This window comes from Catharus ustulatus, chromosome Z (genome assembly GCF_009819885.2).
Source record: "Catharus ustulatus isolate bCatUst1 chromosome Z, bCatUst1.pri.v2, whole genome shotgun sequence".
Lineage (NCBI taxonomy): Eukaryota > Metazoa > Chordata > Aves > Passeriformes > Turdidae > Catharus > Catharus ustulatus.
Genome location: NC_046262.2, coordinates 35,230,074 through 35,283,732, shown reverse-complemented (window position 1 = coordinate 35,283,732; position 53,659 = coordinate 35,230,074). Strand labels below are relative to the sequence as shown.

The 53,659-nt window shown below is 40.6% G+C and overlaps 1 protein-coding gene across 1 annotated transcript; it reads right to left on the bottom strand.

Annotated features, from left to right (window-relative positions):
* Nucleotides 1-5,409: 5,409 nt before the first annotated feature.
* LOC117010892 (long-chain fatty acid transport protein 6-like) lies at nt 5,410-24,584 on the bottom strand. The gene is made up of 10 exons (XM_033085963.1): nt 24,107-24,584; nt 22,901-23,113; nt 21,963-22,121; nt 20,196-20,320; nt 16,059-16,253; nt 13,586-13,676; nt 11,208-11,406; nt 10,746-10,843; nt 8,389-8,519; nt 5,410-6,177 (listed from the first exon to the last, which is right to left on the bottom strand). The coding sequence occupies exons 1-10, from the start codon at nt 24,582-24,584 to the stop codon at nt 6,001-6,003; spliced, it is 1,866 nt and encodes a 621-aa protein (XP_032941854.1). The 3' UTR covers nt 5,410-6,000.
* Between the last annotated feature and the right edge of the window lie 29,075 nt (nt 24,585-53,659).

The window sequence follows — 53,659 nt, the reverse complement described above, 5'->3', positions numbered from 1 at the left end:
GGTGTTAACAGGAATGTGAAGAATGCATGCCTCCTGTGATATATCTCAGGGAAATACATAGGAAAATTCTCATGTTGCTCAAGTCTAGAGTCCTTGGGAGAAGATCACATCCACTAAACTTACTGTCTATACCTTTGGTTTGAATCAGTTGCCCATGACTGGGTCTAGTGCTATTCTAGATTCCTTGCAAATAAATGCCTACCTAACTACAGGTACCTGTGCAGAACATACTGGACTTCTGTGTCATGTTTGCCCATCTCATGCATCCTAAGGGGTACTAAGATGCCTCAGTTTAAATAGCTGGTCTAGCCCCTGTAGTTGGGAGGTATGTTCAATTTGCCTTCAGTACTTTTGTTCTCAGTATTTGGTTCAGTACTTTTTGCATTGGTTTTTATCCAATGCAAATGTATGCATATATTAAAAATATTTAATATTTTTAAAGTAAGTGGAATTTGAAAGGCCTACAAAGAAATTAATTATTTTAATTCATGTAAAGTAATTACTATCAGCAGGGAAGATATAATTACCTGCGTGCATGGGTCAATAAGCTACTGAGGCTGTTAAGTCAAAGTACCTGAGTTAGAGGCTACTGAGTTATTAAGCAAGTTTCCACATGCACTGAATAGGACAAGAAGTCTGGGGAAAATTGTACACTATTATGAGATTAAAATTGCTAACATAACACATACGTGCAAGTGTCAAATTCATATTGTGAAGAAACCTTTATAAGGTGGCTCTAAAGATTAACTTTAAAAAGTCTCTAATACATCTTATATATTTTAAATGTAGTGATATTTGTTTACAGTAGTTTCACGAATACAAGCCGCACGGATTATAAGCCGCACCCCCGGTGCCTCGACAATGTTGCTGTCTTTGTCAATAGATAAGCCGCACCCCGAATATTAGCCGCACTTTCGTTCGTCGCGAGAATCCATGCGCAGCTTTCACAAATTGGCCAATTAGTAACAGGATCGCGGCATAGCGGGCTTTACTGGCTCGGGGCGGGGCCAGGAAGGCTCGGCCCGCTCATGGTTACCGACGGGGCCGGGTAGCCCAGCTCAGCGCCACGGCTCGGCGGGGCTGGCCGGGTGGTGCTGCCGCCGCCGCCGGGCTCGCTGGCCCCCCTCTCCCGTCAGCACCGCCCCGCTGCCGCGTTCCCTAGCCCTGCCGGCGGGCTGCCGCCGCCCGGCTCACCGGCCTCGCCGCGCCGCGTTCCCTAGCCCTGCCGGCGGCCTACCGCCGCCGCCACCCGGCTCGCTGGCCGCGCCGTGTTCCCTAGCCCTGCCGGTGGCCTGCCGCCGCCCGGCTCGCTGGCCGCGCCGCGTTCCCTAGCCATGCCGGTGGCCTGCCGCCGCCGCCACCCGGCTCGCTGGCCGCGCCGTGTTCCCTAGCCCTGCCGGTGGCCTGCCGCCGCCCGGCTCGCTGGCCGCGCCGCGTTCCCTAGCCCTGCCGGCGGGCTGCCGCCGCCACCGCCCGGTTCGGCGGCCGCGCCGCGCCGCGTTCCCTAGCCCTGCCGGCGGCCTGCCGCCGCCCGGCTCGCCGGCCGCGCCGCGCCGCGTTCCCTAGCCCTGCCGGCGGCCTGCCGCTGCCGCCCGCCCGGCTCGGCGGCCGCGCCACGCCGCGTTCCCTAGCCCTGCCGGTGGGCCAGCCACTGCCGCCGCTGGCAGGCATGCTGGCCGCCTCGCCGCTGCCTTCACGTACTCGCCCTGCCGGCGGGCCAGCCACTGCCGCCGCTGGCAGGCATGCCGGCCGCCTCGCCGCTGCCTTCACGTACTCGCCCTGCCGGCGGGCCAGCCGCTGCCGCCGCTGGCAGGCATGCCGGCCGCCTTGCCGCTGCCTTCACGTACTCGCCCTGCCGGCGGGCCAGCCACTGCCGCCGCTGGCAGGCATGCCGGCCGCCTCGCTGCTGCGTTTACGTACTCGCCCTGCCGGCGGGCCAGCCGCTGCCGCCCCTGCCAGGCTCGCCGGCCGCCCCCTCCCGTCTGCACCGCCGCCGCGTTTCCTCGCCCTGGCCGGCACTGCAGGCCCCCGCACCGCCGGGCTCCCCCACACTGCTGGCCCTGATTCTGCTGGGCTTCCCCCGCTGCCAGGCAGCCCCACCCGCCGGCCTTCCTGCTTCTGCCATGCTCCCCTGCACTGCTAGCCCCAGTTCTCCCGGGCTCCCCCGCCCTGCTGGCCCGGGCTCTGCCGCCCCCCCTGCCCCGCCCTGCTGGCTCAGGCTCTGCCGCCCGCCCCCCACACTGCTGGCCCCGCCTCTGCCAGGCTTTCCCACCTCTGCCGGGGCCGGCCAGGCTCCAGCTTGGCTTGGGGCTGCCGCGGGCTCTCACTTCCGTGTTGGCAGCTTTTAGAATTTTGTTAATGTATTAGCCGTCCCGGAATATTGGCCGCACTTCCGGGTTTCCACCAAAATTTTGGTCAAATTGGTGCGGCTTGTATTCGTGAAATTACTGTATATGTAAATAAACCCCCAAAGTATGACAAGAAATATATGCATTCGTTGGCTTCTTGTTACATGCCATGAGCTGGTATCTATTTTATTCTTGACATATGTAGAACTCATAAACTCATACCACAGTGTTATGAATTATTTATTGTGCTGTAATTATTATGGTTGATTTCCCTTCAAAACGTTTTGATTCCTTGGAGGATGGTATGACCCAATAAGGAAATATAAAGGAGTTTAATCTTCCCCTGGTGAAATTCAGAGTGAAGTTTTTTTAAAAATATTATTAGACAAAACTGGAAAATGTCTCTTGAACACCTCACTGTAGCAAAGAAACATACACCAAATACTGAAATGCTTTGTTAGAGCAAAAAAAAAAAGACATTTTGATATTATAACTTTGAGACATTATTCCTTTTAATATCCAGATAATACAATATTCCACATATGCATATGAACCTGACTAATATACCTTAGGGAATCACAATGCTTTTTTAGTAGTTCAAGCACCAGGGAAGTGAAAAACTTCACATTTTTGAGGGAAAAGAAAGAACTTGTCTTAGTGCATTTTAGATGTAAGAGATCATCGGTGGTTTGTGGTTTTTTTAAATGTCATAAATTCTTAAGTGTCAGCTATTTCTTTAAATTTAGTATGTATATATAGTATATATAGTATATATATTGTGTGTGTGTGTGTACACATATATATATAGTATATATTAGTATGTAGTAAATATGTAACATAATTCCTATTATACTCTGCAGAGGATAGTATCCCAATTAATTTTTTTAATAGATGTAAAATATAAAAACTTACTTCTACGTCTTGGCTCAAAATAGATTAATATAGGAGACTAGCAGGCATAATGTGCATTCTGCTTTGAGGAATCTTTGGTCTAGTACCTAAATAATAAAGAAGCTTAACCTTCCAGAGAGGAGTACCCACTCACAGGAGTGAGTTGTAAACTTGGGGAGCCTTGTAAGTACATGATCAGCATTAAAGCCAGATTTCATTTAATGTTGCTGCTCTATGTCTTCCCTCTCACGGATTTCACCAATTGTGTCTTCTGTATGGAATGCCACTTTATTAACTGGTATAACTGGGTTAAATTGTAAAATATTAGTGTTTTAGAATTCTGTAGCAGAAACAGTTGTGCACTCTCTTAGTTTTCTTCTCACATCCTCTTTTTCTGCTCTATGGAAATGAAGAGGGATCCATTGAAAGCCCAAAAAGCCACAGTTGAAGAAGAAAAAGATTTAGATTTAGAAGTTATGGGTACTCATCCTTCTCTGCATATGCATGGGACATTTCTTCTGAATCTTGAAACCACAGTAATTTTGTGGTGTAAGAAACTCATTCCTCAACCATCTCCTTCTTAGATTCTGGTAAATGTGATTGTTGTCCTGTGCTGTATTTTAACCTTTTCTGAATAATGGATTTTGGAAAGGAATTAAATGTAGAGAGTAAAAAGGTGAAGGTGAAAGGAAGAAATAACTACTACAGTAGTCTGTGGTATATCTTCATAATACACAGAGAAAATTACACTTTTCTCTGTAGTTTTAGGGGCTTTGTAAATGTTGCAAACATAATGAAGTGTATTGGTAAGAGAAGTCATATAGGGATACTCCTCATAAAGTTTAATGTTCTACACGTTTAAGTGCTATATATGTGCACAGTTATATAAACCTTTAGATAGTAGGAAAAATACAAGTATTTTATTTATAGTAGCCAGTTCAAAGCTGTCTCAATGCTATGTCATGTTCTGAAAATTGTTGATATTTTGGAAAAAAGGTGTCAGCTTATAAAATGAGTTCTAGGTGAGCACTATTGTTTCATATATTAGACCACAGTAGAAATAGTTTGAGAAGCCACTATATTCAAGCATCATGAATTCCTTTCTTGATAATAGGAAATTGGGCAGGATATAAGAGGTTTACTGCCTCAGTTGAAGGAGATTTTTTGGGTGCTATAGAGTCATGTAATGTATTCAAACCATTGAAATTCCTTGGGCCTTCCTCAAACCTGTATTATGTTCAGTACTTTCCTTGGTCCACAAACAGACAATTCTTGAAAGTAGAGGTTTTTTATTTGCAGCTCTACTTCTCTCACTCCAAGTTCAGAAACCTTATGTCTCATAGGAGATGTCAGTGTGCCGTAGGTGTACTGGTATGCTGGGTGTCAATGCTGTCCAATCCTGCACACGCTTACTGCCTTCCAGATCTCAAGCTGTGTCTGCTTCTGTCGCATGCACTTCTCCTGACTTGGAACGGCAGAGGATCTTGAGAAATACATGGTATCACCAAGGGTTTTGAACCTTTTTGATTGTGACAGAGTTTCTTGGTTAGTTAAATTGTCCCTTACTTTGGGTGATGAGCTCTTGTGGTGTGGGGCTGGTTTTGATTGTGACAGAGTTTCTTGGTTAGTTAAATTGTCCCTTACTTTGGGTGATGAGCTCTTGTGGTGTGGGGCTGGTTTTGTCCTGGACTCTACAATGCACCAAGGCTGTTTGAGTAGGTTACTGAGCATCACTGCATTATGGCAGAAGTAACAGAATTAACTGTGGTAGTAATAGCACGTACTTAAAATCAAGAAAAAATAAGTCTTATGCTTGGGGAAATCTGTAAGCTCAAAATGGGATGAACATTAGCTTTATAGTACAGATATTTTGTTGGTCCAGACAAAATGTCACATGAATTCAGGGAATCGTACAGTAGGGAGGATTTCCCTCACATAAGTGCAGACTTGTTTGATTTTTTAAAATGAAACCAGGGAAAGCACATCCAAATGCTAATATTATATTCTCTTTCTGATTCTGTCTTTATAGCTCCTTTAAGTTCCTAGGTGTTCACTTCCAGTAAAAGCTAGAAGATACAGTAAATTTTGTCCTGTTTTCATGAGAACTCAGCTTCAGGAATATGAAAACTGGTAAGGAAAAGAAGAGATAATGTACCGTCAAGTGTGTTAGTTGTGGCGTAAGTTATGGAAAATATTATACACTAAATTCTACAGTGTATTTCACCATTCAATGTTTATTTTACATAAAAGTCTGAAATTGAGCATCACATAAAATACTGCAATTAAATATTACATTATATAATTATCAAACATTGAACTGAGGTCTATATGCAGTGCTTGTGCAGTATTTTGCTTATCTTTCTGATGGTTCATTTTATTAATGCCTGGGACATTATTTATCTAATTATTTATTAATTTCAAAAGCAGAGTCAGAATAATAATGCAAGTGTGTAAAATATTCAACTAGATTAAGGTAATGATGACTTAGAAAGAAATAATTTGAATCAGTGACAAATGTAAAATAAAAATTTGCATATGTGAGCCCGTGTGTGAGGAAATAATATGAGCAGATGCAGTGCAGCTTACACAATGCACATAACTATTGCGTCTCTGTCTTTGGAAGTGACAGATTTTATCACAATAAGATTAATTTGAATATCTTGTATTTTTAGAATAAATATTGCATAGTGATTCCTGCTGAAATGGTTTCAGTAATATATCTAAAATTTTCTGTATTATAGAGTAATTTTATTTCTATGCTTTATAAACGTATTTCGCCAGAAAGCACGTTCTTGTATATCTCTTTTGTCAAAGGAATATAGGAACGTGTGGGTTCATGCATGAAATACAAAGGTTCAGATATAATTTCTGGATTAAATCCTTCATTTGCCAGATGGATTTTCTGATGCTTGAAAGTTGCAGTAATTTGCATAACATCCTACAAAAGAAATAATTAAAGTAAGGTGCAATATTCCATTTCAGTCTGTATCAGTGAAAATATTATATACTTACTGAATGAAATAGATCATACTATTTCTTCAGTGAAGCAATTATCAGATTCACAGGTGCAGTGAAATCTAATCTAAATAAATATTTTATTTCTTTCATTGCCTACTAAATCAACACAAAAGATTGCAAGTTTCTGTTTCCAAATGTGTATTTTCTTTTACCTTTCCTTGGGCCAGTCCACCACAAAATCAGTAGAGTATGGAACACTGGGTGACGCTCTGCAGAGACCTGACTGGTTTTGTGGTACTGGCTCTCTTCTGATATCCTACTGCTCAACTTAATTTAAAACATTAAACCCAACAATGTTAAATGCCTTCTTGTGTTATTTGTCTGTATAAGTAGTTGCTATATAGGAATTATTCAAACACCAATTCATGAACAAATTGTTCTGCTCACAATAGTTGGTGTATACAATCAAAGGTGGTATATAAATAAATCTCCTTTCAAATGTTGTTTACATTAAGGGAAGAGTTTATAGCAGACTGTTCTCAAGCATTGTTATTGCTTAAATTGTGTTTTCAATGTAGTGAATGTTTTCTTTTAGTTCCCATGCTGAAAAGAACCACTTTCAGTTCTTGTTTAAAGGAAGTTAAAAAAACTCAGATGGAAAACAACAGAGCCATGGAATTCCCTAGTTTCTTGCATCCTTGTCCCTGTGCCTCTGATGTTATTTTAGAATCAAGTAAGAGATACTGAGAACAGAAAATCAGTCTGTCTGATTTGCACAAAACTGGTCAATCATAATTGCAAGTCATACTAGAAAAAACCTACATATGGACTGCTGAAAATTTTTTAAGACTGATTTTGTTTTTAATCCAATTTTGCATGAGAATTTCAGGTATTTGTCACTCTTGGTTAGGGTGACCTCTATCTCAGGACATGGAGAAGGGAACTGGTTTTCTTCCAAACAGAAAATTAGGAGTTCAGCATTTATCCTGTTATACTCCCCTAAGACATCTTTAAAAGTAACATTATTTTTATTTTGTTGTTTTTTTTAAATAAAATTGAATTAGTCTCCTTTAATAAAAATTTGTGCATGCGTAAATACTAGATAATTAGTAGTGCTAGTAACTTTGTTTACTTTGGCTCCTCCTCAGTTACCTAATAAAAGTTTTAGTCAGAGAACACGTAAATGAGAACTGATTTAATTTGTTCCACATATCTAAACCTCAATCTAGTGGAACTGTAAAGTCGGATCTGTTCCAAAAGCTTTTCCCAGAAGAGGCTACTTATGTCCTAAAGCACCATAGATAGTATAACGTATGCTAACTGCATGTGAAGGTACATTTACTTAGTACAGTAATCTGTTAGTAGAAAAAAAATTCTCCATCTCTAAATTCTTAAGTTTGTGCCTTTTAGACAATTTGTCCATATTTAAGGAAAGGTAAAACTGTCAAATGTCACCAGCATCCCTTAAGATTAGAAAACTGTGAGTTTCAAACTTTCAGATGATGTAATGTGGAGCCCTCTCCTACCCTTTGCAGTCCATGCTCTACTGCCTGGTTGCAGATCAGCCTCTGGAGCATTCAACAAGGGGTGTGAACACCTTGCACTTTTAAAGTGGATGTTAAGAAAGCATTGTATCCCAGTTCTGCTTTTGTACTTTAAATGTGAGTACATTTTAATTGTCATATTAGGAAATCTTCTCCATAAAACTTGTAACTTATTATCTATTGTAAATAACCTGTTATTTCTTTGGTGCCTTGTCAGTAACAGTGAATAATAATCACTTCAAGAGCATCCACATCAGGAAAAGGTTTGAAATTGATCATGTCACCCTTTTATAAGAAGACACTCTTATGAGTAAGACTACACATATGTTTGCTTAATCTTCTACTGACTAGAAGAAAACACGAGTTAAAGAACTTTAAAGCAAAATCCAACAGCCAAATTATTAATCCCATCTAGGATTCTTAGGTATAAATGGATCCTTAAAGCAAAACAGAAGTTTAATTAATCATATATTTGCTAAACTTCATCATATTAACAATCATAGGACCACTAATTTAGGCTACTATTAACTTTTGTTTTCAAATATTGAAACTGCTAGTAAAATGCACTCTGCATTACATGATCAAAGAGACCAATTTTCAAGTCTGAGAGACGATAAATATAAGTGGGAGACAACTGATTGTCTTACCATTATTCTTACAAAGCGTGGTTGGGCATAATTTGGAAGGAAGTTCTCAACATGCTTATAAAGTTTTTCTCCATTAAAGGTGTGGTAACGTTTAAGCACAATAGCTGCCATCCCTGTTCTTCCTTCATAATCTAAAAACATTGAAAAATAATATGAAAATTAAGAGTGTATTGTGAATAATTCACATATAGAATGTGCATTTGAGGGGATTTAGTATTAGTCAGAACAAATAAGTTGGTATTGTGAAATATCTGTCCTGTCTTCTCACACATCACTGAATATAAAGTATATGATATTTTATTTATAAGGTATATGATATTTTATTTACTATACATGGTATTGGAAGACTTTAAAAGTTACTTTCAGGGGGTTTATTCAATTAAAAAATGTCACTGATGTATTTTTAATAGGAATTCTCCATATCTGGCAACTGCCTGCTAGGTTTCACTGCTACCTGAACACTGGTAACATAATGGTATAATTAAATCAGAGGGACTATTAATTTAAAAAAACAAACCTGAATGCACTCACACAAAGACTAATGCAATAGATGAACATAGACATGTTGGAGACTGTACTTGTTCTATATAAAGTTAAATGCTTATTGTACACTATATGGGCAGTGCTGAGTGCTTTGCACTCTATTCCACAGACAAATTTGTGAAAGAGTAAGTGGGTCCTGTTAAATTGCAGACATCAAATTATGTTTGACATGCTAAAACATGTCAAAACTCTATTCAAAAATATGTACCAGACATAGCTCCTGCATTCTATTTATTGAAGCACAAGTACAAATTCTAAGTGGAGAAAATATTGAAGTTGGCAGAAATCTGTTAAATCTGTTCAGAAAAAAAGAGTAGCCTTGAGGTGTGCCTAAAGAAAAAATATGGGCGCTCCTTTTCCTGAAAATTAATCTGCAGTTACTGAACTTGTGATATGCTGTGAAATTTGTTATGGCAATATTTTGAGACTCTAGTCACTATAGAAATATGAAAGACTATGCTATCTAGATTTTACTGACACTACAACCAAAAATTGATGTGGATCATGAGGTGTTTTTTTATGAGCTATTTCTGACTGAGGTAGCAAAAACCCTTTCAAGGACCTCCTGTCAGCTCCACCTGCAGATGGTAATGAGAAATGCCTTAAACATTAGACTACAGATTTACAGTAATTTCACGATTATAAGCCACACCATTTTGATGGAAATTTTGGTCCGAACCTGGAAGTGTGGCTTATAATCATGTGCGCTTATATATGGACAAAGAACGAAAAGTTGCTGTAAGCAACTGTAAGGCTGTGAGGCTGGAGCAACTTCCAATGGGATGAAGTAATTTTATCAGTCCCACAGTGGGACTCAATATGCCATTAGCAGAAAATGACTTGCTGGAGGAAGGATGAGTTGTGATAAGATAAAGAACAATGCCCTGCCTGGTTTCAATGGATGGCCCTTTAGCAGAATATCTTCCGCGGAGATAAGGATCACTGCCCCCACGGTCAACAGATGGTGATAGAATAGATACTTTTTATCACACTCTGTATTGTAACCCAAGATAGTTGCTGACACCTGGACATCCGGCTTATAATCAGGTGCGGCTTATAATCGTGAAATCACTTTTGCATGCACTGCATGACTGCCACCTGCTGATCAACCATTCAGACGATGCCCTTTTAATTTTATTTTTATGTATCCTCTTTCTTTGAACCCATTTGTGTTTCCCATCTCTCTCTCATGTCTCTTGACAGCTTCTTCTTCATTTGACTAGTTTCTTTTAATACTAGACTTTATTTGCATTCAAAGGAAATTATGAACAGTTACTCAGCACCACTAAAAGTTTTTCTTCCTCAACCTGTTCCTTCAATGGCTGCATTTTCTAAGAAATTTTCTAATTTTGTAATTTGGTTTCCTACAGCTCTTCAGCATAGTATTGTTTATTTTTATGAAACATCATATATAATTGAGAGCATCCCAATCATGAAAAATATATATGTTTTTGATAGTATTCATAAGATACTCATTAATATACTCTATTTCACCTTTTTTCAGATGAAAGCCTGTAAGAGACTCTTGTGTGGTTTATAATTTTATATTTCTCACTTCATATTTCTCACTTCTGTGTTACGATTTTTAGTTCATCCCAATGTTTCTTCCATTCATTACAAAATTTCAGCATGTTATGTTTCTTAAATACAGCACTTTGGTGAAACAGAAATTTCAAAACACTGTAGAAAAGCCTGAATTGCCAAGCTGAAACCACTTACATCCTTACACGTATTTGTGCATGCAGTTGCAAGAACAGAACAGTAAGAAACTACTATCTTTATTTTATATTCTTAATCTATAGGGAGTGTCTTACTTTTTATGCTTACACCATAAACGTTAACTTCTTGGACAAAATCCATCATACCAATGATCTCTGCAACTTCTGAAGTGGCAACATTTTCTCCTTTCCACCTGTTGAAAAATTTCTAATATTAATATAGATGCAAATTCACACATTTTTTATTCTATATGTGATGGAAGAATGTGGGCTACATTCTTAACTGAAGAATGTAGATGGACAGACAAATCCTTTTCTTGTTTACTGCCATCTTATTTGAGATCCCAGCGATATAAGAAGTGCCAAATTTCAAAAAAATCTACTGTGTTGCAGTGTCCAACACTCTTCTACAAATTTGGTGGATTTGATCCTATCCTTGGTGTGTTTTTTAAAGAAAATTGACATTCATTGGGTTTGAGTCTGATCTGTGTCATCAAGGCCTGCATATGCGTAATTTCTTCCAGGCTCCCTGGGTTTGCACTTAGCTTTGTGCTATACCTGAAAGTGTCTCCCACCCGGTCACTGAAGTAGAGAAACCCATCCTCATCCATCACTAGGAGGTCTCCTGTGTCAAGATACACATCTCCTTCCACAAACACATTACGCAGGAGTTTCTTCTCTGAGGCTTCTTTATTTCCAACATATCCAGAAAATGGGGCATCCTTAGTAACTTGAAAAACTAGAAGACCAGGTTTACCTACAGGCCAGGAAAAGGGGATGCGAGTAAGCATATATAGAGTGAGCTTTTAATAGCATAATTTATCATATTAAAAATTCTTTGGAAAGCTGTATCTGTTCTATGCGTCTTATTGCTGCATTTTCTTAGCTATTCCCTGAACAGAAGAAACAGATGAGTGGAAAAGGGAACATAATTTTGCTTCCTTCTCTTCCAAAAATCTGGACCACAGAAAAGATACTTTTGGAGTGTGTTGTACATCACTTATCTGGTAAAGGCATATATCCGTTGAAAAGATGATTTATCTGTCATTTGAAAAGGGTGATGGTAATGAAAAAATACACATAGAAGCAAAAAATATAGTACCTAAGATCTTGTGCTTTGAGGTTTTCCAGAGGATAGGGATGCTACTGCCCTAGCACTGGTGTGCTGGCGTGACAAAATAATTTGTAAGCCACAATGTGTCTGTCCTCTGACCATCAAGGTGTCTTAAGCATATTCCTACATGGCATCACTCTATCTCTACTGGGCATCACTCCTTGTTTTTGCCTGTCTAAGTCCTGTTTATAACAAGGGCAAAACTTCCATTGACTTCACTGGAATTAATTCAGAATACCCTTTAACCATTTTTTTTTATTATTCTGTTGTTTTATTGTATCTGTGGTAAATACTGGCTTTACTCTCCATGTGCTCCTGTGGTTAAAAGATAATTTCATCTTCAAAATACTTTTATTTTACTCCTTCAGCATATGTAAGAAGATGTTTACAAACAAATAATTTTCTTCATAGCTGTATTTCTGCCTCTTTAATTAAATCCCCTTCATTTTTTAAAATCAATGCTCAATGTGGAAAATCGAATGAAAGCTCATACTACCTTTTGGAAGAAAAGCTGGCATTGCTGCCAGTACAATTCGTAAGTTATAATAAAAGAACAGTCAAACAAAAATGTTGCATTTAAAAGAGGAGTTGCTCTAACCCAAGGTCAATTTACAGGAGGAGCCTCTGGTCCAGTTTGTGAATTTGCTGTCATTACTCTGTCACATTGTGAGAGCTTCAGAGTTATCAAAAAAATATGTGTATTAACCTGCAAAATTTTTCTAGTCATGTTGTGAAACTGGGAATTTTATCAATTTCACTGAGAAATTTTTTGTCCAGTTTCTAATATAATTGTAGTGAGGAAGCAAGTTCTTGTCAAGAAAAAAGAAGAAATATTTTTCTTGATTGGATATTATCAGAAAATTATGTATTATCAGAAATAATAGAAGACTGCTACTTTTTTCCCAGTACTACTATCAGAATAGGATATGTTACTTTTATTATATTATCAAAGATAAGCAAGAATAATTGCTGATTTGATGACCAGAACTATTGTATGTCATTGACATCTGACATTATCATGATCTGATGTAATTTAGGTCATCTGTACAAGCCTCTCTTCTACCTTCAGGAATTTCATCTCTGTGATAATTAAATCTACGTACTAAAACTAGTGATATTAAAGACCTTTTTCCCAGAACTTCTAACTTTGACAGATGGGCTTATGCATGTGTACACAGGCACATGAATATTTGATGTGGCTTCAATAAATGCAGTGCTGTGTTTTGTGAGACTCTGTTCTCAGGATTTTTGTCAAAGATATGCTCATCTAGGAGGATACCTTATTTTCAGTCTGTGAGTTTCAGCTCTTGGAGGTGGAGTATTCTGTTTTAAGTAGGAGTTTGGAAAGCCTGTGTGACTCTAGATACTAGATAGATAACTCTGTTTCTGCCACTAAATAGATAAATTTGATCCATAATTTGAAATTGTACTGTTCTTTCTCAGAGTTTAAAAACATCTTTAAACATCTGCCTTCAAAGCACAACATGTGAGAATTATTGTTTCTTCTTCTTTTTTTTTTTTTTTCAGAAGCAATAAATATCTGATTTCTCCAGGAACAGGAACAAGATTTTCTCTAGTGAGAATAGAAATAGTATGGGCCCCGAATATTACTAATGTTCTTATCTGACTAGTTTTTTCTTTTGGGTTACTTTAAAAATATTTGGATATATTATCATATATTAGCAACAGATCCCTGTTTGGATCTATTTTCCAGTGTCATTTTCAAGTTCTAAGTGTATATAAAGAATCTGTTGCTTACAGAAATACCACCATTTAAACTGAGTTATCTGTTAGTTAATAGATAATTAATATTTTTCCTTACCTAGGGGTGCTTTAATACACCTTCCATTTTCATCTTTTATAAGTTCTTGTTTCCAGACATCATATTTCAAGAACTCAAAAGAATGTAGAAACTAAAAAAAAAAAAAGGTACATATGCATACTTAAAAACATCTTTTTTACTTACTTTCTAACTTTGATAAAAATTGCTTTGAATTAATGAATAGTCCCTATTGACTTTTGAAGACTTGAGACAGCCTGAAATAAACTGAGAGTATTCTAAGACGCAATTATCAGAAATTATAGTTATAATCTATATCATGATAAGCAACAGTAAGTATACATATACAGATAAGTGTTCATCTCCTTTACTGATAAAAAGAAGCCCATTGTCTTAGAGTAGGGTCAGCTTCTAATCATTTATACGAAATATAAAATGCATAAATCGTCATTTTTGCTTTAAAACTACCATCCATTTCTAAGTAGAGGCTTAATACCACTGGAATGCAAATCAAGATGATTGTCTGACAAAAAAATCCAAAATAAATTTACAGACATCTCAAAAATTACTCCAGACAGATGCAAGTGGAAACTTACAACTTAATGATTTAATTAGTCATTCCTGCCTCAATCTCCATTCTCATGGTTAAGATTGCTAGAAGACTGAAAGTCTTGTAGAATTATCATGGTTGTGACAGGCATTTTTGGCTTCTCAGATGAAAAGCAGAAATACAGTAATTTCACGACCATAAGGCGCACCGGACTATAAGGCGCACCCCCCTGGAGCCGGCACATTTTGCAACTTTGTAGATCAGATAAGGCGCACCGGTCTATAAGGCGCACCGGTTTTTTTTTGCAGCGAGGCTCCGCCCCCAGCTCCTCCCACGCACTTGCTGGCCGAGGCCCCGCCTCAATCCGGCAGCCATTGGCTCCCGGGCCTGCCTGTACCCGGCAGGGCCGGGCTATGCCCACCGCTGCTCCGTGCAGCATCCCCAGGGCCCCGCTGTTCTGGGAGTTCCCTGGCGCTCCGGGTGACCCAATGCCGGCAGGCTTGCCCCGTGCCACCACTGCCCCGATTCCAGCTGCTTGCCCCCTCCCCGCGCAGCGGCTGCTGTGATTCCGGCGGCTTTCGCCCTTCCTGCATGGCGGCCGCTGTGATTCCGGCGGTTTTCGCCCCCCCCGTGCGGCGGCCGCTGTGATTCCGGCGGCTTTCGCCCCCACCACGCGGCAGCCGCTGTGCTTCCGGCGGCTTTCGCCCCCCCCGCGCGGCGGCCGCTGTGATTCCGGCGGCTTTTGCCCCCCCCGCGCGGCAGCCGCTGTGCTTCCGGCGGCTTTCGCCCCTTCCTGCGCGGCAGCCGATCCGATTCCTGCAGCTTTCACCCCCCCCGCGCGGGGGAGGCCCCAATGCCGGCGGGGACGGCCCGCCCCGCCCCGCGCGGGGGAGGCCCCGATGCCGGCGGGGACGGCCCGCCCCGCCCCGCGCGGGGGAGGCCCCGATGCCGGCGGGGACGGCCCGCCCTGCCCCGCGCAGGGGAGGCCCCGATGCCGGCGGGGACGCCCCGATGCCGGCGGACCCGCCCCGCACGGGGGAGGCCCCGATGCCGGCGGGCTCGCACTTCCGGGGTGGCAAATGTCGCAACTTTGTAGATCAGATAAGGCGCACCGGACTATAAGGCGCACTTCCGGGTTCGGGGAAAAATTTTTGTCATAAGGGTGCGCCTTATAGTCGTGAAATTACTGTAATTTGGAAGTCGTTAATCTGGTCTTGATCTTAACTGACCTGAGTCTTTAGTATTGTTTGAATAGTATTTCACTGTAGTAAAATGTTCATGATTCAAGGAAACTGTACAAATTGGAAAAGCCTTTGAGGCTCTCAGGGCATTTTTATGGTAGGAACACTGAGAGTTTCAACAGTGGTTGTATATGTAAATTTATATGTTAGGTATTTTGAGGTTAATATTTTTCTCCTTCATTTGCTAAGAGTTTTGAATTTTTTTGTTTTGCTAATCTTACTTCAAAGAAAGTGTGACACTAGATTTCATGAGTGGAGATGCAGTCAAAGAGAAAATTTGTATAAATTTGCTTTGGAATATCTATCTCCTGATTCATACCAAAAGCCAAATCAAAACTAGTTTCTATGTGAGCTTCCAGGATGCTAAGTAAACTTTAACAAAAATCGTCATTAATCAGTCCTTTAGGTAGTCACTTCTACACAATCAGTTTGAGTTTTTTAAAATATATTCTAGGGATAAAGTTGAGTACACAATTTTCTATGTACTCATTGTGTATATTGATTGTTGCTTCAAAATGTATGTACAGAGAAGAGTCAAGGAAGGGACTAAGAATAAGGTTTCTGGTTTTATGAACCAAATTTTATTGTATCTGGAAAGAAGAAAGCAATTTCTTGCTTCCCGATTTTTAAATTTTCTGCCTTTCCCATGCCTTTGAATTTTATTTTTAAATTATTATATGCTTAATTGGTTGGTTGGTTGGTTGATTGATCTGATAACCCTTACCTTTGAGAAGATGCCAGCACGGCCCACAGCTCCTATTTTATTGGTGTAGTTCAGGAAAGAAAGATTTCCTTCTGTGGACCCATAGAATTCAAATATTTTAATTGGGCCAAACCTCATCAGAAATTCCTTCCATACAGAAGGCCTGATACCATTTCCAAGAGCAAGGCGCACTTCATGAACTCTGTCCTCTTCTTTCTGCGAAGAGACAAAAAGAAACATCCTATAGCTGAGAAAAGTGGGTCTAAATGCCTGAAGTTGATCTAATACGTTCTAACAGAACAATTTTCGTTTATGAACTGCCACCTTGGGTAAAATACTTTGCAGAATGGTTTTGAGGGTTTTTAAAAAATCAAATAGAAAAGCATAAGAAATCTTGGTCTGAGGTTAAGGGGGTTTTAGCGGGTGAAAACTTTATTTCTGTAGTTTTTTAAATTATTACTTATGAACTCTATAACTAGAATGTCTATTACAAAGTTTAAAATATTTTAGCTGTAAATAAAGAGGTTTTAAGGAAGCACCATAGAATGGAAATTCCTTTCCCACCAAAGAGAGATTTCCTGTATCAACAAAATTGTGCCTTATAATACACCTGTGATACAAAACGGTTGATTCTTTTTGTAATGATACTTCATAGGAAATTTTCCACATCTACTATGTTCTTTATGGGACCTGAAAAAACAGAAAAATAATTCAAAGCTGCTTAAATAAATCTCATATGATTAGGTTCAATTTTAATCTTAAATCCAGATTTATAAACGAATGATAAAATCTGCAGTCAAAATGTACAGTAATTTCATGAATACAAGCCACACGGACTATAAGCCACATCTCCGGGTGTTGGCAAACATTTCGTTCTTTGTCCATAAATAAGCCGCACCTGATTATAAGCTGCTCTGTCATTCGCAGCGAGGACCCGCGTGCAACAAAGTTGCCAAACAGTAACAGAATCGGGGCAGGGCGGGGTTTACTGGCTCGGCTCGGGCTGTGCAGGCTCGGCCCGCTCGGGGCTGCCGATGGGGCCAGGTGGCCCAGCTTGGTGGGGCCGCTCGGTGGGGCTGCTCAGGGCTGGCCACTGCTGCCACTGGGCTTGCTCACCCTGGCCCGGCGCTGCCCCGCGGTGGCAGGCAGGGAAGGAGCCAGCCGGTACCCGCCGTGGCGGTGGCGGTGGGCGGGGACGGAGCCCCCCTGCTCCCGCTGCGGCAGGCAGGGGTGGAGCCTGCCTGCTCCTGCCACGGCAGGCGGGGGCAGGAGCCCCCCACTTACCCCACGGGCTGCGGGGATGGCAGCATGGAGCCCCCTGCCTCCTCCCTGAGCTGTGGGGATGTGAGCACAGAGCTCCCTGCCTCTACACTGCCGGAAGGAGGGAGCTCCCCTGCCTCCCTCCCTCCTGCTGTGCTGCCGGTGCTGAGCTGGCCCCACCCGCTGCACAACACAGTAACCAATTTGTAACAATCGCGAAATCCTGGGTTTTACTGGCAGGTGCTCAGCTCGGCACCCTGGCTGGCACTTCTGGGGTTGTAAATGTCAGAAAACTATTCACATATTAGCCACTCCTGAGTATAAGCCGCATTTCCGGTTTGGGAGCAAAATTTTAGTCAAAATGGTGCGGCTTGTATTCGAGAAATTACTGTAGTTGCTAATGAGTTTGAGTAATTAAGTTACTGTCCTGGCTGAATGGCAGCAAAACTTACAAACTTATTTCAGGTCAACAGGAAACGTTTCTTCAAACCAAATAAATTAATTTCCTTTTGGTTGCAGTGTTACTCTAATCTTTTAAACTGTAAAATTATGTTTGGTTTCTAAATAATATAAAGGAGATTTGAAGATGGAACTTCACCTTGTAATTACACTGAAATGTTTTAGCAGAGTTTCAAATTTTTGGCTTTCAAAAATGTTCACATAAAATTGTTTTGTGAACTATGTATTAACAGACAACTTCATTTGATCCAGAACTGCATTTTATGGCAGATTAATTAGGATCAACCATAATGTAGACTAAACCTCACTTGTTAAACACAGGAGTCAGAGTTTGATAGTCCCTGCTTCTGCCTAATCAGATGCGTCTTCTTCTGCAATTTTAGCGGTAAATCTGAATAATAAATGTTTTGATCACATGTATGTAATCAAATCCAATTATAAACCAGCTGTGAGGCTGACTGAGAGACATCCTTCATGAGTAATGTCCCTTCTTCAGCACTTTGTCTTCAGGGTAAAATCACAGGTTTTGTTTTTTTCTCCAGTATATTTTGTGATACTGTAAGACCTGAAGTAAAACTCAGGAGTTTGAGAGATAACAAGCAATAGGAGAAACTGTCATTCTTACCTTGGTTCATGCCTGGTACAACAATCTGCAGCATTTCCCTGAACTACCTTGAATTTTAAATGTCTTTATTTAAAAGTCATGTGGTCCCCTTTAAAAACATACTTTCTCATTATTTTGTCACCTTCTATGGGCTTAGTATTTACTTCTGATAGGTACATGAGGTTAGCTTGTAGTAGATGTAATTAGTCACAGAGTTTCTGTCCACTTCAAGAAATCTCCCAGCGCCTCCCAGTTTCCAAATCCATGTTCTTTCTCAATTTGTGATACCTGGGCATGCCCAGTGCAAGGAAGGAAGGACAGACGCCCCATGTATGATGTAGAGCACACTCCAACACGTCCCTCATGTTCAGCCCTAGTCCTGAGCCACACCAGACCTATTAGCCTGCACGGGTTTCTTTCAGTGAAGAACCTGTGTGGTACAGTAGAGGTTATATGAGGAGGTTACATGTTACATATGTAAGTAACATCTGGTTATATGTTACTTGTGGTCATAGTCCAGTAAGGTACATGTTGTGACAGAACTTCTGATGTACCTGATCTACCTCTGTTAGCAGCCTCACCTTCCTCAACTCACATAGGCCATCTCTGTTTTTCCCACCATACCAGTTGCTAGTTAAGTATCTCTGGCTTCTCTGTTAAATTTTTGTTATTGAAACAAGAAAAGAAAGTTCTCATTGCTTTTTCCTGCAGGAGAAATCTTTACACAACTAGTTTGGCCTAGCTTATTATTCCTTTGTGGTTTTTTATCCATGACTACTGATGTAATGTTTGTACAGGCTTGAGTTCTGGCCAACAGCTATCCTGTCTGGTACCCTTCAATACCTTTTATCTTTGATCCCTCTCCTACATCCAGGCCACCCAATAAGAACATTCTGTTCAAACCTGCTGGAAAATTCTTTCTGATTTTCCCTTGTTCCTAATCTTTGCGCCAGCCTCTGACCAATGCCATTGCAGCTAATTTGAACTTTGTGTTTATACATGATGTTTTCTGAGGTAGGTAGTAATACTTCTTGTCACCTCCCTTCAGTAATATCCTAACTCCCAAGCATAAAATTTAAAAAAATTAACCAAGCTTTTCCATTATCATTGAGAAATGAGAGCGGCAACTTGAATATTTTTCAGACTTACTTATCACTGTTTGGTGACATTTTACTTTGTTCAAAACCTGATCATGATTTAGCTGTCATGATCTTTGTCTTTTATCCCATGGGGAACCAAGATTTTGCACCACTATGTTAGTAATTTGGTTTTATACAGATATATCTATCATCACATATACAGGCAAGGAGCAGACTGCGCCTTTGGAAGACCACTAAGAAAAAGATTGAAACTAAAAAAACTTCATCAATCAGTTTCAAAGTTAAAAATTAATTATCATCCATCAAATGCTGAAGGTAATAGGCCTTGATAAGTAACTTCTTTGGAACAGAGCGCTGAAATTGTTTAATCATTCAGTCTTTTTCAGACTGTTGTTTGGGCATTGAGCATGATTAAGCTTTTACAGCTTATACCTCTCCCTGACTGACCTGTGACTTGCTGGACACAGATGAAAAGCCATCAAGCTTTGCAGAGGCACTTCTGTGAGTGTCAGGGTATAAGTGTCCTATCCTGCAGGCTTGTTCTTTTGTCACCACTCCATTTGATGATGTAAATATGATTGCTATTGGTAACAGCAAGAAACACAAGACGTAGATTCTCTATACGCTGGAAAAAAGTATCAAACATTGAAAATACTAAGCTATTCAGAAAGGGGTGAATCTATCTGACTTTCAAATTTGCTATATCTTAAAGCTGGATTTGCAAACAGAACTTACCTCTGCCTGATTGCAGAGGTAGCGGCAGAGTTCTCCTATGTATAAAAACATGGTAACATTGTACTTCCTACAGTCATTCCAAAACTGTCTTGCAGAAAATTTCTTCTTCAAAACACACGTCGCTCCTATGTGATGAAAACAGATAAGAAATTTCAAAATAACCTTTAAAATAAACCCTTTGTCTTCTACCACTACTCTAAAAACAACAACAACAACAAAAAATTGTCATTTTCTTAATTCAATTAATGACAACTTCAGCTAATTAAAGAAATTGTAATATGTTTCCAACAGTATCTGTCTGTTAAATGTGACTTGCACAATTTAGACTTTCTAAGTAGTAACTACTTAGAGTAGTAGAAGCAACAGAAACAAACCTTTTAATCATCTCCCGTTGTCAGGAATGGGCCACAGCCTAAACAATTTGTTTCTGTCAAGATCATAAACTGGTTTAACTCTGAAAAAAGATCTTGGAATAGGGGAAATGGTAGCTCACAGCTTCTCTATTTGTGTGACAAGGGGTGGAAAGGAAATGGCTGAGTCTTTGTTGTTTCTGTTTCACTCCCCTTTTTCTTAACAACTGAGAATCCACTTTTTTTTTTTGTTTCTGTGACCCTGATTTCTCTCAGAGCTTTCCATTCCAAAAGCTACCTTATTCTACACTTCTCTTATTTGCCACCCTATGCCTTCCTATGTATTGTCAGTCAAGAATTTATGAATTTCCCTGTTTCTATCCTTTCAAAAATTCCTTTTTGTCCAAGTCCTGTTTGTCTTTTGTGAAGCTTCCCAGGGTCTTCCAAGTTTTGAATCCCTTCTAGTCCACTTGTTCCCAACTTGCCTGTTCCTCCCTGATCTTGAAACCTCTCAGACCTCTTCAGCCTCACCCTCCTCAAAGCTTTGTCATGCAAATCCCAGGCTCCCAAGTCTCTATCTGAACATCTAAGAAAGCTGTTACCCTACATTTTCTGTTCCTAGACGATCCATAGCCTCAAACCTTTTCATACACTCATTTTGTGTTGCTGTTAGGTAGAAGCAGTCTTGTCAGCAGTTACTGTAAGCCAGCATGCCTGCCTGCCTAGCTCCTGAATAAACAAAACACTGCAACGCAATGCACTGCAATATCTTTTAAAGCACTCCAGTTACATACTTAGCATGACAAAAAACAGCGTCTGGGGAAGAATGTAAGAACAGAAAAGGACATACCTGGGAAATATCTGGTTGCTAGCTCTCTACAAATAACTCCCAATATCAAATTTAGAGGGGGAGGTTTTGTCCTTCTTCCTTTATTTTTCACTTCAGTGTGATGAATTTAACTCTGTAGGTCTTACTCAAATAAGAGACCAAAAAAGCTTCACAACACATTTAGTCAATCTCATTCTGAAGGTTGGCTTCCACAATGCATTTATACCTTCTGACACTAAAAAATTGAGCCTTGGATGCTTGTGTGAATGCCTTTACGGACTTTTGGCATAGAGTACAAATCTGACTTCAGGTTAAGCCTACAGAATATGTGCAGTGGTGTTAACAATGCACAGACCTCAAGTCATTTTATGTTGGATTTATACAACAATTAGTTGTATAAATCTACATTTAGCTCAGAAACTATGCATATACCTTAGATATTGCCTGAAATGGGAGAAGTGATAAAAATGATAAAATTACAGAAGTTTTTTGGTAAACATATTTCAGTTACCAAGGAGTTATTCACCTAATACCAACATGTTATAGCCTTGTGAAGTTAATGAAACTTCACTAGAAGGTAAATATTACCTAACTGAATGCATCCAGCAATGCCAAGAAGTGAAGCACTGATGTGGTACAAGGGAAGAGTGACGTACATAATGTCCTGAGAAACTGCACCACACTGAGCAAATACTAAGGACACAACCAGAGTTCTTAGATGAGTGATAATAGCAGCTTTTGGGAAACCTGTCAAAAGGAAAGAGCAAATAATTATAAATGTACTGCACACATTAATAGTTTTGCTGTAAGAATTAAGTTGGGAATGTACAGGGAGAATTGTCTCTTCTGAGTCTTTGTCCTATCATTCACTCTTTTGTATCTCTTTATTCCCTCAGCTCCTTCACTCTTTCTGCCTGTAAAGCTATTCAATCATAGAATTATAGAGTGGTTAGGGTTGGAAGGGACCATAAATATAATGTAGTCCCAACCCGCCTGTCATGTCTGTTTTGTCTGGGGGACGAAGTCCATGCCCTTCAAAGGTGTGTGCTGGCCAACTCTGCATACAGGTTTCCTTGCATGAAAGAGAGAATGGGAATACTTCTGAAGAGCCACTGTGTCTCTCAGCTTCTGTTTGCAATAGAAATAACTTCTACAAAGCTATTTGGATTGAGAAGTGGATGGATTTTCCCATTTCTTCCACTCTAAAAATAACTCCCTTGTCAGAATCAAAAGTAGAGGTTCCACCATTCTTCCTTTCTGAGCAACTCTTAGAGATTGACTTTATTTTCTTTATATTCAAGAAATTAATTTCAGCCATGGAGTATCTATGTAGAAGTTCAGGAACTGAAATTACACCCTTGTTCTGCCATGGAAAAACATGGTTTGAAGTGTACTGTGCTTCTGAATAAATTAATTCCTCCCTGTCTTGTCTTAGAAATTCAAGCTCTGTCATTTTTGTGTCTTGTTGCTAAATTTATACTGCCTCAATTTTCCTGCAGCTGTACTTTGTTAGTACATATCCTCACCTGTACTTCCTGATGTGAAGATATATAGGGCTGTGCTTCTCGGGTCAGTGACAGCTCTAAGATGAGATGGAACAGGATTATCAGACACCTTGTCTAGTTTGTCTGGTAGAGTGTGAACATGTTGGGAAGGAGAACTGATGCTCATCAGCCAGACAGCAACATTATTTTCCAAGAGATTCAAAATAAATTCTTTCTCTATTGATCCCAAACAATCTGCCAAGTTCAAACAAACAAACAAACAAACAAACAAACAAACAAACAAACCAAATGCCATGCTAATTATTAAAATAAGTACATCTACAGACCTGATTACCAGCACTGAAATTATACATCATACCATTGTATAAACCTACAGCAGCCATAGGAGGGCTAGCCTACATACTGGACAGTGAAAAAATCATCATGATGTTTAATTTCCCTTATTTCTCCTTTGGCTTTAATTGTAATTGGTAAAACACCATTAACTAATTGGTCATGCTAATACATAGGATTTAATTTAATCACGTTTGATTTGAAGCTTGTTGCACATAGCAAATAACAAACCCTCAGAGGTTCATATGGAATTATGGTAGTATTGCCAACCTGTATAAATTATGGGAAAACAGGAGTAGAAAGTAAAATAAATTGCCTAGTATTGCATAGTATGCCCATGAACAGGGAAAAAACTGCAGCTCATTGTGCTGTAATCTTTGCTCCAAGCAATGCTACCTTGGGATCAATACTTTAAAGTAACTATAAAGTAACATAATTTTTTATGTAGGTATTTTGAGCTGAAGAAAATCATGACTACAAAGGGAATCTGTCTTTGTGTAGTCAGTGAAGTTTTATATAAGCCACATACATCAATAAATAGAAATGGAAATGAAATTATGCTAAAGTATCTCCCAAGGCTGTTTTCTTGCTGATGCATGATTATTGTTCCTGGTAGCTTTTCCAGTACTTGGAGAATTTCAGATTTAAGCTTTTTATTCTAGTAATTAATTGCATGGGGCTTATTTTGCGCTTATACCCTTGACATTCTAACATTGTGTGTTTTCTCTCCATTTTAGACAACAATATTTTCTTTACTTTTCCCCCTCCTTTTCTTCCCTCCTTTTAAGTGTGTGTATATATCTTGCATCTTTGAAGGGCTCTGATTTTCTACTTTTGATAAAAGCAGAAAACAGTAGAAAGTGAGCACCAAGTGAAACACAACACAGAGCTTACCTTCTCCTATGACCAATGCTTTTGCTGCACATGTATTAATGCAGTGCAGGAGAGATCTTGAGTGGACATTGATGTTGAGAAAGGCCACGATGAAGCCCAGCTTGGCCAGGCCAAACCAGACATGGATGAAGTCAGGTCCATTACCCATGAGCAGGGCCACAGTGTCACCTTTTTTCAGATTCCCATAGCATAGGAAGGCCTGTGCTACCCTGTTGCTCCTCCTGTCCACATCCTGGTAAGTGTACACTGTCCCTTCATAGTTAAGGAATGGCTTGTGGGGATTTTTTTCCACTCTTTGCATGAAAAGGTCAATTAAGGAGAGAATTCCATTTCTTGCCCACTTTTTTACTGTTGCCTTTGACCTCTTCCGCCTCAAAAAGTAGATCAGATCTTCCCAGAAATAGGGCAGAAAGATCTTCAGAGAGACACACAGCACCACTATTCCTGCAGCAAATGCTGAAAGCCACGTGGACAGCATGCTTGGAGGAGGGCAATAATAGATTTAGTGATCTCAGACATATAAAATACATACATTATAATAATTAACACTGTTTTAAGATATAGACTGGAAGTAAGTAAGCTAATTACAATTCCACCACTTAATTCGACAACTGTTAAAAATACCTTGTTGGCATTTACTAGAATAAAAAGACCCACAAGGGTACAAAAAAGAAAAAAGGAGTTAAGAGTAGAGAAAGGATTGTGCAGGATTTTTAACTTGCAATCAAAATTATGTCTAGATTTTTTACTGTCCCATGGCAAATTCTAAAAAAAGATGGAAACAAACAGACCAAGCATATACCATCGTATGTATAATATGAAAGTATGTTATGTATGATACACCTGTAAGATGCATCAAATGTTGTTCTTTGCTGCCAAAGTTGTGTTTTCTGGCCTGATAGAATTTGAGATCATTTGGATCAAAAGTTTAAACAGTCTGATGAACACACATGAATTGAAGGCAGCATACTGTGAAACTTCTGCATCTTCTTAAGCAACCAGTTTTCACCACAGGATTTTCTGGCATTTGCAATAAACAGTGATTAATAACTTATTTACATTATTTACAACAGCATCCTGCTGTCTCAAGCAAAATCATGCACAAACATATACTGGGGTTTGGAAAACAACCTTTAAACATAAAAATTATTAACTTCTTCAAAATATTTCAGGTAAAAATTAATTGTCGTATTTTCAAATGGTCATAGCGGAGGACTTGTGAAGATCATGCAAGGTCCCTAGAACATAATATATGTATCATTGACCAGTCTCCTTTATAAAGTCTCAGCCATGATAACCACAAATATTTGAAATGTCTTACGTGACAGTCTAGGATTAGGGAACATTTCAGCAGACTAAGAGGCTTTTCTAATTGGGGTGGCCTCTACTCTGTAGTTTGGAGATATCTTACTGACAAGCTGTACTTTTGGTATATTCCTCAAGCTTGTTTACATTTTAAACAATATTCAATGAATATAATTGTCAACTTCAGCGGAATTCTGGCGGAAAGCCACAGAAAGGTCTTGTATGTACTATAAAGCCTATGAAATGTATCAGTAAACGAGAAGCTTAAAAATGAAAGCATCATGGCAGTAATCGCACATAAATATACAAATGAAGTTAAAGCATGTAAGGCACAATATTTTAATGTTCTAAAGAAAAAAATCTAAACTCATCAGTTTCTGAAGTCTTTAATTTGTAAAGAGACATTCTTAGTTAACCTTGAAATCTGTCAATTCTTATTGATTACATTCTGTTACCTATTAGGCGAAATGTCTTATCCCTCCATGCTAAGAAACAATTGAAGTAGCTGTAAGTTCAGTCTAACAATAGATGTGCCAGTAGATGAAAGACCCTGTGTTTCAGCTCATGTGGCTCCCTTACTGACTTTCTGCCTTTCTCAGAATGTTCTTGTTTAATGGTCAAGGGCACAGGGAAGGTTTCTAAATACAGAGCCCCCAGATATTTTCCAAAAATTAAGGTAAAAATTCTGTTTTCCAAGTAATCTGTCAGCTTTTTTCAGTGAGACAACATGCTACCTTTGCTGAAAGCAATCTAACAAATAGGAAGTGAAATCTGAGTTTTGAAGCTTACCATACTAAATAATTAGTAGAAATAGACTGAGATGCTTCTCTGATTGAAGCAGAGCTTCAGAAAATTTTAATGCAAGCAAACAAAAGGATATCTCTAAATTGACTTGTGATGCATGCAGTTGTCTTATGTAAAATAAGAAATTATGCATAAAAGAAAGTCAGATATTATAATTTAGCTGACTTTATACCCAGTTCCTTTTCCAGCATCTGAATGATAAATGAAATCTTTAGCTTACCAACCTTTTTTCCTGTGTGTTTTGATTAATGTCTTGTCTGCCTTTGTTTATCACTTGTAGAAGGGTTGCATGGGTTGTCTGAAAACGTTTGTTTTGTCCAAGCAGATGCTCTCTTGAAGCTCCACACCTAGAGCGTGTCACTGGTGACTGTGTCCCTAGGCAAACAGGTAAAGACTATCTCCTGGACATCACAGATCCCCAGTTCTGTAGCTCCTTGCTTTGCAGCTGTCTTGAAGCATGTGAGTGAAAGGAAATTGGACATTGTATTTTGGAACAAAGTGTATTTTCTGTCTCTATTGAGAGTTAATTGTTAAAAGATGAAGAAGTCAGTTACGCAGTGCTGCTTTATATGCTAAAAAGGGTGATAAGCAGCTGGACAAGGGAAAAGACTAATCTGAAATTACTGTTTCAGTGCAATAGAAGCAACTTAGTGATGTTTCCATATGCTCCTAAATGTCGCATATACAGTACACAGCAAACATGCCTGTAACATTTATCTGGCATTGTCATGTGGTCTCTGCAACAGGAACAAAAAGTCTTTTATGATTAACACAATTTTTAAGTTTAGTCATACAAATATCAGAGGACGTTCTTGTTATATAATGTAAATGCTGAAAAGGGACCCTATAGTATGTGGCACTGGCAGCCTACTGGGTTGAGGAAGTAGATGAGATTGCATTAATGAAAATGCATACACACTGGTGACTGACAGTTTAAGTCATGTGGACCAACCTCCTAATTCTGAAACTCAGAAGTACAAGCTTAACAGATTTTAAAAAGATTGTTCAATACGTATGAATTGCCTAATTCCTGTTTGTTTATTTTATAATTGTTTATAAGACATATCTTTTATATATGAATGAATATTTCCTGAGGCATAATTATAGTACTCAGTTATTACAAAATCTGTAGGCCATTACTTTTCCTCTCTCTCTCGATTTTTATTTTTTTTAAATTTTTAATTTACATTATTTAATTAGATTAGAATGCATTATTTAAAGTTATTGGCTTTGTTCATTGACATACTAAATCTTTTATTTTGTTTACTCCATTTGGAGGACATAATTTTGAGCTGGTCATAAAGTACCCTGGCACTTTATGGAAAGATGGGACTTTCATTCTGACTGGGGAAAAAGACTGAAGACACTGTAAAGGGAAGAAGATCACTATGGAGCAGATAGCCTGAAAGCATGACTAATTGTTTGTGAAAAAGAAGAACATGAAGAAAAATAGCTTGGAGTAAGGGTCAAGCAGAGGGAAGATTTGGTTTCTTTCTAATAGTAGAAGTAATGTTTTGTAATTTTGTTATTGTTTTTGTTCCGTTGTGAATAAATTATTTTAAAGGTGGTGGTTTTTATAAATGAAAATAAGGACAACACTGGGAAGCAAAAAGTACAGTCAAGAAGATGGAATAGTGTCAGCTGAAAAAGAAGTACAAGATCAGCAGAAGAGAAAGAAAAAAATTACTCTATAGCATAATGGCTATGAGCCTTTCCTAGCAGTCCTAGATTTCAGCCCAGTAGCGGAAACTGGACTTGTATCCCACATTCCAGTATGTGTACTAGAGATGACTAACACCAGTATGTGTCCCGTAGATGACTAACAAGTATAAGTGAAGTAGAATTGTACTATCTGCCTTGCTTTCTTATTTAATATCTCCAAAATGAAATTATTAGACTAGATTCTTTATGTAACTTAAATTCCTTCACAGAATCACACAAAAGTTGATCTTGGAAGGAATCTCTGGATGTCATCTCGTCAAAGTTTTCTGGTTCAGGAGAGACAGTTAGAGCCACTTACCCAGAAACATATCCAATCTGCTCTTCAACATTCTCTCTTCTGTCACAGGACACTGCTGGAAAGAACCTGGCTCCATCTTCTTTGCAGTATCCTTCTTAGGTTCAGGCCTTTTTGCACAGGTGCTTTCTGAGCCCTCTATTCTCCAGGCTGAAACATCTCGGCTTGCTCAGCCTATCCTGCAAGGAGAGATGCTTTAGTCCCCTGATGATCTTCATGGCCCTTTGCTGGACTCTGTCAAGCACATAAGGCTCTCTTGTACTGGGGAGCTCAGAACCAAGCATGGTGTAAAGGAACCTCCAGGCAAAGGATCAGCTTCTTTGTCCTGCTGGCAAAGCTCCTAAGGCAGTGCAGGACACCATTAGTGGCAAGGGCACATTGCTGGCTTATGATCAACTTGGTGCCTGCCATGGCCTCCTGGGCTTTGTCTGCAAAGGTGGTTTCCTGCTGGATAGCTGCATGTGCAGGTGCCGGGGGAGGCCTTTCCTCAGGGGTAGGACTTCCCCCTTTGCTGAACTTCCCCCTTTGCTTCCCCCTTTGCTGAACTTTCTGGGATCCTGCCCTGGCAGAGTATGGCCCTGGGCGGATGCAGAGAGAAGCACCAAGTTACATCTCTGGTTGCTGCTATAGCAAGTTTGCACCAAGCAATGCAGGCTGGTAGGAGAGCAGAGCCCCAGGATGTGGGGGCAGAGGGTGTGGTGAGGATAAAGACAGGCCTGAAGTAATAAGCACTGGAACACAGGCTGACCCTGATGACCTCTGTCTGGGAACATCTGCCAGGGATCAGCTGCAGAGATGCAGGTCTGTAGCTGGGGAGTATTTGACTTCGGGGGAACAGCAAAATCTTACCTGGCAAATAGCGAAGGACCTAGCAGCATTAACACGCCACTCCTCCTGGCCAGGGGTTGCATCCCCTCATCCCTTCTCCCATGTTACTCATCCAAAGGGGCCAGCAACACACGAGGAAGCGGAGGCCATGCACCAGAAAAAGGGGGAGAAAGCACAGAATAACAATGTCAATAGCACTGTGAATAATACTAAGATTCTGCATTTTTCATCCATTTAATTTCCTTGATAGACTACTGAGAGCCTTCTGATTGACTTGTGGGCTGGCAAATATTCCAGTTGCTGGACAAGCTCCTAATTCCATTTTCATCATTGTTTGGGGCATTCTTCCAGTACCAGTGGCAAGTTGGTCTCTTGCAGGGCTGGAAAGAGCCTAGGGAGCTGCTGGCCCACCAGGTGAATGATCTCTATCCTGGCTGGAAGTGGAGGAACCTGGCATGTCCTGCCCTGGATCCTCATGAGGCAAGAGCTTCTCCATGTAGGTGGGAAGAGGGGCACTGGGGGGACCTGCTGGCATCCCCATGAAGAGCATTGGTTGAGATGCTGGAGCTCTCCTCTTCAGCTCCAACAGGGCTGGAGGGGGCTGGGCCAGGTGTGAGACCCCCTTGGTGAGGCTGTGGGAGGGGGCACATCCAGGACCGGCCCTCCTGCTCCTCAGCAGCATGATGCCCTCCACATGGGCCTACCTGCTGTGCTGGTGCACAGCAACATTGGTGAGGCTCCCTACAAACCTTGCCATATGGTTTTTGAGGCTGAACCTGGATGCTGGATCAAGAAATCTATGTTCAGCCCAAAGCAGTACAGGGTGAGCATTACAAAGTCCTCCATTATGTGCAAGTGTCAATTCTCAAAGGTCAGTCTCGGTTTCTCGTGTACACAGAGAAGAAAGGACAGGAGGAAAGCTGGGTGATCATGGAAAAGGTATGCAGCTGGAGGGAACCTGCAGGAGACCTGGGGCAGATGGTATCCCACAGGCTGTTGTACTGCTACTGCAGGTCTGTGAGCAGCTGGATGGCCATGAGGTCCTCCTGCCTGGTGGCCAACAACTGATGACTGCAGATGGTGTGACAACAGGTTCCTTAGAGTCATGATCCACCTGCACTGAGCACACAGTGGAGAGGATCTCTGCCTTGCGGAGGGGGCACTTGGGCTTGCTCTCAGGATGCATGATAGGCAGCATTGTCCCAGCTGTCCAGGCATGTGGGACACCAGTTGCTGAACTCCAAGGTCATGCTCTGTGCTGCAGTGGGATGGTGGGAGCTGTGAAATGCTGGGAGCTGTCAAGTGCAGAAGCAGTCACACTAGAAAGGGAAGAGATATTGCAATCATCACCTGCCCTGGGAAAGGCTAGGAGTGCCTGGGTCCCCTCACAAAATAAACCCTCCCAGCTCTACAACGTAATTTCCCCTTCCAGCTCACTTGCGCTGCTGAGAGCACTCCTGGATACCTCAGTTGCCTGAACCTGTCAAGGCTGAGGAACTTCTTTGATGGATCTGGCATTGGACACTAAGACCAGCAATAAAAAAACTCCCCTCAAACAACACTGGGACCAAAGGCCTCGCTCAACACTCCAAACCTTAACAATTGACTCGGCTGGAGTCCAGGCATGAATTGAGACTCAGTACCCAGATAAAGCAGTAAGGTCACAATCCACCACATGGGGAAAGTCAGTACCCAACATCACAGTCACTCAGGGACATCTCAGTGTTGCAAAAAAATCAGTAAAAATAAAAAACCTCCTTAACACCATTATACTTTAAGAAGCAAATATTCTTTACTTGGCTGGATGCACAAAGGGGATATCTCCTCCAAACACAGGGTTTGCTGAGTACAGGAAAGTTTATGTTTATATTTAACATACATATTCCTATTGCTTTTTCCAGAATACACATAAATATGATAATAATTTCCCCAAAATCATGAACACATTTCCCCTCCACTTTATGCATGTGTCCTAGGGGTCTCTTTGGTGATCATTACCGATGGGTGACCCCAAAGTTACAGGTGGCTGAGTTACAGCAGGTGAAACTGGCAGAACACTGAGACTAGTGGACTTCCAGTTCTCCTTCTTACACAATGAGCATTGTGCAGCTCCACAGGCCACTGAATTTTGAAGAATAAGCATTGTGTTAGTTCACTGGGTGTAGACAATTTATCATCTGGTAACATCAGTACACCCCTTGGTGATATCAGTTACCTTGGAGGCACCACTATCCAGCGCTAGGTAACATCACAATGGGCCATCCTCACCCAGTGCTCTCTCCAGGAGCACTGTGGCCCAAGAACACGTGTCTGGGGTCACTGTAGTGCCACTGCCAAAACTACCCTTCTATCCCTTGTCTGTGCTTCTTACCAGTGTTTGATACCAGCCACTGAGACCTCACCCCTGTGTTCCAAAGCCCCATGAGGTCTCTATGGCCAGGGCAGACATTTCCAGGCATGTCTGGCAAGAGGGCTCTCTGGATAAGAATTTGTACCTCCCTGAAAAGCTACAAGACAAAGCCAGCAAAATGTCTGTAAGACTGGCAGCTGCTGGTGGCACTCACGGGAGAATTTCATCAAGCTCATATCCACTTGCAGCTTCTCAGAACACCCAGGCAGTGACAATTCTGGAAATGTGAAGAGGCCATCAACGGCTGAGTCTCGCCCTCTGTCTTACCTCAGGTAATTCTCTCCAGACTAAGTGGGAATACACACTTAGCAGCTTCCAAACAGGTAGATATGACAGTTTGTGGGCAAATGGGTGAATCAATTTTATTTCAAAATGCAAAATCTCTGCTCCTTGATTTGAACTTCACAACATTATTGTGATTTGTTTATTCAGTTTGCAACAGAGGTAATGTGATGCTCAGAATGTCTCAGGGGGTGTTCTAAACACTGTCTAGAGACCAAGAGTGTAGTATGATCAACATAGTTGAAAACAAGATTACCTACGCTATCACATGGCCATCATCCTTGCTCACACAGGATGGGATGGGGAGCAGATTGCTCTTGAGAGATTAAGACTGCTCCGTTTATAAGTGAGCACAGAGTGCTATGGGGAATTTGCCATTACAGACCTTTTAGTATTTGTATGTCCCCAGAATCTTTATTTCCACAAGATTTTCAATACAAGTTGCCTCACACCATCAAGAAAAAAAGAGTCTTGGATGCATTACATTATCAAAAGCCACCCTCTAATTTGATTGCGTATCTATGATTATTATATTTAAATGTATATATTTATAATATTTGTATATTTAAAATTTATATATTTACTTACTGTATGTGCAATATGACCAAAAAGAAAAGCAAAAAATGCAATAAAATGAAGGAAAGGCCAAAGAAGTATGTAATTTCAATGATCACTCTTTCCTTGCCCCAAGTACACTGTAAACTATGTAAAAAATTTCGCATCAAGTAATGCACTCTTACCAAAAATCAAAAGAATACTTAAAACTGCATGAAAGAAGAAGAGCTCAGAAAGGGGGATACACACATGGTAGACTTTGAAGTTATAGTGGCTTTGGTGGCCCTGTGAGCTGAGAGGAGCAGGTACTTTTTTTCTATTTCCAGGTTTCTTTGGTCTTTGTTGCAGAAAAAAAATGGAATACAATTTAGATCAGATCAGAACAGAAGGATTTTATCACTACAGCTATACTACTCACTACAGTTCTCTGGAGAGAACATGGAACGGCAGAGTGACCATTGCTGCTGATAGGAACTCTGTCTACAGGAGACAGACACAGAGCTGATAATACCTGACAGGCAGGTTACACAACTCCTTTGAGAAAAAATATGTCAGATCAGCAGGATATGGTAGGTAACAACAGAGATTTAAATCCTTCAGATAAGTAGGGTCTATGCAGTACATCCATTTACAAATAATCTACTCCTTTTATGAATAATCCACTCCTTTGTAAATAAATCCTGCTGACTGGCAGGACCCTTAGCTGCAAATGTATCTTAAGTAGGGAGACTTGTAGAGGCTGATGGGACATTATTTTGTTTCCACAACACTGGATTATTTTTTCCTCCTTTTTAAAAACAAAAAAATCAGAGAATGCAACGTGAAGTAATTTTAGCTAGATTTATTATGCCAACAACTCAGAAGTCTGCAACATGAGCAAAATATAGGCAGGAAGCTAAGAAACAGAATACCCCATTTGTGCATCAACGTACACTGAAAAAATATAAGTGTTGCAGCTAAATCCCATTACTGCCTATGTTATACAGAATTACATAGATTTAATAATTTCTATTATTGTGAAAGAATGTGTTTATCTAGTAAAAGCATTACCACAAAAGGATGTAAAACAGTTTATTGTGAATTTTTTTCCCTTCTCTTCTATAACAATTAAAGACAAAGAGCAAGAGAAATGAGATTGGATTTTTAATGAGCAGTGAAATACTAATAGGTCACAGGAATTCAAAGAAATTTCTTTGTTTGCTTTTATTATTTTTTCTTGATTTTGGTAAAGGGGACTTACTAGGATAATTTGAACAGTTAGTAGATAAAATCTGGAAAATTTCGAAAGATTAAAGTTAGAATAATTCGATCGTTTCTCAGAAGAAAACTGATTGTGCTCGTGGTTTAGGTTTCCTTCAGTAAAAACACAGTGTTTTCTGGCTTTACCAGAATCATCTTTCATCACTCCAGCCAGAGGAGCCAGCAAGGGGAGCAATAATTAATTTCCCAGGCAGCTGCATTATATCAGACCTGTTACCCACTCCTACAATGCAAACAGTAAGCCATGCTTTTTAATTGCATCAGAGCTGCAAAAGCATATCTAGATACAGACACAAGAGGCCCCTAATTTACCCAGTACATATTTTGCAGTGAACTTCAGCAACTCAAGCTTGCAATCCATTCCCATTTTCTAAAGTTGTTTCAATTTTTTCATTTTGTGTTTGGCTCTAACAGCTAACCAGTCTCTTGGAAGAAACTTCTGCCAAAATGTTCTTAATCTGAAATTATTTGTTCATATTAAACTCACCTGAAAAAATTGTCTATCAAAATTATGACAACCGATGTAACTGGCTGTAAACTCAAAATCCATAAAACGAAAAACCATTTATGACGTTTATTACAGATATTAGTTTTTACAGCAAATCTGACCTTGCCTTATGTCCTGGTCTCAGCCAGAGTAGTGTTAATTTCTTCTTGGCAGATGATAAAATGCTATGTTTTGGATTTGGAATGAGGATGATGTTGATAACACACTGATGTTTTGGGTTTTGCCAAGCTGTGTTTATCCTGAGTCAAGGACTTATTTTTCCTTGTCTCATGCTCTGCCACTGAAACTGGGAGGGAGCACAGCTGGGACAGGTGGCCTGAAATCCTCAGAGGAATATTGCACACCATAGAATGTCAGGCCCAGTATGCAAACTGGAGGAGTTACCCAGAAGGGGGAGGGATGCTTTGGTCTCAGGAACAGGGTCTGGCACCAGTCAGTGGGTTGTGAGTGATTGATTTGTGCATGACTTGTTTTTCCCCTTTTTATTATCATCATTATCTACCATTGTTACTGCATTTTACCTTTTTTTAATTAAATCCTTCTTATCTCAATATACAAGTTTTATTTGATTCTCCTCCCCATTGCACTTGGGTGGGGTAGGGGTTAGAGGGGACATTGAGCAACTGTCTGCATAGCACTCAATCTCCAGCTGGGCTTAAATCAGAGTACTTTGTAAATTCTCATCATGAGCAGTGCTCATCTCTGTGAGTGAGCATGCAAACATGGCAAGTCTGCTTCAAAGTCTTTTTCCCAAACCTCAGTTAATTGGTCAAATTCTTGCAACAGGAAAGAGATGGGATGAGAAATTGGTCCTGACAGACTGTGAAGTCAGTCTCTCCTTCCTGAGTTGTTACTTGATGAGTAGATTCTGCATGCCCCTGTGCCTGAAGTGGCTGCTGCAGTCCAGGCCCCCAGCAGGTTCTGGTTGTACATCCACCTAAATGTACTGGACCCTTTCTCAATCACTGTTTGCACCCAGGCTGAAATATAAAGAGAACATGAAAAATCATAGCAAAAAACCAAACCAAACCAAACCAAACCAAACCAAACCAAACCAAACCAAACCAAACCAAACCAAACCAAATCATTAATACAAGATTTATTTTTGATTTCTTAAAACCTCACGATGGAGCACAGAATGAAATGCAATGCTAGAAGTAAAACGGTGAGAGTCCAGAGCAGGATACCAATCCCTGTCAGTGCCCTAGCCCCAGCTAAATTATTTAAATGGAAAGCAGTGAGTCAAAGTGACCTCAATGCATTATGATGTTCTGACACTGCTGGAGCAGGTCCCTCACCAGGAACAAGGACTTACAAGGGAACTTGTGGCACACAGCATGATTCTTCTGGCAGCAGACAGCAATGACATCATTAACCCTCCAAAATATTTTCTGTTTCTGAAAAGCAGTTGAAGAGCACTTGCTGGATGCATTCTTTGTGAGGCTACTTGAAGACCAGCAGTGAGGGTAGAGGGTCTTAACAGAAACAACAGTCCGCAACACAGGAGCAACAGAAGTAGCTCCACTGGCAATTCCTGGGTTGAATTTTGCACTAGGAATTTTTCATTAGGAAGAGGGAGGAAAAATATAGACTCCTTCATCTGCAGTGCTCTCACTCAATGGCACAGAAAAAACTAGACTCTATATTCACATGCATTAAAAATCTCCTCCAGGGTATTTTGACTATGTGGATGAGGAGGTGTGAGCCAGGGAGGGTGGAGGAGTAGCAGCAAACTGGGGAAGTCAGAAAGATTTGGCATATTATAGCTACTCTGTGCTTAGAAATTATCCTTCTCTCATCCTTTCATTTAGGATGAATGTCGTAATTTGTAGCTGAGGAGGTTAGAAGAAGGGAGTTGAAAACTTTCATTAGGTACATGTGACTCCAGGCACAGAGTGGGGCTATTTCGCACAAAAAGTAAGGTACTATCGGGAAAGGGCAAAGCAGTGCTGGCTGTACAATACAGGAGGCATACAGGTGATTAACATAATGAAAATAATTAGCGATCTTTAACCATTTTGTTGCTGAGTGCATCCAAGCCACTGAGAACAGCCCACCTCAGAAGCAATATGAAGCCAAGAGAGGGTAAGTTATCATGCTTGGCACTGGCATTATTTCAGTTCAGCAGCAAATCCTACAGAGATAGAGTGGCCTATTTCCCTACTGTACTTTGCAGGGGGCTTCCATTCTGTAACACAGAGCAGGAGCACTTCTGTGGAGCAACCATTCTGAGGGATTCTGTACGGTCAGGTACCTTATCAAGGGTCAAATGAAGACTGGAGAAAATACAGGCCTGCTGGTGAATGGTTCAGGGGACCTGGTAACAGATCACATGGAAAAGACTGATGCACTCAGTGCCTTCCCTCCTCAATATTTACTTTACAATACTTCCCAGCAGTATTTACAGTGTTTTTAACCAGGCTGCTCCAATAGGTGTCAAGCCCAGCAGGATCCTTTGGGGTAAATCAGACTTTTTCAGGTCTGAACTTTGTTTGCTGAGGATGATTGTATCTCATAAAAATGCTCAAAAGCATTATTGACACAATCCCATTTACTCTTAGTGACTTGAACCTCCTCCTGTCTGGGTTGTCACTTCTCCTCTTGCTGGCACAGCACCTCAGCAAATTCTGCCAACCATGTCAAACCTTGAAGCAATGCTTTCTGCGCAGTTTGTTGAACCAACACCTCCAGCAGCAGCTTGACTTCCATATAAAGTGGAAGTGCCCCCGGGCTGTCCTGCAGGATTCCCAAGCAACTGCAATTCCCAGCAGGGAGTTAGAGCACAGACAGAAACCTCCAGGCTTCCTGAGGCAGCCTGTGGATCAGGGTTGCCCTGGCAGTAGGGTTTGCAGAGCCTGAGGGGCACTGGGACCAGCTGGGCTGAAAGCACAGCTGATGGGAGAAGGAGGAATGGTGCAGATATACACTAGCACTGTGTTAGTACTGTCATGAGAAATGGGTTTAGCTTGAAACACAATCACCTGAAATGTTAGAATTAATTCTGAGTAATTAATTCCCAGAAACCTCACTTCTGTATTCTTCCATTTTTTCCAATTATATTTCAGAAAACCGTAGGGGTTTGAAAGTTTTTCAAATTCATCCGTATTTTAAAATCGTAGAACGCCAGTTTGTTTTGGTGCTGCAAAAGTACCTACATTCTAGCATGGGCAAAAACGTGTACAGGGTAACTGATATATTGCATAACAGCTTCTCCTACAGCAAAGCCTCCATGTAGTGCCTAAGCTCGGGCACTTGGGGGTGTCTTCTGACAAAATATGTCTCTGCCTTTCTACAGCGTGGCTAAAATGATGTGCGTCTGATCAGCAGGGGATGTCCCAGCATGCTTCTCATGGGGCATGGGCCATGGGGCCAGGGGACTTCTCAGCATGCTGGTTTTTTCCCTCAGAAAGCACCGACAGCAGTACTTCTGGTTTTGCATGTGTCTCCTGTAAAAGTGCTTAGCACATGCTAGGCCTGTTTTTCTTCATGCATCATCTAGCCCTTATGTAGTTTCCCTTTTTTGCATCTTCCTTTGCTGTAGGACAGGCCATCTGCACCAAGGGGATGAGTGAGCAAGAAGTGTTTGTACAGTGCTCTCATGCACATGGTGTGACGCTTGGGGTGTCCTGTGCAGGGCTAAGAGCTGCACTGAATGATCCTTCTGTGTCCTTTCCAACCTGGTATATTCTTTGATTCTGGGATCTTGCAGCCTAGTTTTCTGAGAGGTGTGTGTTCCTGTCCTCTAAGAACTCTGGCTGCACACTTGTGAATTTATTGCCATTAGTTTTCTCTATGACACAAGCTGCTGCCCCTTTATTTTGTTTAGTGCTTCTTTTAAGGCTGGTATAATAAGGTACTTGTTCAAGAGCAGGACAACCCAAGGAAAAATATCATTAGGTCTAACTGGTACAGTCTTCCAGCCACAAATCGGTTGAAAAAGGCGCCCTTCAAATCTGACTTAATTATGCTATTAATTTAAATAACCTCTAAAACATTTCTTCTGTTTCACTGAAAAGGTGAATTCCTTTCAATTTCTGCATTACTTAAAATTAATTTTCCTTCTATGCCACATGTACCAGGTACATTTTTTAAAGAGATTATTGGTCTGTAGGTACCTGCTTAAATCCTGGGTAATTGTCTCGGTTTATATTTTGCTCTGGTTTTTTATGAGATGTTACCGTGGCCCCTTTTTTTGTCTCTGTTCTTAGATATCACATCCACACCAATGTTTTCATACAGTTTGAAAGTAGATTCACATTTATAATTCAAGTAAAGTTTTAATTCCATAGTTTCTTCCTTCACAGAAAATTGCTTTGAATCTGTGTTCTTCCCAATGCATTCAAATCTTTGAAAGTCACAGTAATATCTTGATTTAACTAGCAATCTACTTAAAAAGCCTGTGTTTCCAAACTCGCAGGAGATCTGTTACCACTGTGAGTAGCAAAAGATCGGGGGGAAAAAATAAAGGGAAAAATAAAGAAAAAAGAGAAATTGAGGAAAAAAAAGAGTTTGTCAATATTAGGTATCAAGATAAAACCATAGAAACACAAAAACTTTTTGTTGTTTACACCTCATACCTCCAGAACTTTCCAGCATGGCTCAGCCTGTCTGGTAACAACTCCCACTGCATTTCCAGGGATCTCATTTGTGAGCTCAATGTAACAGTAGTTGGTGAAGGGTTTTGTCATGCATGTCATGAAATAGAGATCTGGCTTGAAGGACCTAAAATACCTGTGTCATGGATATAACATCCAGCCTTTAGCAAAATCAGGTATGCAATATACTGATTGCAGGTGAAAGAACTTGTGATTTTATTTAATGGTAAAATGAAATACAGGAATATTACACAGATGTTAGTTTGGAAAGGGCAGAACTAAGTGGATCATGCTACTGTTCTTCACAGTTTTCTTTGTCTGTGAGTATATCACAAATTGTCCTGTGGTTAAGAAAGGGTGAGTGACATGATCTGATGGCCAAACCTTCCCATGCAAAGGAGGACCATTTATAATTCAAGGTGTAGGAGAAAGTACTGGTAGGCATATTTAAATCCATCTTCCAAAGCATATACTTTGCATGAGTAGTAAAATTCTTCATGACACAAGATTGAGACATAGACTTCCTTGAGCAAATGAACTTGTCTTTGAAGGAAAAAAAAATCTTGGGGTATTTTAGGAGATCAGAAAAGTAATGAAAAAACAGCTGTGAAAGGCAGTCCGGGATGGTCACAACAAGATCTCAAAGCGACTTGTGTAAAATCAATCTGAAATTCTGATGCATTCAGCTAATTTGCTTTATTTTGAAAAAGCTTTCCTGAATCTCTCTTGGCTTGGAGGCTGTCCAGTTCACCAAGGCCACCGTGTACCCACACTGAGAGGATGTTGCCTGTGCAGGCCCAAAGGACAAGGAATGCAGCACCGTGCCTCTTGTGTTGTCGTTTTCTGGAACCAGGATTTACCAGATGGGAAACAGTAGGCCTTACCAACTTGTTCATATGGTAAAAAGCAAACAGCTGTAAAATGGGACAACCAATAAAAGCCAAGTCAGACATTGGAAAGCTGTGGAGATCCCAGATTATCTACTGAGAAGTTATATTATTTCCAAAAATTAATGGAGATGTTTATCTAATCTCCTTTTAAAAAACTCTATATTTTAAAGACAAAATTTGTGAGAAAATTGTGCAGGGTATTTGATATATTGCTTATATACAATATTCCTTGTTGCAGCAGGAAGGAAGCTGAGACCTTTCTTAGTTAAACCTGTGTAAGAGGGAGGGTGCATTACTGTGGCACATGCCCAGAGCTGCAGTGAGAGAGAATTATCACCATGCTGTCCCATGGGGTGCTTCCTGCAGTGAGGGGCTCTTGAGGTAACCAAGAAAAAGCAGATGTAGCTCTAGCTCCATCTGAAAATCCAAGCTCTCAAGAGCCGTAAAGAAGAGCTACACTTTATTTAAAAAAAAAACCAAAAAACAAAACCAAACCCTCAACCATTTAGTAATTTGCATCCTGACTGTATTGTCCCAATAGGAAAGTATCTACAAATTATTTGAGAGCTGTGGGTTGTTTGCTGATGCAAAGGAAACAAGAAAAATCTTGAATTCCAGAGCAGAGGAAGTTCTCAAGTGTAGTCAATGAATATTCCTGCCAAGTCCTTTCCCTCCAGGCTGACAAATGTGACACACTGAAAAATGTTTATAAGCTCGCAGCATTCCCCAGTATGTCAGATCTCAGATGTTAGGGGAAAAAAAATCAAGAAAGACAAATATCCACATTCAGTTGAATTCATTATGAACAGACTAGCCTTTTCTGCCTTAGATGTTTGCCAATACTGGAGGGAGGAGGGGAGGGAGGGAGGGGGGGATGAAGGGAGGAAGGGAGGAAGGGAGGAAGGGAGGAAGGGAGGAAGGGAGGAAGGGAGGAAGGGAGGGAGGAAGGGAGGAAGGGAGGAAGGGAGGAAGGGAGGAAGGGAGGAAGGGAGGAAGGGAGGAAGGGAGGAAGGGAGGAAGGGAGGAAGGGAGGAAGGAAGGAAGGAAGGAAGGAAGGAAGGAAGGAAGGAAGGAAGGAAGGAAGGAAGGAAGGAAGGAAGGAAGGAAGGAAGGAAGGAAGGAAGGAAGGAAGGAAGGAAGGAAGGAAGGAAGGAAGGAAGGAAGGAAGGAAGGAAGGAAGGAAGGAAGGAAACATTGAAAAAACCTTTAATTAAGAAAGGAATAATCTTGTATAACAAAACAAAGGTGATCAGTGTGTAGGCAGCTTGGCAGACTTGAGAAGTACACAGAAAATGGTAAAACATTAGTGTTGTTTCTGTGCTCAGATAGAATGAAGCCCTCTCCTGATGAAGAATTAAGACCTCCTCTAGTTGATGTGGTGCTTAACAAAACTGCCACTGACTGGATTACAAAGACATTCCCCACTTGAAAACTGTAACCTGGGGCTTCATTCTGGGTCAGGGAGTTGCTGTTTCCTCAATGTGTGGGCAGGAAGGTGTTTCTAGTGGCATCAGCTACAGCTTTGCTCTGACATAGAAAAATTGACTATGCTAACACTAATATACCCAGATGACAAACAGTTTGTTCCCTTTCTTGTTGTAGGTACTCAGGAGAGAAAGAAAGCTTTGTGTACACACAGCACGATCAGGTAGTCTGGAGAAATGCTATTGTTCTCACAAGCCCAACAGTGCTTAGAGAACTGTGTTTGTGTTCTTGTACCCTTTGTACCCACACAACATTTCCTGCTTTTGCAATGTAACAGAAGTATGGGGAAGTATTGGGAACCTTACACACATTACCTCCAAAGTAATGAGAATTTCTATGCTAAAAAGGCAAGAGGTTAAAAAGTGGACAAACTTGAAAAGTCTGTTCTCTAAAGAAGCTTTTTCCTGCCAGCAAATGTTACTAATAATTAGGAAATGGAATGTATTGAAATGAAAGATAGTTGGCTAACCTTATCCTTCCCAGTTACTTGCTTCCTCTCCATCTAGCAAACAGAAAGGGCAACTTTCCATTACTCAACCAGGAACACAAAGAAGGATCATACATAGCACCACACTGTACAGAAGTATTTCTTTTTTATCATTTTCTCCAGATTCTTTTCTTTCCCCACTCATCAGCAATGAGGAAAGTGGGAGAGGAGAAGTCAGTCTTGCAGCAATAAAAATATATCACACATCAAATAACCACTGATCATAGTAAAAAGCTGCTAACAAGAGAGGTACCTATAGAAAAGGATCAGTAAATTCCTATACCACAGACCACGCTAGGTTTCTGAGAAGAAAACTAAAAAGAATGAAGTTTCTTCATTAGTTGTTTGATGGCATGTGTGGAAGGGAGCCCTTGGCTGTCCCAGCACCGCAGTGCCCTGCAGGACTGCACAGCGTCCCAGGGCAGCAGAACAGCCAGAGCACCACCCGAAGGGCAGTGTTAGGAACTCCTGTTAGTACAGCGCAGCAAAAATGGGCCTTCTGTGCTTTTTATTCCCTCTCAGAGTACTTTCATGACCAGACACACAACTGTCTGTTGAAAGCAAAAAGAGATCACCTTACTGACGTTAGCCAGGCAAGTTTTAAGAGTGTGAATTTTCCTTTGTCCTTGCTTGCAAAATTACAACCCTTGCCCTCCTAGGGTTTGTTCCATCTTCCAGTCTGATGCCTTTTCTTCAAGTTATAGGGATTCATTAGGCCCTTTAAAATCTTTTTTGTCCCTTAGGAAAATTAACACCTTTACCCCTTTCATAGATTTCTGGTGTGAATGAGGATAGTTCTCTGAAAGCCAGTTCTGAAATCCGTCCTATTTTTTCTTTTGCTGCCTCTAGGTATCTTGGCAGACCTTATGTGTTGGAAACAGAGGTGTGTACTCCAAGAGCATGAGGGGCTTGTCTCTACCCCAGCTGACCCATGGAGAGGACAAGGAACAAAGCCACCTGCATACCAGATCAAAACAGAGGAAATAGAAGGAATACAGATTTTGTCTTTATGCTATTTCTCCTATACTGTTGGAAAGTATGAGTCAGCTGAGTTACCTGATATTACGATGTTCTCTCTCAAAATGTAGACTTTGATGTCATTGATCTGTGGTGGGCTGTGCATTACTCAGCTGCACACAGAACAGCAGAAACATCACCACAGCTGCAACTTCTACTTAATATTGGTAATGTGCCCTTACACAAAACTACTGTTACTGCTTTTAGACATCTCTAACAGGATGAAGCAGTAACATGACACATCCTAAGATGTTCCTTACAAATCATCACAAGGTTTGGATAGTTTTTAATTTCAGGACAGGTAGAAAACATAAGGAGTGTTGAGGTCGGAACTGGATGATCTTGGACATTCCTCACAATCCAAACCAGTCTATGATTCTATCTAGACATGTAGCTGAAAGAAAATAAGTTATTCAGGTACTTCTGCCACATAATGCATTTACTTTGTCTTGTACACTTGATTTGAATGGAGAGACTGTCCAGAAAATACTGTAGATTTGGTGGATTTTATGCATCTTTATTGATACCAAAATTGGCCAGATAGAAACTTTCTGACATGGTTTGGAGTATAAGAAATCAAGCCTTCTTTATTCTTAATCTTCTTTAATTGAGTGCCCTAGAATTGGGTAAATAAAGTTTTCATCATACACATTGATAATTAAATACCTCTGCTTGATGTGTATATGTATTAGTTTACTTTACAGAGTCATACTCCTTGTTGAAAGTCTTTATATGGTTCTTTGGGATCTTCTTTAGTGGTCTCCAGCATATGGTATACTATCAATGTGTCTGTTCCTTGACCCCTGCTTTTGAGTGAGTGCCATATTGCTGTTTTGCATAACCTTTACTTTGTCAGCCTTGCAGAGCTGAGCTGGCATCCTGCCTGTGTTTTGCATGATTTCTGTTTTGTCTGCTTCTCCAAGGCTACATTGTTCCCGTTATTTGACAAAAGTAAAATCCTGTTTTGTTCTACTATCCTTTTCAAGTGAGTAAAATGCTGTCCTGTTCTACTGTCCTTATCAATATGAATAGTATAATCATCCACCATTGCAGATTGGTTACTATTAAAAATATAAGAACCTTCATGGTTTGGGGGCATGAGTCAGATTGCTGAATAGCATGATTTACAACAGATTGTTCCAAAGATAACCATGTCAATGTGTTCCTTTGAGATACCCAGAACACTTCTTGGTCAGAACTGAAATGCTGATTTGATCCAACACAGTATTTTCTGTAGCCCTGGATTTTTATTTATGTTGTGAAGCAATTGTATTTTTGGTATTTTTAAAAAGAAATCAATAAACACATAAGCCTACCCTATAAAATCCCATCTGTTAGGCGAAAAGAGTTATAAAGGAAGAATGGTGAGAAGGATGGCAAATTAGCCCAAATGACTTTGCAGCTTGGAATGCCAAAGCCTGGAGAATAACAGTGTGGGGATCCTCATATACTATACCTACTGCTGTTTATCCTCTGTTTTGAGAAATAGAATTTCTGTGTAGGGATAGCATAGGTGTTTGGAGTGATTTGGAAGCAGTCTCACATGCCTACACAGAATCCTAGTTTCGGGGGAAAGAAGATCAAAGTTCAGAAACCACAGAAGACTGAGAGGAGATTACAGAATGCTGATAAACTTCGTGTGTGCAGGATCTTGAGAAACTGGTGGAAACAGCAGACCCACTTCTTGCCACCTGCCAGCTTGGACTGACCCTGACAGTGCCTATGTTCCTGCTTGATTGCCTCTGCCCAGGCATTGCCTTGGGATCACCCTGGTGAGCAAAGTAATGAAGTAAATTTACTCTTTGCATTTCAGCCGTGGTTTTGTGGTTGTTCTGGATGCCTGCCTGTGCCAACTCACGCACATCCTTCACTTCACATATCATTTTGAAAACATATTTCATCTCAATTAATACAGGGTTTGGCAACTAGAGTAGTATTGTTGGGAGGAAAAGGTTAAAAATGCAAGATTTGATGAGGAGGATGATAGGGTTGCTTAAAGTGACCTTGTGGCTGGGCAGACTAAGAATATCCATGTGGGAAACTTCACATATTTACTGCTGATTATCCTGTCTGTTTGGAGAAGCAAAACTTCTGTAGAGACAATATAGAAGCTATCAGAAACTTAAGAGGTGCCTCCCACTGACAGACTTGAGTGTCCTGCTGGGAGAGATCAAAAATCTCAGAGGTCACAAAAGCAGAGCATTGTCATGAGCTGCACGTGTCTGAGGCCCCTTGGTGTACTGGGGCAGGCAGTGCGTTCCCTGCCCCACTGGGATGAGATCAAGCCTAACTGTGCCTGCAACCCCATTTCCTGTGTTTCTACAGCATTGTGGTGCCTAGGGACTCCTCAGTTAGTGACTGAATGAAATGAATCTACTTGTTGCATTTCAGTTGTGGTTTGGTGATCGCTCAGTTACTTGCATGTATCAACTCAAGCGGAAATACAGGAGCGTTATTTAAGTCTCACATTTATCTAAACAAGAATATGTAAGTCGTCCTTTCAATAATCTGAAGTTTTATTGATCTGAGCCATACTTTGAATTTGTAGAGTTTCTTTTAATTCAGTTTGATTTACAAACATATTATTATTATTTCTCAACTCCTGTATTCACATACAGTAATTTCACGATTATAAGCCGCACTGACTATAAGCCGCATCTCCGGGTGTCAGCAACGTTCAGTTCTTTGTCCATACATAAGCTGCATCTGATTATAAGCCGCTCTGTTGTTCGCAGCGAGGACCCGCGTGCAACAAAGTTGCCAAATAGTAACAGAATCATGGGATCACAGGGTTCACTGGCTCGGCTCGGGCCGTGCAGGCTCAGGGCTGCCAACGGGGCTGGGTGGCCCAGCTTGGCGGGGCCACTCGATGGGGCTGCTCGGGGCCAGCTGCCACTGCTGCCAGGCTCACTCACCCGGCCCGACACTGCCCCGCGGTGGCAGGCGGAGATGGCAGCAGGAGGGGAAGGAGCTCCCCCGCTCCCGTGGCGGCAGGCGGGGGCGGGAGTCCCCCACTTCCCCCCCAGGCCACGGGGATGGCAGCACAGAGCCCCCTGGGTTTTACTGGCAGGTGCTTGGCTCGGCACCCTGGCTGGCACTTCCGGGGTTGGAGATTTCAGAAGATTTTTCACATATTAGCCGCTCCTGAGTGTAAGCCGCATTTCTAGGGTGGGAGCAAAATTTTAGTCAAAATGGTGCAGCTTATAATCGTGAAATTACTGTAATCGTCAGCTGAGTACATCATTTAAGCCCAAAAATTCATAAAATATTTCTGCTGCATTAACAAAATACATTTTCCCCCTGATTCCAAGCAATACAATTGTTTGGGTAGTCTGTAGAAGGTTTGGCAGGTGTAAAACTAAGAATGAAAGTAACATTTGGGCCAGGGCAGAGAAGGCATTTTCTAGAAATAACTTCATGTAAATATATTACTTGTTTTAGCAGGGAATTTATTTTAAAACAGCTAACCACTAGAAAAATAAATAATACAAACCCCTGATGCTGATTGCATAAACATCACGCTTCTTTTAAAACCTTTTCCCTTGTAAAAATAGCCTCTTGGAGACCTGATGAGAAAAAGTCCTCAAGTATATATTTTTACAGACCCGATTTGGGCATCTATTTTGCTTTCAGAGAAGTAAAAAGCTGCTCACCTGTTGTACTTGCTTGGCAGCTACACGGGTAGGGTAGTTTATGCCTGGCAAGCTTAGCAGTATTGTAAAATACAATAACATTGTCCCAGGTCAACAGTGATTTATTTAATGAAGGATTTCTGGTCACAAGTGAATTCTCTTGAGGAAGCAGACTTACCCACTGAAAAAGGCTCAGACTTACTCAGCTAATCATTTTGGTATCAAATTTTAAAAGCACATACTGCTTGATTCATATACACAGTTCTTTCATTCTGTAGTCATAATGTACTCTTGTGTTAGAGAAACTACACTTTTCCCCTCTTTTTACTAGCATTATCTGCCCTTTTATTTCAATCTCTAGCTGAAGAATAATTTTAAACACAGATTTTTGGAAAGATTCCTATAAGCCCTGTAGATTCTAGGAAGTAAGTTTCTGCAGATGCAAGATATAGACAATGAACTGGATGTTGGCTGTCTTTCCCTGTGACAAGGAGAACAACTGCTGAGTTCTTGTGTCAGGCACTGCTTTCCCCAGCACCCCACACTGACTTGATGTGCCTCAACAATTACAATCATCTACTAATATGACGTCTTGAAATTAATCTTACTCTAGACCATCAGTCTTGCACAGTTAGTGCAGGTTGCGCCCTGGCTGGTGGGAAACAGGTTCATCCCCAAAGAACAAGCTGCAAAGGGGCACTGCCCTTCTGCCTAACAAAGGGCACAGTCCTGGAATGCCAGCCATCATCCAGAGCCTCTGCAGGGCCCAGTGAACAGTGAGATGCTACTACATCGTTATGAGGCCACTCCCAAAAATCCTTGATCGTAGCAACTAGAAGTATCTGGTTACTGAAAACTGGAAGAGCTAGGACTCTTCAGCTGGACAAAAGAAAGCTGAAGGGGAGTCTCACCAACGGATATAAACACCCCAAGGGACGGTACGAAGACGATGGAGCCAGGCTCAGTGATGCTCAGTGAGAGGCCAAAAGGCAATGACACACTGAAACACTGAAGGGTCCCTCTGAACATCAGAAAACACTTTTGTATTCTAAGGTTGACTAAGCACTGGCACAGATTGCTCAAGGTGGTTATGGAGTCTCCATCTTTGGAGATTATCAAAAAAACCATCTGGACGTGATCCAGAGTGACACTCTAGGTGGCCCTGTTTGGACAGAGCGCTGGACTAGATGACCTCAAAAGATCCCTTCTTGTGTCAATCAGCCTGTGATTCCCTGATTCTGTGAAATATAATGCATAGGTTTGGACCTCCTCCTGACCTATTTAAGTGATTTTGGATACCAAAATAGGGCTCATTGTTCTCATGAGATTGTGCTTTCTGCCCAGCCTGGAAAGGCAGAGACAACTTTTTTCAGGCTCCACTTGGTACTTCTGTTTCTCAGCTAAAACAAGAAAGTACAGTGAGTAATGTGACTGATAATAAAAAGTCAAAATTAAAAATTAAAAATACAGAAAAATATTAGCACAAAAATGCAGGTCCAAATAATGCTAAGCAAAGCAGCCCTTACTTCCCAGTACAGAATTGCTTGGGCCAAGAAGCAGTGCTTCCCTGAGGAAAGTGATGAAGCGGATGGCATCATGTTTACATTTTTGAAGGTGATATGAGGACTCCTGTGGTTTGCACTCTACAGTGTAAAGTACGTTTGTATACTACCAGAGGATTTTTAATTGTAAATTTAATTGCACACAGGATTAATTATCAAATAAGAAATATTGTTGACCTAATGAGGGTTAATGATAGTATGAAATCTCATTAATTTTATAGCAATTATAACTTACAGAATGGTTTGAACATTTTTAAGCAGAAAGACTGGCTACTTTAACATATGATCCCTGTGGGTCTCTTCCAGTTCAGAATATTCTTTACCTCCTCTTTGCTGAGCTATTGTGTTTATACAATATTAGCACTTAATGCTCCTATTACCACAAATGCATGCTTCAGCACAATGCCACATCCAATGTGTTAGACATAGTGCCAAACAAGGGAGAGTTTAATTGACAAGTAGTGAAATAGAATTACCACCTTTTCATTTACAGACTTGCTCAGGGAAAGACAAATAATTTTCCTTACTCTTTACATACAGATTTCATGAGGTAGAATTTATTCAGAACATATTACTGAGCATATTTCTGTATTTTTCCTTGTTTTTCTTATTCAGTCAGGTATAAGAGATAAGAGATCACAGAAATCATTAAGATCAGCAAGCTCCTAAGGCATGTATTTTCTGGCTACATTAAGATTCCAGCGTGAAGTGACGTCAATAAAATTCCATTTTTACTTGATCTGTGTGATTAGCTGTGAGATAAGGATCCAGTAGGAAATGTGGAAAAACTTTATATTCATATCCATGTACAGAGGTTACTTTTTGGTTAGCTGGTTGGCACTGGTTGCTGTTTCTGTAAGTGCATGAAGGATATTAAAACATGTAGTGTTTTGAGCAAATGGCTGAGGTCCAGTCACAGCATTTCAAAGTAGTTCACATTTGTGATGAACAACTGGCCTTTTGGGGAAGAAAAAAGAAGAAAAATCCTCCACATATTAACAAAAAAAATTATCCCCTTTCTCCCATATTTTCTCTGTGTCTTCTCCTCCACAGACATAAACTACAATTTAAATACAGAAGCAACATCACATTGAGATTTTTTTTTTCCCAGGGAACTCCTTTCCATAGGTAGCAAGCATAGCTACAAAAGTAATATATAAGGAAAATTATGTATTTTAAATTGTGAAGTACAGAGTTATTTTTTGTGACATATTAGTGATATATTACTTCACACTAGTGATATTTTAAGTGCAACCCCTAAGAAAAAAAGGTAATAGAAATACTTATCACACTTCCTAAACATTTATCCTGCTCTTTGCTCAACGACCTCAAGCTGTGATGAAGTAGAAGGGTATGCAGGTAACAGATGGACTATTTCCTGAAACTGCCAGATGTCCAAGGAGACAAGCGTGTGAGCCATTCCTCCTAAATCACCCATGCCACACTCCAGCCCTGGGCAGCCAGGCAACTGCTCTAGCTCATTTTCCAGGCTCCTTGGTTAGTTCTTGCCATTTAGCCCAGCTAAAAACTGCATTGCCTGTGAACCTCCCATATTTCTCCTTTTCACTGAGAAATTATTTTCTCGTATTGACTGATTGAATGTGTTGTTCTCATGGCCCTGCAAAAGATTCACTGTGTGCTGTACCAGGAGAATAAAGGTAGGATGTAACAATCTTCTGTGACTCACTGGTGGTTAGAAGCACCCCTGACACTCAATCAGTGATCACTACCTAAGCAGACCTACAGAAACACCAGAATTTTGTTTTGTTCTAAAGTCAGTAAAATAATTTGGTTTTCTGGATGATTTCAGAATTTGAACATAATCTAGGAAAATGCTAAATAAACTAGCAAGCATGAGATCCGGAGTTACTGCTGAGGTTGAATAATCACGTGAAAATTCACCACAAACTGACAACTTAGCACCAAAGATCTGCATCTTTATTTTCTTCACCTTTTTCCATATTCACAGCTTTGTCAAAAACTAAAGGAATTTACTCAGTTCCTACTTTACCTCTTTGCATAAAAATACTGCATATGCCAATTTAAAATAAACTGGGGGGGAGGGGGGGAGCTTATTCTAATTTCCTTTCCTTCTTTGAGATGGTCTTGAAAACCCATCTGTTCTGGGAAGTACTCCACCTGTGAGCAGATGCCTCTCTGGCTTGTGCTTTATTTGCTTGTGTGTTTTAATTGGAAGTTCTTTGCCAGCAGGTCTGCTAATCACCTTAATTGGAGATGGCTGTATTTACATTAACAGCACTACTAGTTCTGTATTGTTCTGTGTCAGAGAGAAGGAAGAAAAGTGCTATGAAACTGCCAACAGCCCACTACAATATGAGTCTTGTAACATAGTTTCCCAGGAGCCAAATTGCAGCAATCATGCTCATGCAATGTTAGTTGCGAACAGAAATCATGACACCAGCAATGGTAATGACAGTATTTTGGGTTATTTTTTTCTTTTTCTATAACAGAAAGCAGTAGAAACTAATTTGGTAGTTTCTTGTTGAGCATACTCTGTTTCAATTATATGCACAGCTTACTTAGGCAGAGTAATGGTGCAACCACACTGCTTTGCTCAACACGTGAGCTAGCTTAGTGATGAGAATACTGGGAGCAAAGTCAAAGGGGACTAAATCCTGTGATTGTTGGAGTCAAAGGAAAAACCCAATTTGTTTTAATGGAAAAGCATAAAGCCTTTGAAATGTAACCTACAACTCCTAAACAAATTGATTAATACTAGACATTAGTATTTTGCCTTTTATACTTCAGTATTATTATCAACAATATGACAGGGAAAAATGTCAAGCCTTTCACTTTGATTTAAAAAATTTACTTTAAAAAAATATGATTAGGACTTCTTACCATGATGATGATGATGATGGTTATCTGTATGATAATCCAGTAGTTTTGTTATATCTTTGATCATCCATCATTTAATGAAATATTATACCTTATTTGACTGTGTTTCCTCTGGCACACAGGAAAAGGAACAGCAAAGCTGAGAAGGCAAGAGAGTCTTAACAGAGATACTATCCAATGTTTAAATACAATAAATAATGAAATACAACATTTTAAATAATGGAACGATTCTGTTTCAAAGTGTGAAGCAGATTCCTGTGGGACATACCCAAAACATATATTCTGTGTGGGTATAGAACATAGCTGTTTAAAAAACAGATCGAAATTATTAGAGCAGTCATCTAATCAGATCTTCCAGTAGATAACAATTTTACTCTGATAACTACATTAAATCCTTAGTTACAGAGACAGTAGACAATTCAAAACACCTTGCAGCAGCAAGACACCTCTCTTGACATCAACTAAAGAAAGCTATAATAGTCACTTACTGTTGTAAAAATCTGATAAGAGTAGTACTTGGTGATTTCCAACAAATTATTTAACCTTTGGATGACAACTGCCTGCCTCAGAAAACAGGATGTATCCTCTGCAAGGAAAATTGATAGCTGTGCATCATATTATTGGAATAGATTATAAACTGAAAGTTTTTAAAATCTTTTATAGATGGGAAGATCAACTGGATTATCTTTCCATAAATCTTGACATGTCCCATCTGTTTCCATCATGTCACTGAGGTTCTTGGTGATCACACAGTTGCTCATAATATAGCAGTACTACTTGAGAAGCACACTTTGTTACAGCTGTACACATCCCCTTCTGTTAATCAAGGCTTGCCTGCAGAAGGTACCAAACTTATGTCCCTTGTGCTGCTTGTAGACATAAACTTTTTCTGCTTATCTTTTTAGCCATGATAGCCTCCTGTCTTCAGAAGCAGTAACAGCTTGGACTCAGTGTCACACTACCTCTTTTAAGCTTTTCCTGAGTGCTACCCACTGGAACTGGGGTTTGGGCTATTGGCAGCCCCTCTTGTAATCTCTAGTCCAGGCTACTACCTGTAGTCCCCAGCAGGTAGGCGCTGTTTAAGCAATACTGGTTACATGTAGTCACAGGTTCACATGCTTCTCTGACAGCCTTCTTGATCCCAGCAAGAACAATCCTCTGAGAACATACAAGAGTGGCATCATAATTTCTCCCTCAAGTAATTTCTCCTGCTCACTTTCCCCTAACCCTTTGCGCAGTGCCACATGAGACGGAAGTGTTGTGAGGATTTTGCATAGCCTATGCATCCCAGGGGAACATCTGCTGTTTTGCCTGTGCTTTGTCTTCTGCACACACCTGTGTGTAAGCAGAATTTACTGTGCAGCTTACTCCCTACAATTATTTTCAAAAATTTCATTCCTAAACACTGAGAAACCCATGGAACAAAATGAACCTCCAAAACAACACAAAACAAAAACTCCAACCCACAAAACAAACCACTCCCTCCAAAAACCACCCCCCAAACCCCTAGTCATCTCAGGCACACAAACACTGCAAAATTAAATGTGTCACTGCTTTGAAAATTTCTGTCTTTCTCTCTTGTAAAAATCTGCAAGACCAACACAATTAAAAGATTGACTCCCAATAACACAAAGCAGTTTCAGCATGCTAAAGGGAGAGCTGCTCACAAGAGCAGTGCCATGGCAACTAGAAATCTGCCACCTCCTATAAAGCCTGGAGGTGAGACAGGGAGGGAGGAGCCGTGATGGAGCTCTGCAGAAGACCAGGAGAAAGCAGCAGCACCTGGGAACATCTGTCCAGGGCCATGACACTTGCAGCCATGCATATAATGGTCTCACTGTCCATGGAACTCTGCATTTTCATAGACAAAACTACAGGATCACTGTATTCATATCCAGCTGATGGGATTATTATGGGGACCATGGTAGTAATCCTGTTTTAACTTCAATGGAACTTTAGGGAGCACATTTAAACATTCAGATATTCACACCTTACTACCCAGAATTTAGCTTGATGGCCTCATAAGAAGCCCCTCCATGTTTCAGTAGCCTGACTACACAAGAATTACTTCAGAAATGTTGTCTTCAAACAGATGAATACTTCAAAATTATTTAAAACTATGTCACTCTACCACTCCACCATCACAGTCTTTGCTGATTAGTTGCACCTGATGACTGGGATAGTAGTCTATTGCTTTTCTAGAAGACATAAGGTTATGCTTATATTGAGAGTAAAAGTGAATTTTTCCTCTGTTTGTTTCCCTTACAGGCTTACTTTCTGTGTTAGGAAAATGATGCTGTCCTCTCTGCCAAAGCTTTGGTCTCCCAGTAAAGCTACTAGTGTCTTTTGTGATATTCAGTTCCCTACTTATTAATATTTGAAAATTGTGGGATTTATTGAAAAATGAAAGTTAGCCAGTTCCTACTCTAACTGAAACAAGATGTTTCAGGAACACTATCTACTCCATGTCAATCACACTTGCTGAACATTTGGGAAATGTAACATGACATTGGCTACTTTGACCTGAGAGGGCGGACAAAAGAAATAAAAACTTTGAGCATCTCAAGGTTGCCTTTATTTTCATAAATCTTTTCTGCTTTCCCAAAGCAGGTAGGTTGCTCTAGGTACTCCCATGCACCTATGCAAACAAGGGTTTATAGGCCACCTAAATGAAATCACAGAATCACCTAGGTTGGAAAAGACTTTGGAGATCATCAAGTCCAAACTATGAAATGTTTACTCTTTGTAGTCTTCTTACATGCAGCTCAATGACACCACAAGAAGAAATGGAGAAGAAAAAAAGCATACAGTAAATTCACGAATACAAGCCGCACTGAGTATAAGCCGCATCTATGGGTGTTGGCAAATATTTCGGTTTTTGTCCATAAATAAGCCGCACCTGAATATAAGCCACTCTGTCATTCGCAGCGAGGATCCGCGTGCAACAAAGTTGCCAAATAGTAACCGAACCGCTCAACTAAGGCTGTGCAGGCTCGGCCCGCTAGGGGCTGCTGACGGGGCCAGGTGGCTCAGCTCGGTGGTGCCGCTCGGGGATGG

Excerpts from the sequence above, each read along its gene's own strand:
- LOC117010892 (XM_033085963.1), bottom strand. The coding sequence starts at position 24,584 with ATGCTGTCCACGTGGCTTTCAGCATTTGCTGCAGGAATAGTGGTGCTG. Across the intron at positions 13,677-16,058 it reads GTGCTGGCATCTTCTCAAAG|TTTCTACATTCTTTTGAGTT; the intron begins GTAAGGGTTATC and ends TTTTTTTTTTAG. Across the intron at positions 11,407-13,585 it reads GTGTATTAAAGCACCCCTAG|GTAAACCTGGTCTTCTAGTT; the intron begins GTAAGGAAAAAT and ends CCTGGCCTGTAG.